At 38.1% G+C, this 72,089-nt stretch overlaps 3 protein-coding genes across 14 annotated transcripts; 2 read left to right on the top strand and 1 right to left on the bottom strand.

Moving 5' to 3' along the window:
- Window positions 1–1,710: 1,710 nt before the first annotated feature.
- On the top strand, window positions 1,711–9,623 carry LOC114274534 (NAD(P)-binding Rossmann-fold superfamily protein). 7 transcript variants are annotated; one of them, XR_014330385.1, is made up of 13 exons: window positions 1,731–1,984; window positions 2,107–2,162; window positions 2,266–2,299; window positions 4,189–4,287; window positions 4,377–4,525; window positions 4,955–4,993; window positions 5,546–5,638; window positions 6,166–6,264; window positions 6,912–7,013; window positions 7,360–7,443; window positions 7,850–7,908; window positions 8,147–8,212; window positions 9,435–9,623. XR_014330385.1 is itself a non-coding variant. In XM_082870256.1 (13 exons), exons 1-13 carry the CDS (start codon window positions 1,909–1,911, stop codon window positions 9,560–9,562), a joined length of 1,071 nt encoding a protein of 356 aa, XP_082726382.1. In that variant the 5' UTR covers window positions 1,731–1,908; the 3' UTR covers window positions 9,563–9,623. The 7 variants fall into 7 exon arrangements, 6 of the variants coding, with proteins under 6 accessions (XP_082726392.1, XP_082726382.1, XP_082726395.1 ...); XM_082870256.1 differs by having other exon boundaries at window positions 7,850–7,895; XM_082870269.1 differs by having other exon boundaries at window positions 7,837–7,895.
- A 1,055-nt stretch (window positions 9,624–10,678) lies between these two features.
- On the bottom strand, window positions 10,679–15,780 carry LOC114274533 (AP2-like ethylene-responsive transcription factor BBM2). Its single transcript, XM_082870280.1, has 8 exons — window positions 15,255–15,780; window positions 14,433–15,138; window positions 14,106–14,188; window positions 13,694–13,782; window positions 13,280–13,353; window positions 13,116–13,166; window positions 12,472–12,548; window positions 10,679–11,968 (listed from the first exon to the last, which is right to left on the bottom strand). Exons 1-8 carry the CDS (start codon window positions 15,475–15,477, stop codon window positions 11,022–11,024), a joined length of 2,250 nt encoding a protein of 749 aa, XP_082726406.1. The 5' UTR covers window positions 15,478–15,780; the 3' UTR covers window positions 10,679–11,021.
- Window positions 15,781–39,922: 24,142 nt separating this feature from the next.
- LOC114274516 (leucine-rich repeat receptor protein kinase HPCA1) lies at window positions 39,923–55,856 on the top strand. Of its 6 annotated transcripts, none has more exons than XM_082870246.1 (7): window positions 39,923–40,165; window positions 40,619–40,718; window positions 51,965–52,035; window positions 52,172–52,243; window positions 52,329–52,397; window positions 52,491–52,565; window positions 55,604–55,856. In XM_082870246.1, exons 2-7 carry the CDS (start codon window positions 40,716–40,718, stop codon window positions 55,680–55,682), a joined length of 369 nt encoding a protein of 122 aa, XP_082726372.1. In that variant the 5' UTR covers window positions 39,923–40,165; window positions 40,619–40,715; the 3' UTR covers window positions 55,683–55,856. The 6 variants fall into 6 exon arrangements, 3 of the variants coding, with proteins under 3 accessions (XP_082726372.1, XP_082726376.1, XP_082726374.1); XM_082870250.1 differs by lacking the exons at window positions 52,491–52,565; window positions 55,604–55,856 and adding exons at window positions 53,199–53,279; window positions 53,389–53,490; XM_082870248.1 differs by lacking the exon at window positions 55,604–55,856 and adding an exon at window positions 52,726–53,032.
- Window positions 55,857–72,089: the final 16,233 nt, after the last annotated feature.

Here is a 72,089-nt window from a genome sequence, read left to right as displayed (position 1 = left end):
GAGATCTTTTGCCTACATGTCCGCTTGAGTGTAGAAAGTCACGCTCGAGCGAGACCCCTGCTTTTTAAAAATTTTGAAAAATGTTTTAAAGTGCATATTTGCATCCTCATTCCATCCTAGGCATTCCTAGACCTTGTTTAAGGCATCTTAATGAGGATATTGATGTAGAACCACACCGAATCAAAATAGGGGCTAAGTCATTGTTTCCCAAGTGTGTAACTTAGTGTGTGTTCGTTCTGTAACTGTGTAGGGTTGGCATCCGATGACGCTCACTAGCCTATCTGTAGTCCAGAACTCTGTGAGTAACAATGTTGTAAAGATATATTCACTTATTGAATAATTTCTGAATGATCAACTGTACTGTTTTCTGAAATGATATTTCTTACTAAATGAATGATTGTCCTATTTGCGAATTGTATTCGTGGCATCCATAGCAATTTACTGTTACTGTGCTGTACTGCTACTGTCACAGAGATCTCTGTCGGTTTCCATGCTTGGAACCACTACTGTTTACTGATACGATGGCTATCAACTGACTGTTCGGTCTGTTAAGACCTATTGTACTGTTTGCTATTAGATGTACCACATATAACTGTTATGGTTTCTGAATGACTGATATATTGTTATAACTGACTATTTTAAATACTGAAAAGGACATTCATTCTTAACCTCTTTACGCATATGTTATTCACTGGGCTTTAGCTTACTGTTTATATATATATATATATGTAGGTGTCTAGGCACCAGATCGGAGTTAGGAGCGTTGGGTTAGACTCCATTTTTGTCAAGCCAATCAACGTGCCTCACTGCAAGGTTCCAAGTGTGTCCAAGCCATGACTGTTTTGGGGTGTTTTAGATTCCCTCTTTCTGTCTCTGTTTTTGTATAGACTGACTGTACTTGTACTGTACTGTTCTAATATGGATTAGGTCCCTGTCCTGGATGATTGTATATGCATGTATATACTGTTTTGATTATGAATGTAAATATGTATGGAAAGTCTTTTTGCATACAGACTGTCACAGCTCATTAGACATCTTTTATTACTGCTTTGGCTTCCGTCTGCCCCTGTACTCTGTATTACTGTTATTACTGTTAAGCAGGCCTTCGGTAATCACGGATTACTAGCCGATTACGGTGCTAAACCCATAGGAGCGGGTTTGGATCGTGACAATTTGATAACTTCAAAGTGTTGGCTAGTAGTCAAGACTACAGGCTTGAGATGTGTGCTCCCTTTAAAATAAAGAGAAATGGATAGAAATCCCTTCTTTGTTTGAATTACCAAATACGTGAGAAATACATTTATCTCATAACTTTTGTTTTCAATCTCTCCAAAAGTTGAGAGAAATGAAACTACTAAATATTATTTTGTTATAATATCAAAACTATCTTTTGAGATATAGAACAAATAAAAAGACTAACACTTATAAAAAGATTAATTTGGTAATATAACATTACATCATTTTGTTTATTTTATTTTATATAACTTAACCAAACAAGATAGGAGATAAATCAATATCATCTATTTTCTTTTCTCTCTTATTTATTCAAATAAAAGGGAAATAAATCACAATAATATTTCATTTTTTTTTCTAATAACTTAGATAATCATTTATTTTATTTTCTCTCATAAATTACCAAACATAAGTGTAAACAATTTAGAAGACCAAAAAAATATATATAAATAAAATTTTTAATATTTTTTAATTTTCGAATTTTAACTTAGGAATGCATAATGCAAAGTGGAAGAGGTTAAACTTGGAGTGGGCATCGAATAAGGATCAAAACATAATAAGTGGGTATAACGAAGGACCACTTGTGTAAATTGCATCCTCGTTGTGTTCGCCAGCATCTCTCAGCATCCAGCGACGGCGAAGTAGAGGAGCAACTGTAACCGAGGCTGTGGAAATATGCTGACCCTTATCTTCATTCTGGTTTCTCTCGCTTCAATTGTTGTTGTTTTCTTCAAATTCTGGACTGCCGATGGTATACAATTCCGAAACAAACCCACTTTACTTTCTCTGTGTGTGTGTGTGTGTGTGTAGCAGCTTAACAATTCTCAGCTTTCTGGGTTTTGATTTATTTCGCCATGTGATTGTTATTCTTAGGGGATTTCACGTTGATGTCCAAAAAGCACGCAAAACGCGAAGAAATTGAAGATAAGGTGTGCACAACCAATTTTCTACATTTTAACGTATAAAAAATCTGATACCTTTAATTTTTGAATTTTAAGTATTGATTTGATTATTTTGTTGTTGAATGTTTAGGTTGTTTGGATCACTGGGGCAAGCCGTGGCATCGGTATGCGATTAATTATGTTTTAGTAAACAAATTTATGTGTTTAACGTTTGATTTAGTAATGTTAAGTGTTGATTTCATGGTCTGTATGCAGATAATTAGTTGTTTGAGGTATGCCTTGGAGCTCCTTTGATGAATTCAGGAGAATACTTGTTTTGTTTGTTAGAAAAATAGCATATGCCTATGTGAAATTATAGCTTTAAATTAAATTCATTTATGTGTATGTTGTGTGTATAGATTCTTTTATATTTCACTTAGCAGTTTTCATCTTCTTGAAATGGGTTTTATGTGTATTTGTTGGCAAATTCTTATAAGGTTTTGTATTGGAAATTTGTATATTTGTTTGTTTTTACATGGATCCAGTTTCTCCACTTGACTCTATTTAAAGCCACATTTTCGGTTAATTCCAAGACATCAAATCGAACTAACAATTCACATTGCCAAGGATAACACTCATCTTGTATCATTGACCAATTTTATATAGATACTGCATAAATGACCAGGCCAAGTTCATTATACCACTACCAGAAAAAACACCAAAAGTGAATTTTTAGTCGTCAAAAGTCGGTTTTTAAGTTTCTCCGACTAAATTTTTTAGTCGCCGGTTTGGTCGCTGAAAAACTGTCGCAAAAGGTATTAGCAACTAAAAAACTTTTAGTCGCCAAAAACCAAGTCTGTAGCGACTAAAAAACCAATAATTTAGTCGTTAAAAAAAATTAATTTCCGCCTAAAAATAACCACTTTCGGCGACTAAACTTATTTTTAGTCGCCAAAACCTCCACTTTTGCCGACTAAACTGAATTTTAGTCGCCAATTGTCCACTTTTAGCTACTAAATTTTTTTTAGTAGCCAAAAACCTTTACTTTTGGCTACAAATTTTTTTGTTGTCGGTAAAACACCTATTATCGGCGACCAAACTATTTTTTAGTCGCCAAAACCTATACTTTTGGCTACTAAATTTTTTTAGTCGCCAAAAACCTTTACTTTTGGCTACTAAAATTGTTTTAGTCGCTAAAACCCATATAATCGGCGACTAAACTGATTTTTAGTCGCCAATTACTACACATTTGGCTACTAAACTGTTTTAGTCGCCAAAAGTCTTCACTTTTGGCTATTAATTTAATTTTAGTCGCTAATTGTCCTACTTTCAGTGACGAAATTTATATTTTTAGTCGCTAAAACTTCTTTTTCTTGTAGTGTACCAATATTGTTCATGTTTTAGGAAAATTGAAATTGTCAAACTGGGATGAATTTGGATGGGAGCGGGATCCTGTTCTGCACCGTGGTGTTTTTTTCCGAGGCAAACACCATAAATTTGTGGAATCTCATTGTTTTTTCTAGATGGTTGTTTCATTTGCTAGAAGGTTCTCTATTAAATATAAATATTCAAGTTTTGAGTTTATTATGAAATTTTGGAATGACCACTTTTCAATTGCAACCAACAAAAGGACTGATGACTTCTGGTGGAAAATTTTGAAATGCTTTGGGTTCTTATTGTTAACTTTGAATGCCCTGGTAACTTTTGTGCTTTACTGATTTTAAGATGATGCTTAATGTTTTGCAGGTGTGTACATTATCTCTTGATGAAAGATGGCCTTAATGTTGAACTAAGTCTTTAAACTTGTTTAAATGGGTTAGGTGTTCAAGATTTTGGCCTTTTCCATATATTTTTTTAATCATAAAGAAAATAATTTGGAAGCATGAGATTTTATTTTTAGTTCCTTTATCTTTTTTCAATAACTGCCGCTTTGAGCTCTAGTTTTGGTTCTTTCACTCTAGGCATCTTTCTTCTTATTTGCCAAAATGTTCTGTGAGTTTTTCCTACTTTGGAGCTTCATTTGTTCCATGTTTTATAGAAAGTCTTATTTTTTCTCTTTACTATTGGATGGAAGGGGAGGTTCTTGCCAAACAACTTGCAAGTTTAGGTGCTAAGCTTATCATTTCTGCTCGAAATGAAGCTGAATTAGAGAGAGTCAAGAAACAGCTTTCTGGTATGTCCTTCCACTACGAACTCTATTCCCTTTTGCTCTTATTTTTCTCTTTAACCCGTTTTCTTGATATGTGGCTGGCATCTATGCAGGTAAACATGCACCTGATGAAGTGATGATTTTACCATTGGATTTGGCATCTGGGGAAGATTCTCTAAGGGTAGCTGTACAGAGAGCTGAATCATTTTTTGCCGGTGCTGGTGTGGATTATATGATCCACAATGCAGCCTATGAACGCCCCGTAAGTGTGAAGTTTCTGCACTAGTGAGACCCAATTAGGCATGCCGCTTGAATAAATTAATTTACTGTACATGGTACTAGACGTAGACCAGGTATGCTATTTTCTTATGATTAGGTATAAAGCAGTGCAGAAAATTCAAGTGGTATAATTATATCATCACAAATTTTATATTATGATATGGCTACAATGACTCATTATAGAATACAAGGTCTGTGCATAACATGGGTTACTGCTAGTATATACATATTGATAAGTTTTAGTTTATGTTTCTAGATGATTCCTTGCATTTCCATTGTTTTTTTGCACCATATCCCTTTTGTTTTCGAAATGCTTTTAAATCGTTTCAATTTTTGAATGATGAAAGCAAAAGTCTTGCTATCTAGATAAAGATGCATTTTTTGCTGATGATTACCCTCTCTTCTTTTGTAGAAAACTACAGCTTTGGATGTAACTGAGGAAGGTCTAAAGGTATTACACCAGCGAATGTATGGTTAATACAAATTAGGCTTGTCAATGGATCAGATTGTGTTGCAAATCCAAATCCAAATATGATCTGTTCGGTAAGATGCGCCAGATGGTAGCCTGACTGATCAATCTGGTTGATCAGTTAAGTAATGGATTGACCTTGGTTTAGGTTAATCCAGTTCAATCTATGATCCAATTTGGTTGAAAGAGAGATGTTATATGAGAAAATTATGCATTCTATCTTGATGTCTGTATATTTAATGTGATTGATGATTCAATGTCATTCTTCCTTTGAATGCTACTTCATAAGAAAGTCTTAGTTCTTTTATTTTATTTTATTTGGATGATTCCTTCTCTCTTTCTCTCTAAAGTCTGACTGCTGACTTCATCATATGCCATGAGTCTATGAGCAGTGTGTTGTCTTTATATATGTACGAGTCAGGTCTCTCTGTCATATATAGATACCAAGTTTTTTTAAGCTATTTTTTTTTTTCCCCCTATTTGTTGGATATATTCTCAGAGATTAATCATATTATTACTCTGTTTTGGAACCAGGCTACATTCAATGTAAATGTTATCGGGACAATATCTCTTACTCGGCTACTAGCACTTTTCATGCTTAAGCGGGGGAGGGGTCATTTTGTTGTGGTATGTGGAAATTAATGATATCCATTTTTGTTTGATAGAGACACTTATTCCTATCTAGAAACTTTATTTATTTTTTTAATTTTTAGTTTGAGGTAAGATGAATCCATGTTATCATCTTCATGCATGCAGACAAAATACAGACCTAAATGGTGGACCTTGACATGAAATTCATTACTTGGGTGATTCATTACAATCAAGTTTTCAGCTTTTCTCAGTTTTTTTTTTTTTTTTTTTTTTTTTTTTTTTGGGGGGGGGGGGCACAAAATTATGATATTTATCCACAAGAATTGATTGGTTACATAATTTATCTTGTTGATTAGTGGCTTCATTACCTGGTAATGCATTTTTCCCCATTGTTCCTCTTTTTTTGCTGGGTGGGTATTGGTCATGCCAATTGATGAGAAAATTACCCCATTATTTTCAGACAGATGCTGCTTTTTGTTTCCTTTATGTTATTGTTATTTATTTATTTATTTTTTCCTTGTATCATCATATTTGTTTTATTTTTAACTTCATTTCATGTGCAGATGAGCAGTGCTGCAGGGAAGGCACCTGCACCAGGTCAGGCCGTATACTCTGCTTCTAAATTTGCTCTAAATGGGTACTTTCACTCTCTGCGTTCCGAGGTATGATTACAATTTCTGTCGTAATTACTGTGGTGCAAAATGCAAATTGCACATTGTACATTCTGCAAATTTTTACCGACTGCTTGCATACACTGTAATACTTGAAAAAAATTTAGAAGAAAAGGCAGCCAATGCTGTGAGTTCCCTGATGAGATCTGTTGTAGCCATGTACTTAATTTGATGCATTTCATAGTCACTAAGGTATCATTCTTGAGAGTTTTGAACTGATTTAGAATTCTATGTGGTTGGCTTATTGGCATAGTGTAAAGGTATCAGGTGGCATTTACTGATATTATTTGTCAGGAGAGCTCGAAAGCATGGACTAGAAGGTTTACTGAAAATTGTTCATTTCTGGCAGTTGGAACGTTTAAAAGTTTGATTAATGAATTGTTCTTCAGATTATTGATAGAATCTTACTTAAACAGGGCAGAAAAGATCAAATCTTTCTAGTACATTTGTTGTCTGCCCGTTTATCTGTCTTATACTTGGGGATAAAATATTAAATTGGGGAGGCTTCTCCTGCTGGATGACCAGGGAACAAAATGGACAATAATTTTCTTCCTCTTCGTCTTATTGGAAAGCATCTTCTTGTTTTTCCTCTTCTTCATATCCTTTTTATCTCGCATGCTTATCTTTTGTGATTGCAGCTCTATAGAAAAGGAATCAAGGTGACTGTTGTATGTCCTGGACCGATAAAAACGTCAAGTGTTCCTGAAGCGAGCACCTCTGGTCAAAAGGGCTTTTCTGAGGTAATTTTCTTAAAATGATTTTCTCTAATGGTGTCATGAATTATTTGTCATACTATTCTTACTTTAAGTTATTTTCTGCATTTCAGTTATATGTATTATTTATCAATCTTGTTGTCACAATTTTATTTTTTTCATGAATTAAAATATATTATGTAGTAGGGTAAACAGAAAGGCCATTACTATCATGCATCTTGGTATACCATGACTTTTTCCAAAGTTTGTGTACATCAAAAGTGACTAACTGATTGCATTGCTGGCTACTTGATCAGTGAGAAGGCATTTAGTAGTTGTGGAATGGTAATTCTATAATGCCTTTTATTCAGATGCTTTCTTTCTGTTTTCTCAGAAGCGTGTGTCATCAGAGAGATGTGCAGAGTTGACAATTATTGCTGCAACCCATGGACTAAAGGAAGTCTGGATATCATATCAGGTATTATCAATGAGATTAGAATATTATTTGCAGTAGCTAACATTCCAAATTTTTTTTGGATCTTATAAGTGAAAAAGTAATGAAAATAATATCAGCTTGCATGTTGAATGATGTTTCTGTGTTCATAAAATTAATGGGATAAAGCCTGGATGTTGACAACTAAGTTGATGGTGAAATATAGTGGACATATGGGTATATCCTCTATGCAATAGGCAGCAGCATAGCTAAAATAGAAAAATAATATGGAAGCAATTTATTGTGGTTCATTGAAAGGTTGGTGTCAGTTCTCTTCCCATCCTTGGCATTTTTTTCTTGCTTAAGAACATGACCAACATCTTAGTTTTAGTATGACCTCAAGATTGATTTTTAACATAAAATGACATGTGGAACAAGGACACCATTGCAGCGAGTTTGGGGAGTACTTTGGTCAAACGGCAAATTTGGGTTCAAAGGTGGGCATTGAGGGTAAATGAATCACTCTTCCACTTACAAAGCAATTTTTACTATTTTTCTTGAAATTCGAGTCAGTATTGCTGACGTCATTGGGCAAGGCTTCAAGAGTGGACCTCACTATTATAGCCGGTCAAATGTTTGCCTTATTCATCATTGGCATGCTCTAATATGTTTTAAGTTACTTGTTTGCTCTACTCATGTATGACATTTAAAATTTCTGATTGGTTTTTATACTTGGTTTGTCTTGTAGCCTGTACTTGCAGTTATGTACTTGGTGCAGTACATGCCAACCATTGGCTTTTGGCTTATGGACAAGGTATTATCTATGCTCCCATCATTAAAACATTTGCCTTGTTCTAGATGTGCAATCATCACACAAAAGCCTTAATAATGTATGACATATTAGGAAATTAGGGCCTAAGGTTGTATACAATGAGATTTGTGGTGGATTTATGGCTAGTAGAGCTTCTATGGTTGGGGTTTGAATTGGTAGATGAAAGGTTTGATGGTTCACAGAAGGGGAAAGGTTTAAAATGGTTCAATCTTCCGAGTTGGAAGTTGCTGGATTTTCAAATAAAGGGCTTAAACAACAGATATTTATTGTTTGTTAAATCGGAGGCCAATAGGACTGGGCAGTTGGCCTAGTAGTCCATGTAGCTGTCCCTTTGGACAGTGAGAAGGTTAGATGTTCAGGGTTTGAGTCCATGGAGCGACGGCGGCCCTTTTGTTATAATCTAACTCATTAACCCCCTAACATCCTATCATATGGCAAAAAAAAAAGAGAAATTTTGAGGCCAATAGGTAGGGGAAAAGTTTGGACTTGATTTGGGAGAGTTTTGAGCTGAAATCAAGGCTGTTTCGAGGCTGTGAATTTGTAACCCGAGAACAGTGTCTTGAATCTCTTGATTGTTGCTCAGAGAATAAAGAAAAGAAGGAAAGAAAGTGAAAAATGGTGAGGGCTTTCCCTCCCAAGGGTTAAAACAAAATCTCATATAAGAACAATACGAAAATCTCCAAAATTCAATTCTTCATTGAAAGGAAAGATCAGTTGCACATATGTATGAACTTATACTAATAGGACTAGAACTTCAAATTAGGAAACTAATAGACTTTGATTATTTAGGATATTCTAGACCTATTATAGACCTTGCAGATATATATGAGCTATACTAATAGGACTAGTTGCAAGTGTGTGCATTCAAAGCTTGTTTGGTTGAATCTTTGAAGATAGGTTCCTATCTGAATGAACCTTTTCCAGTGACTGGTTCCAACTACATAAATGAAACTCAAGGTGATTGGCTTGTTTAAACTGAAAATTTTAATATATATATATATATATGAATGAACAAAGAACAATCTGGGGGTGATCTGGTCATTTGGACATTCCATTTCATTCTATGCAGTATTATCTACTAAATATCATGTTATAGCTTCTGCTTCATTTTATTATCGCAATTCTGTGTTTTCTTGAGTGTTATGTGATTCTGTTAGTACTAATTGTGTCTTTTTTGTTTGTTGGTTTTGGTAAATGGGTCTAGATTGGAGCAAAACGGGTAGAAGCTGCTGCACAAAAGGGGAATACATACTCGTTGAATTTACTATTTGGAAAAAACAAGGCACTGTAATTTTTGTGATGCTTCAGGACACTCATTTATTAAATACATAGATAATCAATCAACTCTATAATATTTGTCTTAATAATATTGAATTTTTCTCCTCCCTTTTCATATTTCTCTGTTCAAGTTACAATTTTCTCATTTTAGCTACACTACACACTTTTCATATGATAATCTCTGTTAGCTGTTCACTGCAACCAAAAAGATGGTTGGCAATGTTCATATATATATATATATATAGATATATGTCTTGGAAGTAGTTTAGTGATCTGGGCACAAACCACTATTCTGGCGTGGTTTAATACCACATGTGTACAAATTGGGGGACATGACTCGAGTTTGTGGCTGTTCACTCTTGGGTTTTGTATGCTTGCTATGCAATTTGCTTGGCTAACATCTTTGACAATTTCTTTTTATTTTCCTGGATAATTTTTCCAATTGAAATTATACGATTTTATCATATTTATTTTTAATAAATGAACGGGAATGATCATGAAATTTGACTATCAAATTATTTTAATTTTTTGAAACAAATATGACAATACAGAAAAAAAATTATATAAAAAAGAAGGATAAAATCATTGGAATTGGACATATGGTTGTTGCACGGGCCTATGGACTCGTGTTGAAGAGCCTTACTCTAGGACATGCGGTTGTTGCATGGGCTCACAGACTTGTGTTAAAGAGCCTTACTCTATTTGTTAATAACAAATATAACTCTTACTACAAATTCAAAAAATTTAAAACATGTGAAAAAAAACTCATGTCAGGTATCTTCACTTTTAAATATTGGTTGCTTTTTTAGACAATTAGAATTATTGAATACCTTTAGGGCTTGTTTGATTGGATAGATTAGAATATGGGATTGAGATTATTAATTCATTGGTCCAATTATCGTTCGTTTGTTTTAACATTTTGATTTAAGATTATTAATCTAATGGATAATTAATCCAACAAATTTGTCCAACAAATTTGTAGGATTATTAGTAATGGGGTACGGGTGAAATTATTAATCCAATGGATAATTTATCCTATTAATCAAATTGGATAGTAAATATCACACTAATTTTGATAGGATTATTAATATTTCACTATTAAAATGAACCTGAGCATACTACTTAAAAAGAGAAAAAGAAAAGAAAAGAAAAGAAAAGAAAACTCAATCATGGTATAACCCATTCTTTGTTCATCAAAATGTTATTCAAAATTACAAAGTCTGGTGTATTATACTTTCCGAGGATCTGTAAGTGAAAAGTTCCCAAAATTAATAGCAACTGAGAGACAGAAACTAAGCGAACTCTCTCACTTGCTATTGAGATGAACTTCAGTTAGATGATCCTAACCAAACTTTTGCATCAACTGTAGAAATCAAAATCAAAAATCAACAAAATTAGGAAACAAATTATAGTTGCTGTGTACATTCTTTTCTTGCCCTAGAAAGTAGACTGAAAACCCTCTTCACATCCATCCTCCTCCATCTATTTCCTTCCAGATCAAGACTCTCTCAAATCATGTATCATTCCATACTGTGAAAGTTTGAGCTCCATGACAAACTGCCATATTGTTAGACCTAGCTGGTGCAAGTGTCGGTACTGCTGTAGGAATCCAGTTGTTACAAGATGTGCCCTGAATCTGATGATGATGATGATGATGATGATCATATTCATACACACTCGCCTTCACCGCTCCACCACCACCACTCAATGATTGTTGATGCTGCGAAAGATAATACAAGTTCCTTCCATGATAAGGATCTGGCATCACACCAAATATGTTTTCATTATCCCCAAAACCATGAGCTGTAGTGTTGTTTCCTTCTTGAGAAATCACTGTTGCAATTGGCATCACAAAACCACCACCGCCATTACTATCTCCTCCACCACTATAAACCAAGGAATTGGAGCACGCAGAGCTGTGTTCATCCAAGCTCATGAGGTTGTGCAAAGCAGAAGTAGGGTGGTGGAAGAAATTGTGAGTATTGTTTCCCAATTGTAGTTGGTTTAAATCATCTTGATGATCTTGGTCTTGTTCTTGCTCTTGCTTACACCATACTGGCATTGTTGCTCTTTGCTGCTGCTGACCAATCCCATATGGGTGGTAATGCATGGTGGAGCTATAAGGCTGAGCTTGTTGGAATGCAATGGTGGGCCATCCATCACCGTAGACTGCAGCATTGGTAATTCCATGATCGGTGAGACTGAGATGTGAATTTAGCAAGTTGTTGTCATCGACTAGGTGGGTATTGTTGTTATGCATAGACATAGTTGTCATGTTTAACTGATCTGCCTTGTCGGCGGCATCTTTCAGTCGCTTGGCAGCTCCGCCAATGGGTAAAGTGCTACTCTCAAGTATGCTTTTAACATCATACCTACTCATGTCAAAGTTTGTTACTGCATTCAGTCCTCTGAATTTTATTGCTGCTATGTCATACGCTTCTGCTGCTTCCTCCTGGGTGCCTACAATAAAATTATAATTAATTACTCAAATTAATTATACTTTTTACGGAGTTCTAAGTGAGAGTTGTGATGCATGTCTTAATTTTCTACATAAATTGCTTTTTGTTTTAGCCTTTTCTTTTAAGTCTTTTATATATATGTTTTTCTTATTTCCTTTTGAAATGAAAATCTTTCCAATGTAAGCATTTAGGTCATCCACTTAATAAGAGTTCATGTGCATATGCATCTCATCCATTAATTTATTTGTTCTTCATCAACGACTAATGTAATATGTTTCATTTTCACTGGATACAGACAAACTAGCATTTCTATAGAAGTTGAATTTTTTTTGACTTGTTTCTACTGATTTACCGCTCCCCCTTCCATATATATGTGATTTCATAGATAACAATGAAAAAAATTCATTTTAATTTTTTTAAAAATACATATGAACTATATATCTAGAAAAAAATAACTAAAAATGTATTAGAATTGAAAAAAATGTTGAGTAGAGAAATACTTACTGAAAGTTCCCAAATAAAGGTCCTTATTCCCTGCAACTCTTCCAATCCTTGCTTGCCATCTACCATGTTGATGATGTCTGTCATACAACAAAATTGATTTCAAATGATAAATACATATATTACTATCATTTGTCAATCAACAAAATTGCATTTACATCCTGATAAACCCCAGTTTTTTAAGGTCAATTTGAATGTACTTACAATAATTATCAGCTTATGATGTTGTAAAATGTACCCAATAGTGTTATATAATTTTGAGAAACCACACATCTAACGATTAAAATTATTAAATCTTCATCATATTTAGATTTTAGCACTTCATTTGTGGCCAGTAAGTAATAACCATGGCTGACTTTATAAGTTTTTCTAATTTTTTTACAATTATGCATCATCTTGAAGCCAATTAGGCTGCCAATGAACCATTGTTCTTTTGCGCAATAATTTCTTCACAACAAGGTACTAAACCAGTACATATGCAGAAGAATTCTTACTTCAAAGTGCCTTTTAAGATGACAGTGCATTGAAAAAAAGGAAAAAAAGACAGAACTAAAACTCATCAACATTGGCCTAATACAGATGAGGAAAAGCTGAATGAAAGATATGTAAGAATGCAGATATGTCACAATCAATCTGGTTAAGTTTACCTTGTAACTCCTCGATAGATTGATGCTCCACGAGAAAAACCACTGCTCTTTCTGCATTAAACATAAAGAGTATTAAATACTAATTTCATACATTAGTTATTCTTCATATATAAATCAATATCACAATGAAATCAAGAGTGCATTCCTGTACTATATATACGTACCTTCGAAGAGATGCAACATACTCCTGTCTGGTCATGTGCTTCATTTCTTCAATTTCTTTCTCGTAGTTGCTTGTCTGACATTTCAAAACAAATATAAAATAACTGCAAGAATACCAAAACAAAAATATGTGCAATACAGTATGAACACATTTAATGTTTGATGGTAAAATTAGGACATCCAACTTTTTGGATATGAATTCCCAACATTTGTAATCTTAGAAAGAAAAAAAAAAAAAGGATCGAAACCTTTTAGTGTGTGATAACTGATCACTATAAAGCCTTTCCCGTCCCATAAGAAGAATTATTTAGTCTTAAAAAAATGGGCGGGACAAAACTTCCGGGTCACAGAGTTTAAAATATGTCTAAGGTATTCATTTATTATTTTCAAAAATTGAAATGGAAACAGAAACTTACAGGGAAATTTGTAGTGGTAGTGGTGCCCCAGTACTTCAATGCCGCTAGATCATAAGCTCTGGCTGCTTTCTCTTCCTTATCATAACCTCCTATATTTCCGAAACATATTACAAACGATTAAAAAAAACAAAATCATTGGTTTGGAAAACCCTTGATCTCATGAACAAAAGTTACATTAATCAAGTGATTTAATTTTAAGGGAAATAAAAAAGGGAATATAAAAAAGGAAGAGCCACAGGGAGCACTTTTTAACTTACCCAAATAAACTGCAGAGACGTTGAAGAAGCCCCATACCAAATCATTATATAAGAAATCAGTCCCAAAAAAAAAAAAAAAAAAAAAAACACATGTTAAATACAAAATAAAATGTTTTGATTTAAATTTAGAAATAAAAAATCTAACTATCCCATACCTTGCCTGCCTTTGCGAGTCTGTCCTTCTCTTCTACAACTATTATCCCATAGATGAGCCTCATATCTACCTGTCCATCTATGTCTGCAAAATCAAAATCACCCTCAAAAAGTTTTAACATGCATCAAAAAATCAAGATTACAATAAACACAAATGTTCATATCTACATAAGTGCACAAAATAATTTGAGGAACAAACATGCAAAAGTGTAAACAAAATTATTTCAAACCGTCTATGTGTGGTCTATATAGTTTAGTTGGTATTAGACAGTATCAATTGATATATCAGTAAATATTGGCATCCGAAGTTCAAAATTTGGATATTTTACCTGGTTACACCACGGTATATGGAAGTCCTTTGACCAAATGTGTCAATAGATTTGCGAGGCACCGCCTCTATTGCACCAGTTTGCGCATCGAGAGTTGTCTCCTTGGGCTGGCTGTTATCTGATGAAGTACTCTCACCTCCTCCACCGCCACCGCCACCACTAGCACCACCACTTGCAGTCAAAAGCGGCAGAGGAGACTCGGTCCTCATCGATAGCGACAAAGTCTGTGCACTTGTTGGTCTTCCTTTAGCCACTCCTCCAATACCACCACCGCAACCACCGTCATTCTTGTTCTCTGGTTGTGTGGGTGTCGGTTGATTCCTCAACCAGTTCTTGATCATAGAAAGGCCTATAGTGGTGGTGGGGGTGGTGGTGGTGGAGTTGTTGTTAATGCTTACTCCTCCATTACTCCCTTGGCCATTATCGGCGATTGCCTCCGACGGAAGCTGCAACGAACAGTTTGGATACATGTTGTAGTCAGCAGCAGCACCGCCACCACCAGTGACGCCGCCATAAGAAGCAGAGCTAATGGTGTTGCACCGACCGGAAAAAGAGTGTCCACCGAGGAAGTTTTCAAGCTTTGGCCCACCTTGGTTTTCAAGGTTCTGACTATTGCATGAACTACCCATTAGCATAGAATAGTCTGATGATGAGTTTGTTTTGTAGTTAATGTCAGAGTTCATACTCATATCTTTCATATTCCAATCTGCAAGCAAACCAAAAGAAGAGAAAAAAAATAAATAAATAAAAAAATTCTTTATGCATGTTTCTAGATATAGTAATTGTAAATGATTTGATGGGTATGCGATGTAAAGAACAAACCTTGAGATTGATTGTTTCTGTTGAATGCTTCAAATATGCCAAAAGGGGCTGGGAGGTTTAGAGAAGGAAGAACAGATGAGTCAGAAGAGAGATCAAAGCATTCAGCGGAGACATCTGTACCGGAGATTTCATCTTGATGATGACGCTGAGGCTGCTGCTGCTGGGGTGGGAGTTCTTGTGGTGAGAGAGAAAAACCCAACCAGTTGTTCATGGAAGAAGCCATTAATTAGTATTTTCAAGGTCCTTCCTGTGGCTATGGGGTGAGACTGAACTAAGATATACTAGAGTTTTAGAGAGAAAACCATGAGTTGAACTTGAAAGGAGAAGGAAGAAGCGGAAAGGTCTAAAGAAATGAAGAGAAACTCAACTCAATTCTTCCAAGGCAGAATGAATAGTAAGTAGTACTACAAAATCTCTCTGAAGAGTTATAAGTAATAAATAAACTCTCTCTCTCTTTCTCTCTCTCTTTCTTAGGGCTACCATGATAAATGAAGTGCCCCTCTAATTCAAAGGCAGTCAAAGCTCTAATCCCAAACCCTCCTTATATGAATGAGAAGCAAATGGTAGACTCACGAGGGTAGCCTTGTATTTTTGTCTTCCTCTCTTTTGTTTTCAATTTTTTTTTTTTTTTTTTTTTTTTTTTTTTTTTTTCACTCTGTTTTTTAAAGAACTCATAATTACTGGAGTACTAAAAATTTCAAAATGTGATTGTGTCTTTGCACATGATTGAATTGTAAAGATTTTGAAACAATTGATCTTATATATGTCATTTTTATACTATCAAAGAAATGAAAGGATTATATTGAAGTGTAAATTTTATGTAAAAAATTAAATATGAATTATATATATGTATATTACTTCTTTTAATAAAAAATTAATTTTTTTTTAGTACATACAAATAGTGATAAACATGACTACTTCTTCCCATTCTTCCTCAAAACACCAAAGTTTGTTTTTTTTCTCAATTTCTCTTAAGAATTTTATTAATCAGTATTGGCTCACTGACATAAAATAAAATAAGATAAAAAATAAAAAAGGATACACAAGCCTATAAAAATTTGAATTGTGGCCTGCTTCTTGTTGTACTTTTCTACATAAATAAGTTGAAAACTCTTTCTTTCGTTTTCATCCAAAAATAGGCAATAGTAGCTGTAGCAAGTTGAGCACTGGAACTTATCTTCATGCCTTTTTTATAGTTAATTGTAAATTATTTATTATTAGGGAAACACATGAATAAAATAAAGGAACTCATACATAACCCATGAGCATGTGGTTTCGTAGCCTTAAAACAAACCTAGCAGTTTCAGGGATATACCCTTTCATTTTCATTAATATTCTTCTACTTGGTTTGGTTTGGTTTGGTTTGGTTTAGCTGTGGCTAATTGACTAAAGAGAACACCTGTGGAAGAAGATGAAATCTGACAAAGGGTGTGACAAAAAACCCACACGTAGCTCCTCTCCACACCCATTTATTCATATCATATTATTCATTCATGCCCAGTTGGACATAAGTCATTTCACTGTCAGATATCTGGTCCAGCTGCCACAGCCCTAACCAACCCTCCCTCCCCTACTTTTTCATTTCGCAGTTTTTTTAATTTGTACTCAAATGAATGACGGAATCAGATACAATTTTCTTTAACATGTAAGTGTTACAAAAATATATAATTCACTTAGCGTGATAAGATTGTGTTCGATTATAAATTTATCTCATAAAATAAAATAAAATAATATCAAATTTCGTAATCCGTTTCCATATTTCTCAACTATTTCTTTCATTTCATTTCATTCATAATTGCCATCTCTCTCCTCTGTGTGTATGGAAGAGAGAGAGACACTCAGAGAGAGCACCCCTGAGGCGGCCTTTAAGCACCCATAACTTTCTCACATTCCATCCATCCATACTGTTATTTTACTATTATCCCCAGTCCTAATCATCAAACTGCTCTGCTCCCCCGCTGCAAGCGGGGTCTCTCTCTCTCTACTGAACACATAGCAATAATTCATGCATGACTGAGACTGAGGTTGTGACTGAGACTGACATTATTTATTTTTACTATAATGTATACAAAGCTAGAGAATCCTTCACATTTGCTATAAAATAAAAAATTAAAAAAAAAGAGTGAAAAAGATTAAATTAGAAGATGGGTTTGCTTGCTGTACCCCTATACTTGAACACTAGGCCTTGTCTTCCGGGTCTTGAGGTTATTTCATTCTCAAGATTTTGGGACAGATTGGAAGAAAATCTCTCTCTCTCTCTCTCTCTCTCTCTAAATATATTCCTAAGCCTAAGGGATCCAATTAAGGAATACATAGTCCCTCTCTCCCTCATACATAAACACCCCTCCCTCAAAAGTTTTTGTCAACTGTTTCTCTCTCCACTCTTCCTTTGAGTGAATCTGATTGTTAATTTTTTTCTCTGTCAACTCTCTCTCTCTCTCTCTCCTTGTGTGTTTATATATAAAAAAGGAAAAACATGAGTTCATAACAAACAATTGCAAAAATCATGTATATTAGATACGACTAAATTCAATGCTTGTTATTCACATTGAGAATATAGTCACACACACGGACTGCTATTTTAAAATTTTCAAAAGAAGGGCATTGTTCTAAAACTTGATTTTCAGAAAGCCTTCGACTCCATTAACTGGGCTTTCCTCTTTTCTATGCTATCTAACTTTGGGTTTGGTATTAAATGGATTAGTTGGATTCAAGAATGCTTAACATCAGCAAAAATTTCTATCTTGGTAAATGGATCTCCCACATCTGAGTTTACTCCGGAGAGGGGACTGCGTCAAGGGGACCCTTTATCACCACTTCTGTTTAATATTGTGGCTGAGGTTCTGAATATTCTGTTACTGAGAGCTCTGCAGAGGGGCTTGATTAAAGGGGCAGTGGTAGGCGCAAATGACGTTAGGATCACCCATCTTCAGTTTGCAGACGATACAATCCTATTTTGCGAGGCTGATTGGGACGAGATAGTTGCAATCAAAAGGATTTTGAGGTGTTTTGAAGTACTATCCGGGTTGAAGATTAACTATCATAAGAGTGTGGTATGTGGGGTTGGGCTAGATGATGAACTTACAAAGGAGTTTGCTTCCAAATTGAATTGCCTTCAACAAAGCCTGCCTCTTAAATACTTGGGTTTGCCATTAGGAGCTAGTCCAAGAAAAAGAAGGACATGGCAACCAGTGATTGATATATGCAAGCAGAAATTGGCTACTTGGAAGAGAAGGTTCCTTTCCTTTGCCGGTAGATTGATACTTATAAAATCTGTGCTGTCTAGTTTACCAATCTTTTTCTTATCTTTGTTTAAGATGCCAGCGGGTGTTGCAAAGGAAATTGTCAAAATTCAATCCAGATTTTTATGGGGTGGTGATGAGCTTAGAAGGAAAGTTCATTTGATCAGTTGGAAGGAGATTTCTCAGAGGAAAAGCCAAGGAGGCCTTGGAATCAAGAGACTTACACTTATGAATGACTGTCTTCTTTTGAAGTGGTGGTGGAGGTTTGGTTCTGAAAATGATGCCTTATGGAAACAGGTGATCTGTAGCAAATACAGCGAGGCTGGTAGGGGCTGGTGGCCATTACCTGTGGTAAATTCCAAGTCTTCCCAGATATGGAAGGGTATTATGGGTGTTGCTTGGCATAATCCTGACCTGGTTGGCTTCTTCAAGAGCAAGTTAAGCTTAGTTATTGGGGATGGGAGAAGAGCACAATTTTGGGAGGATATCTGGATCGGCAATGTCTGCTTAAAAGAGAAATTTCCTAGATTGTACTCCTTATCAGTGGACAAAGCTGAATCTGTGCATTTGGTGCTCAGTAGGTGGGTTGGTTCGGTGGAGGATAATCTATGCTTCAGACGAGCTCTGTACCAGTGGGAGGTTGAGGACTTGAGGAGGTTATATGAGATGCTCTCCAATGCACCTGCTCTTGTAGAAGGGACTCCTGACAGCTTATCATGGGCTGCTGATTCATCAGGGCTCTTCTCTGTTGCCTCTGCATACAAGGGGTGTGAGTTGAGTCTTGCTACCAATAGTAAAATAGCAGATCTCATCTGGAAGAATGTCTCTCCACCTAGAGTTCAATTTTTTGGTTGGTTAGCTTGGAAAGGTAGGATTAAGACTTCTTACTATCTCCAAAGAATTGGAGTTCTCAGTGATGGGTTTGATCCTCGTTGTATTTTCTGTAAAGGTGAGGTGGAGAATATTAATCATGTGTTATTATTTTGTCCCTTCACTTGGAGGATTTGGTCTAGAATTTTACAATGGTGGGGTATTCAGTGGGTTTTGCCTGGGTCTATCAGTTGTCTGTTTAACTGGTGCATCGGTATTAAGCTTCAAAAGCAGGAGCAGATGATATGGAGAGCAATCCCCCTAGCAGTGCTATGGTCAGTTTGGAATCGTAGAAATGAGTGTATCTTCGGTAATGCTCAGGTGGATATTGATGATCTATGTGAATCCATTAAGGTTAGGATTGCTTTGTGGGTTAAATCTTCTTGCCCTTCCATAAATTACTCTGTTTTTGACTTAGTACATCACCTTCAGCAAGTTAGAATCTGCATTAGGAGAGGGTTTTGAGTTGGTTTCTGCAGCTGCTGGTATGGCAATTGGAGTTCTGCTTCTGGTTTGGCTTCTGCAGCTGCTGGGACAGTTTTGCTTGCAGCTGGTCGTATAGTTCTGCTGATTCGGCTTCTAGCATGATTCTGCTTCAGATGGATGTTGTTGTATCCTCAGAAACATATGGTATCCTCTGCTGCTGGTTTTCTGCTTCTGTTTCAGCTGGTATTCTGCTTCTGATGCTTCTACCATGACTCTGCAGCTGTTGGATGTTGTTGGTGTATCAACTCTTGGCTGGGTGCTTTGGGTGTTTTTTCTCTTTTTTCCTGTTGGTTTCTCACCAACTTTCGGTGGTGCTAGCAAATGATTGGGTATCCCCCTTGGTGCCAACCTAGTTGGGATTGGGGGGTGTACTTTGATGCTTTTTGCACCTCCTCTCTTTATTGATGTTTTCCCATATGTAATGTATGCTTTCTCATCAATAAAGTTCTTTTTTGCTCATCAAAAAAAAAAAATTTTCAACATGTACAAATTTTTCTTATAAATTATTGTGTCATTTATTAATAAAAGAAAAATAATATACATGTTTGCTTTTTATATTCACTTTATAAATTTAGTGATGTGTCAAGATAATCGCTTGATAATTAGAAAATATTTAATTATTAACCAATTATTTTCTTGATACATTACTGAATCTAACTTTTGAGTTTGAATAGTAATGCTCTCAATAAAATTTGAAAAATTAAAAAGCCACATCAATTGATAAAAAAAGGGCAATTTACTCAAATATCTTTTTTGAAAAGTGTGTAGTTTATTTAATCTCAAAACCTTTTATATAGATCCAAAAATTCTATGCTCATTTATCTTCTCATCTTTTTCTACGCTTTATTTCTTCTCTTTATATCTTTTTCTCTGATATCGACGACGACCATGACCACGCTTTCCTTATTTTCTTTCTCTTTCCAATCTTTAGTCACCGACAACTGACGACCACCATTGATTGAGATTCATTGGAAACCACTGAACACCAACTCCTTACTTCCCACTCACTGACAGTGAAAAAGATGAGTTTCCGACGAAGAATATGAGTAGATCTACTCAAATCTACACATTAGATCCGGCTATATCTACTTTAGATCCTAAACCAAAAAATAATTGTCGGAGTACAAACATCTCTCTATATCTGTTTCTTTCATTTGATCTCTCAATTTTTTTTACTTTTTCTATATTACACACTTTTATTTTCTTGTTATAATGGAGAAAATTTTTAAGTTCTAAACAAGTTGTTTTCAAGTTTTAGTTACATGTGGTAAAAACTGTAAAATTTTCTACTTTCATTTTTTTTTTGTGCTGAAATGAATCATTATTTAGAACTGTAAAATTTTACGGTTTCAAAACTTTATTTAAAACTGTAAAATTTTACAGTTTTATAACATGTTTTTCAGATTGATTAATAAGGATAAATACTTAATAGAATCATACTTTAAAACTGTATCATTTTATAGTTTCAAAACTTGTTTTTCAGTTTGATCAATATTAGAGATTATTTACTTAAACCCTACAAATTGAAAATAATATATATATTTTTTCCATTGTTATTGTTTGCTATTCTTAGGTTTTTTTTCTTCTTTTAGTTTAACAATATTTTGCACACTATGCTATATTTTTTCGCTTTAATTTTTCAAAATTTTTTTTGACAATATTCTGGACATTCCAATAAGTCTCCGATAATATTCTTGACGTCTAGCGAGCATTCTAGCCATTCTGGCGACTTCCGGTGACGTTCAAAACATTCCGGCAAATTTCGATGATGTTGAACATTTCAGCGAATCTTTGATGACCGTCTGACAGAAGTCTGCCAGTGATGGGTGTAGGTCTTTAAATTGTTTTTTTTTCAAAAAAAAATCAATTTTTTTATAACAATTAAAAATATATAAGACTAATTGGTACAAGTATTTTATTTTGGACTACATGAGTTTTCAACTTTATATATGGGACTTATCATTGAGTTCCATAAAAAAAAAAATATAGTATTTGGGCCAATAGCCAATCCATATGGTTAATTTTGTAGGGTACAAATAAATCTCTTACAGTTTGCTTAAAATAGGAAGGGCAAACTTTATTCTTGTAATTTGAACCATGTGTAGTTTATCTTTTAATATTTAAAAATGATCACATAATTCTGTTGTGATTTGTGCACTGAAGTGCATCATTAGGACCATTAATGATTTAATGAAAAAGATTAAAATAACCTTATGTTTTTGTTATTTGTTTCAAAAGTAAAGTGCGCTTTAATCTCATTTGGGATTTCTCTCTTAAAATTTGCAAATGAACTTATAACCCCTTATGTTTGTCATGTATTTTACATTTGTTATTAAATTGGACAGAATGTTTAACAGTGTTTAACAGTGTACTTTAGTCTACAAATCATGTGAGAGTTGTGTAATTGTCTCCAAACATTAGGGGGATTTACTCGTATACGGTCCAAATCACAGGAGTAGTAAAGTGAAGTTTGTCCGAATAAGAATTGCTCTTATAGTTTTGAAAATTACATCACGCCTTTTGAAATTTTTAATTTCATAATACATAATCCCTTTTATTAATAAATATCATTAAGTTAATTAACAGTTTTTAATGATATTAGATATTTATTTTAATTAATAATTCAGATAATTTTATTATTAAATATAATAGCAGTCAAGAATTTTATTTTTTTAATTAATTTTGCTAAATAAAAAAATTGGACAAGATGATATTTATAATTTTTTAACTTATAAAAAATAATCCATATTTTAAACAAAACTGAGTATATTTGCAATTTTTTATCCTAATTTTTATTATTGCGTGTAAAAATCAATCAAAACAAACCACATTAGTCGATTTCAACGAAACTGTCGGCATCAATATCATTTATCTCTAAAGTTTATTTAAAATATAGATTGTGTTTTGTAATTTAAAAAATTACAAATATCATTTTATTAGTATTTTTTATTTAACAGAATTAATTAAAAAAACAAAATTCATAATTGTTCTCTTATATAATAATAAAATTATCTAAATTATTAATTAAAACATATTTTTAACATCATTAAAAACTGTTAATTGACTTGATGATTTATTAATAAAATGAACGATTTATTATAAAATTAGAAATTTCATGCGATGCAATGTAATTTTTAAAACCATAAAAGGACGATTAATATTTTAATCAAATCTCAATGGGTGTATTTATAATTTATTTTTAAATTATATATATAAGTAGAGTGAATAAAAATTATTATTCAAAACAAAATTAAGTACTTTGAATGCAAAGTAAATAGTAATACGTTCAAAATATGTATGTATATACATGTAGTACAAATGGTGATAAACTATAGTGGGGGTGAGAAATGAGAATAGTTTAAGAAGAAGTGGGTGGCAGAAAGAAGGAGAGAGAGGATCTCGAAGGGTGCAAAAACTCTCTCTATCTCTGTCTCTATCTCTATCTCTATCTCTCTGTGAGAGAGTTAAGTTTGACCGTCAAGAAAGGAATCAAAAGACGGTAAAACACATGCATGCCCCAATCTAAGTTATTTTTGGTATTATATTATTGAAAAGCCTGACTCCATCCCCCACCCCCACTGTAAATATTAATGCCCTTGGTAATCTCATCATATCATCATGCTCCCCAACCTTATCTCCCTCTCCTCTCCTCTCCTCTCCCTCTTATGAGTTATGACACACTTTTGACCCTATGTCATTACCTTCTTTTTCTAGGGTTAACCGCAATGACTTAACCCTATTAGTTGTGTATCCTTTTTCAACTTTTTACTGCTTGACCTAATTTTAATAAGCGCTGTGCATCATGCACATTGAAGTAGAATTATTAATAATATTAAAATAAATAATTTATATAATAAAGATAGACGATTATTTTAATATCATTTAATTATTAATAATTTTTATATATAATACTTTTATAAATTTATACGGATTTATTTGTCCAAGCCTAATTCAATTTAATCAAATGAACCTAATACTTGTTGGAATATGTTTTTTAGAATACTTTCGAAAATATTTGGGTGGGCGAATATTTTTATACAACATTGGATGGTTCCTTTACATATATATATATACCAACTTCGCAATGACACTAATCAAATTGCAGTTGAATAATTTCGTAAAGGGAAATATTAAATCTGGTATTTCACTCACTCACTCACTCACTCACTCACTGCCAACTGTGTCCAGAACCAGGCTGATGATGCCATGTGTTCATATGTCGGTAACTTTGCACCGAACCGATGTACAAAAATAAATAATAGAATTCGGCTTAAACAGTGTTGTCCAGTTGAGGCAGGCGCATGGATCACATTACATATTCCACTTCCACGTTCATCTTAAGGCTCAGTTTAATTAGATAAAGAAAAAAAAAAAAAATTTTAGAAAGTAATAGAGTATAACTCAAATTAGTTTGTTAGTTAAGTTAATAATTTCTTGCAAAATAAATAAGAAAATTTATTTTTTCATACAAAATTTTCCTTTGTCCCTATGTTTCTCTCCACATCTCCCTATTATTGAAATGATTATATTTTTTTTCCCATCATTTTCTTACAAGAATTTTCATCTATTCAAATGCATACAGGAAAAAATAAATTTGTATTTCTTTCACTTCACTTTTTGACATTTTTTGTTTTCTATCATAGGTTTGTTTCTAAACAAACAGAACCTAAAGGTCTTCGTACAGAAACCACTTATGAAAATCTCTTATATTGATTCAATTACTCTAATCATATGTAATATTTATTTTATAAATAAATAAATATGATTTTCAATTTTTTTTTAAAGATAAATATGATGAACTCATATTATTGAGATTATTAGACAAATCCTTTTTTTTTCATGAATAATTTACATGCAAGATGAATAATCCAAATTATTAGAGACAACTAGACAGAATTCCTTCGCTCCCCAACTAGACAAAAGTGGGATCCTGAGAATAATAATTTGAAATGCCATGCTTGTTTTGCACATTAGCTTAATGATTTTTTTTTTTTTTTTTTTAAAGAATATGAACATTATATATATATATATTTATCCATTATCGGACGTGCTAGAAATTTGAATACAAGTGTTCTAGGACCACAAAAAGATCTCATCTGTCCCGCTTTGTCTATCACACTTGTTCCCTTCTATAAATTTTTTTTTTAATTTAAACTTGAGAGAGAGAAAGAGAGAGTTAATGGGGATTGGTGGGTGGTGGTGGTGTTAGGGTTTGTATATATTGTGACATAACAGTCGACAGGACACCCGTGTAACAAGCATGAGCAAATGGTGGGGAGAGGCTTATACTAGTTACTAATACTAATGCTCTTATTACTACTACTCCTGCTATCACTGATACTGCTACTGCTACTCTACTACTACTGATACTATTACTATTACTGCTACTCAGTTCATGTTCATGCTCATGCATGCATATGTAAATGGTGCTCTCCACCAGCAGCCAAGAAACCACCCCCAACAACCAGCTAGTTCGATTGGTGCCGAGAGAGACATATTTCATCAAATTGTATTGTTTTCGTAAATAAAATTATGCTATACAATCTATTCAATCAATTACATTTTTTACCTTTACACTTTCATTTTAATTTTATTTTAATCACTCAATTTATAATTACAATAATTAAAGTTTTAAACTTCGACTCATCATGTTTTAATTTGGCTTTCGCATCACTTGTTAAAAAATTGGATGGCAAGTGTTGCGGTGAGAACATTTTAAGTGTATTATACACAAAAAAGTTGCATAAAAATTTAGCTTTCTCACCATATAGTTTTTACTCAAATATCACTTCGATCTTTTAAATTTTAACTTTTACTCAAATTACAAATGATGAGATAACAAGAAGACTGAAATAAAGCACAAGAACTGAATTATTACAAAACAAAGACAAGAAGATACCAAAATAAAATTTGTATGCAAATTTAAGGGTGAACGTATAATTCATCCTATACCAAATTTTATATATATAAAAAAATTAGTAATAACATGAATTTTTGATTACGTAGATTCTTGTTCATTTCAAATTTTAAATTTTATCCAGATCATTTTATAGGAGGTTTGTTTTACTTTTACATCCATTTTTGCCACACTTTCACCATATTTTGAACAGTATACAATACAAAATATTAAGATTTTAGAGACTAAAATTTAGGGATAAAATTATTTTTTAAGGACCAAATATTTTTGTTACGAAAAGTGCCGTCATTTTATTTTTAGCAACAAAAATTAGATATTAGTGATGAATTATTATTCTTTTGGGACCAACTTTTTTGTCTCAAATAATAAACCATTTTGAAACCAAATTATTTTGTTCCTAAAAGTCTATTTATTAGTGACATTTCAAAATTTTGTCACTAAAAGCCTTATTTTAGACTTTTCGGGACAATCTTTTAGCGAATATTCTCATGACAATAAAAATTCGTTCCTAAATGTCTTTTGTAACAAAAATTTTACTTTAGAAACCAAAACATTTGACTTATAAAATTCTTATTTGTTGTAGTAATAGGATCACAAAGCCTCCGTTTGGGAAGTGGGTTGGCTTTTTGGCTTTTTTGGCTATTTTAGCCTGGGCTAAAAAGCTTGGTTTGGGAAGGGTTTTTTGGCTTTTTGGCTTTTTTGACTTTTTTTGTGAGAGAAGAGTATAATGATTATGGGTTAGATGTGATGTTTTATTTTTTGTGGCTAAAATAACCTATTTTGTCTTTTGTGACTAAAATAGCCAAAAAAGTCCGGAAAAGCCCTTCCCAAACAGACTCAAATATACATACGATAAGAGTAAAAAGAATAATAATGTGGGACGAAATTAGAGCCACCAAAAAGGACAACACAACCAACGTATCATAAATTTTTTATATTTGGATCAGGAATATGGTTGTATCGCCTGTCAAAAAAATATAGCCTGTCACGCACAAAAAAAAAAAAAAAATATAATGTTCTCCATTTTCCTTAGGACACGTTTGATATAATTTTATAAGATGGGATTTAATAATGCTATATGATATGAGATAATCCCACTATTTTGTGGATTATAAGCAAACTATTGGCCTATCAATTTTAATCTCATAACCGAAACAAATGATGAATGTATTAAAAGTGACCAAAATAAATAAATTAAATTCCACAATATAGGTAATTCCCCATCTCTCTAATTCCTCTCTAATCTCCTCAATCCATCAATACATTGTGGGAAAAAAAACTATTATGTGTTTGTGAAACAATACTCTATATCATTTATCAATTGACACTTATTGTATTATTTTTTATGACATTAACACAAAATAATTAACGGTGTTGTATCTACACAAAATCCTTCCCCCACAAACCCCATCGAATGATGTGGTAAGATAGCCGAAAGGTTTTGAGAGAAGAGATAAGACTACAACATACAAGAATTTTAAAGATCAAATTTGTTGGTTTCTAAAAGTAAAAATTTTGTTGCAAATGACATTTAAAGACCAATTTCTATCATCGTGAGAATAGTCGCTAAACTTTTATTTTGAAAAGTAAAAAACAAGGCTTTTAAAAATAAAATTTTGAAAATATCACTAATAAATAGACTTTTAAGAACAAAATAATTTGGTCTCCAAATGATTTATTTTTAAGACAAAAAATTTGATCCAAAAGGATAATAATTCATCAATAATGTCTAACATTCGATGCTAAAAATATAATAATGACACTTTTTATATTAAAAATATTTGATGCTTAAAAGATAATTTTGTCCCTAAATTTTAAATTTTTTGTAGTGTGAGTCATTAATTTATTTTTTTTCTTTTTTTGCTTTATTTTTTTGCCATATCATTCAAGAGATTTGTATGAAAAAAAATTAAGTGAATAAAATATTTTAACAAAACAATATACCATATATCTAACATCACGTTGGATTACAGCATAATTTCACCCATTATAGACAGAAAAATTAAAAGCTAAAGTTTAGTGATGTGCAAGAAACGAGGTAGGGTAGATTATTATTAATACTAACATATTAGAGAGGGAGAGATAGGTGGAAGTGGTGGTGGTGGGAAGTGGGATTGCGTTGGAGAAATCGGCGGGGCACCCGTGCCTCCTCGGAAAGAAATACTAGTACGTGAATGAATATTGCCAAAATCCAACCTCTCTCCACTGCTACTGCTGCACAGTCTTACATGCACACTCCATGTATTATATATACATATTTTTTATGAATTTTTTTAGAAAATGTTCTAAAAGTACCTCTTCTTGTCTCTTATATTATATGCTTCTCTATTGTGAGATGCAAAACAATAATAAAATTAAAATAACAAATGTGATCAACACCTACTGTGAATAAAAGTTATAAGACCTCACTCTATATTATTGAACTATTAACTTTTTTTATTGTTTTATTTTATGTCACTTTAGATAACATGTTTGGGTCCTAGTATTTTTAAATATGATGAATTATATGTAAATACATGTTGGAATCGAAATCAAATGATAAATTACAACTAACAACAAATGTCAATTTCTAGTTTATAATACTCCAAACTTGTAATATGTCAACTATGTTTGTTTTTAATGTGACTCATGTCATGTTGAATTTCAATCTACACATATACTTTATTTTCAAAATATTCAAGAATTTTCAATTTAATTTATCAAAGAGCCAAAATATATATATATATTTTTCCATATATATATGGCAAGGTTTCTCTCTAGTCCACTGGATGGTATTGTTGGGTCTGTGAGACCCATCACGGATCCCATTTTGATGACCCGAACTATCAATGTGTAGAGCTCGTTGAATACTTTATCCTTGCAAAAAAAATTACGTTGATTGGATACCGATAGACACTTGATCAGAGCACATTTTTACTAACAATTTATTTTTAAAATTGTATTTACCATTGACAAAAATATAATCTGATTGAGGGGCTATCGATATCCGATCAATGTAATTTTTTGTAAGGATGAAAGACTCGACGAGTTCTACAAATTGAATGGTTCGAATTATCGAAATAGAATCTACGATGAGCCTCACGGGCCCAACAGCACTGTCCAATCCACAAATGCTGTCATATATCACTACAACAAAAGTAACTTATGGTGATGAAAACTAGTGAAGAAAATAAAATTCGTCACTAAATGAAAATAATTCGTGAGGAATTTTTAAATTTTGTCACATATGATAAAAAAATAAAAATGATAGGTGACAAAATATATTTTCGTCAATAAATACTTCATTTTAAGTGAGGAAAACTTAAGTTTCGTCACCAAAAATTTTCCCGTTATTTTTTTTCGGTGGCGCCAAAATTTTGGGACTTTTGGTGACAAAAAAATTTGTCACTAATTGTAAAATTATTTGTGATGAATATATTTTCGTCACCAAAACGTTTTAATATTTCTGATATCTTTTGGTGAGGAAATAATATTGTCACCAATTTTGGTGGAAAATTTTTGATATATTGAGCGACAATAAAAAAAAAAAAGGTATTAATTTTTTTTATCATTTTTTTCTGTTTATCATCTCTCTCTCTCAAAATAGGGTATTAATTTGTCTTACCTCTTGCTCCTCTACCACGCCGATCGCCCATCGTCGCCTCTATAAGTCTTGTCGATCGTCACCGCCAGTAGCAGCCTTGCCGGTAACCGCCACATCTTCTTCGCTTGATGATTTGGTACATGATTTCTCTTTGCTCTTTTTTTGGTGTCTCTTTATCTTATTCTCTGTTTTGGTATGGTGACAAAAATTAGTGAAGAAAACAAATTTCGTCACTAAATAAAAATAATCCATGAGCAATTATAAATTTTGTCACGTATAATAAAAAAAATAAAATAATAGGTGGCGAAATTTATTTCTGTCAATAAATATTTACTTTTAGGTGAGAAAAAAAATAAGTTTCGTCAACTAAATTTTTCCCACTAACTTTTTTTTATGATGTCAAAATTGTCAAAATTTTGAAAGTTTTGGTGAAAATTTTGTATAAGTTTATTATGCCTGATTAGTTATAAACTCAAATTTTGTATAAGTTTATTATGCCTGATTAGTTATAAACTCAAATTTTGTATAAACTCAAATTTTGGGGCTTTTCACCAATAATTTCCAACTCCTTGGGTATCGAGAACTCCAAACACCAGATCGACGACGGTCTCCCTGCCCTTTACTCCTCTTCCATGGCCGCCACCGTCTTCACCCTCACATCCACCGCACACCACCACCACCACCGTCTTCACCATCTTCGTGCCATTCTCGGACGACGACGATATGAGATATGAAGGCTTCAAATCTGTTGGATTTATGGTAGATCTGAGATGTGAGGGCTCTTCCTCCGCTGCTACAACCACCGAGATGAACGATGGGGGCCAAATCTGTGTTCGATTTTTGTTGGTTCATAATCTATGTTCAAAGTTATATATATATATATATAAAGCTTCAGTGATTTCTATATGTGTGTGTGTGTGTGTGTGTGTGTGTGTAATTAGGTATCTGATTGTTCGATTTCCAAACCCTAATGGCGGAAATTGAAATTCGAAGTCTGTATATGTGTGTAATTGTGTAACGCCCTCAAAATAATAACAATAAACCCATCAGATAAGACATGCATTTACATTTAGACTAACCGCATTCCTTTCATTCATTAGAATTCCAAGACATAAGTATTACATGTTAACCTCATAACAAAATGCCCTACGGGCTTACAGCTTTCCAAGTTAACACTTGGTTACAACAAAGAGTTCTAACTCGTTTACACATTAAGCCCTTGGCTTGAAATTACATGTAATACATCAAAAGTAAAACGAAAAAACTATGCCCGCCACAAGCCTCCCAGCTATGTCCTTGGAGGTGGCATGCTTCCTGTACCTGAAAATGATATTCCCATATAGGGTGAGCCACAGCCCAGTAGAAATACACTAAACCAACCATGGACAATGACTAAAACATTAGCAATTGATAGTTGGTCAACACTGATACAATCACATAAATTACATATTTATGTCAACGACTTACAAGTCCCAATTACTTTTCATTTTCCCCTTTTCAACAGATAAGCATGCTAGCTCTATCATCATTTCCACAGATATGTATAAAAACTATATCTTACATTCAGATAAGCGTAAAAGCTATATCCACATTCTCAACAGATATGTATATCAACAATATCCACAGATAAGCATACAAGCTGTATCCACACTTCACAACTGATATGTATATCAACAATATCCACAGATAAGCATACAAGCTGTATCCACACTTCACAAGATAAGCGTATGAGCTCTATCTTCACTTCTCTAGACAAGCATATGAGCTCTGTCTACGGAGTTCATCCCCTATCTCCTCCCAATACCTATCCGGTTTAGAGGTACATCCCCTATCTTCCCCTAAACCGCGGAGTACATCCCCTATCTCCTCCTCTACACATAACGTATATAAACACATTGGTTCTATATACAATCACACAATACACACAATTAATGTATTCTATCAACCGTCAAGTTCCATGACACATTCCATTGATTAGTTTTCGTTTACCTAATCATCATGCATTGTCTACAACAATCTCGACTATCCTCCACCGATAGCCCAAAGCAGTTATTTCTAAAACAGAAAATAAATGCACAAATGGATATTCAATCAACATTCATTTCCTCATTTCTCACCAATTAATTATCCCAATTAATTAAACAATGTAATTAGGCCATTTTCCATAATTACTATTTCAACCCTTAGGTCCCATTTTCATCAATGATTCAACAATCATTCTATTTTTCTATGCCAAACATGCATCTAGGTTTATTATGAATAAAACCCCAACTTTTGTAAAAATACACAAAAGCCCCAAACTTTCACAAATTTACCAAACCAAGCCCAACATCTCAAAATACCAAAATTTAAAGACAAAACCCATAGAGAGGAGTAGGTTATCCCTACCTCAAATTCGGAGCTCCAAGGGAGAAGACTACAAAACCCAACGTGCTCCAAAACCCGTGATTTTCAGATTAAAATGTAGCCCTCGACGATCAACAACCTTTTTGTAAAGGCCAAAGGTGAGTAAATCACTCCTACTAGATCAAAACCTAGAGAGAAGGTAGAGTCTAGAGTGAGAGACTCAACAATGGTGTTTTTGGAAAAGTAAGAGAGAGAAGAGAAAGTGAAAAAGTGATTTGGAAAGTCACAAATTCGGGACTTTAACCCAGGTCTCCGCTCGAGCGTAAAACACCCCGCTCGAGCGGCCACTCACAGACTTCCGCTCGAGCGGCCAACCTCCCGCTCGAGCGCAAAATGCACTCGCCCAGCACTTTTGCAGAACCAAGCCTACGCTCGAGCTCCCAACCCTACGCTCGAGCTCACAACACTGCACAACAAGATACTGGATGGATGTATTCCCCGCTCGAGCGCCAACACCTCCGCTCGAGCGGACAGGCCAAAAATCTGGGCAACTAGTTTTGGTTTCTAACTCAACCAACCTGTAACCAACCCGCCCAACATATCCTATAACTCAAATACAAAGTAAGAAAGGATGTAAACAAGATAATAAACAACTACCAACATCCACGGACACATGTCCGGATCACGGTATAACAAGGGTAAACCCGGGATCGCTATAACCTCCCCCCCTTAAAGAATTTCGCCCCCGAAATTAAGCACAAGTTGCAAAACAAGCTTTCCTCCATTTTAAACAGTGTTACACTTGAACAGTCAACAATTCGACCCATTACCGGTCATCCCATCCCTTAAACAAGAGACAAATCACAATATGTAAACAACATATGTACTTTCAACATGCATCAACATTATGCACTATCCTTCCAATTTCAACAATATATTCAACAGATATAATGTTACATTCAACTTCCATATGAGGCAAGTTCCAAAACATACTTTCAATAAACCAAACATTTTCAATGTTTCACAACTTAAGACATATATAAAAGCTCTTAAGTTCAACAAAACGGAAAATTTAAATACAAGATCACACATCAACAAACAAGTCCGGATATTTCTCACGGACTTCCAACTCACGTTCCCAAGTGGCTTCCTCCACTCCGTGATGTTTCCACAAGACTTTCACCAAAGGAATGGTCTTGCCACGCAGGACCTGATCCCGCCTATCCAAGACCCGAACCGGTCTCTCCTCATACGAGGCATCCTCATCTACCTCTAAATCAGTCCAATCCAACACATGTGATGGATCTGGCTCATACTTCCGAAGCATACTCACATGAAACACGTCATGCACTCCGGACAACTGCGGCGGTAAGGCTAACCGATAAGCAACCTCACCAATCCTCTCAAGGATCTCAAAAGGACCAATAAACCGAGGGGATAACTTCCCACTCTTCCCAAACCTCATCAGACCTCGCCTAGGTGATATCTTCAGAAAGATATGATCACCTACCTCAAACGCCAAAGGCCTCCTCCTACGGTCGGCATAACTCTTTTGTCGACTCTGGGCTGTAACAAGCCTCCTACGGATAAGCTCAACTTTCTCCGTCGTCTCCCTAACCAACTCCGGACCCAACAAAGGTGCATCACCCACCTCGGCCCAACAAACTGGAGACCTACACGGTCGGCCATACAAGGCCTCAAACGGTGCCATACCGATGCTAGACTGAAAACTGTTGTTGTAGGCAAACTCTACCAATGGCAAGTGCCTCTCCCACGTCCCACTGAAGTCCAGGACACAACCCCGAAGCATATCCTCGAGGATCTGAATAGTACGCTCGGACTGCCCGTCAGTCTGAGGATGATAAGCCGTACTAAAGGTCAACTTAGTGCCCAAGGCACTCTGCAAACTCTGCCACAACCTAGCAGTAAAACGAGGATCTCTATCTGAGACGATCGTCACTGGGACCCCGTGCAATCTCACTACGTCCCGAATATACAAGTCGACAAGATGATCTACCGAATCTCTCACGCGCATAGGAATAAAGTGCGCCGACTTAGTCAACCGGTCTACAACCACCCAAATAGCATCACTACCCCGCTGAGTCCTCGGAAGACCTACAACGAAGTCCATAGTGACATGCTCCCACTTCCACTCGGCAATAGGCAAGGGTTGCAACAAACCCGCTGGCCTCTGATGCTCGGCCTTCACTTGCTGGCAAGTAAGGCACTTCGATACGAAAACAGCCACATCTCTTTTCATACCCCGCCACCAAAACTGGCGACCCAAATCCTGATACATCTTAGTACCTCCAGGATGCACCGCAAGGCGCGAATGGTGAAATTCTCGGAGTACTTCCTCTCGGCAAGACTCCGGTACAAACAAACGGTCTCGGTATCTCACACTCAGGTCGGGATACACCGTCAAACCCTTCTCAACTTTCCCACTGGAGATCTTTTCTCGGAGGGATTCTACCTCAAGGTCACCTCTCTGTGCCTCTAACACTCTATTCACAAGTGTAGGCTGCACCACAACAGAAAACAAGGCCGCAGCCTCAACAGATTCGCCCAGTAGCAAATCAAACTCGCCAAGTGCTCCCAACATCACCCATTCCCGGATGGCTATACAAGCTACATCACTAATGGTTTTCCTACTAAGGGCATCGGCCACAACATTGGCCTTTCCCGGATGATAATGCAACTCAAAATCATAATCCTCGATGAACTCCATCCATCTCCTCTGCCTCAGATTCAAGTCTCTCTGTGTAAACAGATACTTCAAACTCTTGTGATCCGAGAATACCTCGAACCTCTCACCATAAAGGTAGTGCCTCCAGATTTTCAAGGCAAAAATCACAGCTGCTAACTCTAGGTCGTGTGTGGGGTAATTCTTCTCGTGTATTTTCAACTGACGTGAGCCCTAAGCTACCACTTTTCCCTCTTGCATCAACACACAACCCAAACCCTCTCGTGAGGCATCACAATAAACCGCATAACCCAACCCTCTCTCCGGAATAATCAACACCGGAGCGGTGGTCAATCTAACTTTCAACTCTTGGAACGACTTTTCACAAGTCTCACTCCACACAAACTTGACTCCCTTTCGAGTCAGTCTAGTCAACGGTGACGCTAACCTGGAGAAATCTTTCACAAACCGACGGTAATACCCAGCTAATCCCAGAAAACTGCGGATCTCAAACACACTCTTAGGCTGTGCCCAATCTTGCACTGCCTCAACCTTGGATGTATCAACAGACACCCCTTCCCTGGATACCAAGTGGCCTAAGAATTTGACTTCCCTCAGCCAGAACTCACACTTCCCAAACTTGGCATACAGCCTATGGGCTCTAAGTAACTCAAGCACCACTCTCAAGTGTGCCTCGTGCTCCTCCTCAGAAGACGAATAGATAAGGATATCGTCCACGAAAACAACCACAAATCGGTCTAAGAACTCCCGGAAAAATCCGGTTCATCAAGTCCATAAAGACTGCCGGTGCATTGGTAAGTCCGAATGGCATCACCAAAAACTCATAATGGCCATACCGCGTACGGAATGCCGTCTTAGGAATATCTTCCTCCCTGACCCTCAACTGATGGTAACCCGATCTCAAGTCTATCTTAGAGAAACAACGGGAACCCTTCAACTGGTCAAAAAATCATCTATACGGGGCATAGGGTACTTATTTTTAACCGTAGCCCGATTCAACTTCCGGTAGTCTATACACAATCTCAAGGCACCATCTTTCTTTTTAACAAAGAGGGCCGGTGCTCCCCACGGTGAAACACTAGGGCGAACAAAGCCCTTATCGAGCAATTCCTGGAGCTGAACTTTCAACTCAACCAACTCTGCTGGAGCAAAACGGTAAGGTGCCATAGAAATCGGCGCCGTACCAGGCACTAAATCAATAGAGAACTCTATCTCTCGGTGAGGTGGCAAACTAACAAGATCTTCGGGAAAGACATCCGAATACTCACAAACCACCCTCGGTAATACAACCTGGGTCTCACCACTCTCACCACTCTCAAAGCTGGCAAGTAGACTACTAAGCTCACTTCGCCCTCGCGAATCATACCCCGGTGGCAAAACACTACCAACCCGGTCTCCCAAGAAATGGAACCACTCCCCGCTCAAGCTACATAATGTAACCCTCTGGCGGTAGCAATCAATAACAGCCCGGTATGACGATAACCAGTCCATACCCAAAATAACATCAAAACCCTTCATGGGCATGACAACAAACGGAAAAGGAAGCCTATAATCGGCGACCTCTATATCACATCCTCTAACACCCTGTTTCAGGATCAACTCACCACCCAAAGGCGATACCACACAAATAGGAGATGCTAACTGTGCTAACTCCAATTCCAAAACAGATGCAAATGCAGCAGATACAAAAGAATGAGATGCACCCGTGTCTATCAACACATTAGCAACTGAGTTGCAAAACAGAAAAATACCTCTCACTACTGATGGAGCCGGTACTAAGTCCTGCGCGGTAACAGCATACACGCGCCCCGTAGGCCCCTGGTCTACCTGCTCACCTCTCGGAGCAAAAGACTGCTGCACAGACTGGGATGACGAAGCTCCCGGATTGGCCCTCGAGGCCTGCACAGACTGAGCTGGCTGAAAACCCTGCGTCTGCCTAGAACCAGACGCTCCCGAAGTGGCACTCAACTGTGGGCAAAACCTCTTCATGTGCCCAGGTTGTCCACACTGATAACAAGTCAAGAGCTGTCCCCTGCCCAAACTCTGACTCTGCGGTCTAGCTGAAGAAGAAGCAGCTTTCTGACCCCCACCCTTCTGCGGGCAAACAGAAACCTTGTGACCCAGCTGGCCACACTTGTAACAAGTGAATTCCCCCTGACTGCCTCTCCCCGAGCCTACACTCGGCACTGGAAAGGTCGATCTAGAGACTGCACCCTGAGACTGCTGAGGGTTAGAACCCCTCTGCCTCCTGCCATCACTCTGACTATCCTGGCTCCTCTTGGAGCCTCTCTGACCCTCATCCTCCTCCTGCATCATAAGCTCCATATGAGCTGCAGCATCCACTAGGTGTCTATACTCTCGAATATAAGACCCACCAATTCTCAACTTGAGGCCCCGCCTCAACTTCCGCTCAAACTCATAACAACGGCGTTCCTCAGACGCCACCAGTTCAGGTGAAAACCTGGACAGACTGGTAAAAGTAGCCTCAAACTCGGCCACTGACAAGCCCTGCTGATTAAGCCGGCTAAACTGATCCCTCAGCTTCTCCCTAGCTGCTGCTGATAAAAACCTCTCCTGAAAAGCATTCACAAACGCCTCCCAAGTACCACCAACACGAGCTTTCTCGTACTTCCACCATTGACCCGCATCTCCCTTCAGTTGGAAGGATGCCAAGGTCACTTTCAGTGCTCCGTCCTCGATGCCAAGCATCTCAAACGTCTTCGTTGTCTGTTCGAGCCATTCATCTGCCTTAAGCGGCTCTTTAGGATCCCCGATAAATTCGTCTGGATTACACCGGAAGAACTCCCTCTTCAAGAAGGAAGGCCCTGTCTCAGCTGCCTGATTCCCAGCTCTAAGAATACCCAAAGCTCCTGCTATCTCTCTGGCCAAGGCACCCATAGCCTGCTGACCTACTGGCTCAGCCACATTGGCCTGCCCAACTCCCTCCTGCACTGCCGGAATCTCACCCTGTAACGGTACTTCCTGCCTCGCAGGTCTACCACGCCTAGCACCTCTTCCTCGTCCTGACATCCTAATAAAGGCAACACAGAACGTTAGCACATTCATAAATGTGCCGAAACTAAACACTCACGTCCTAATGCCTGGACAACTGTAATTCACTCCACATAAGCACATAAACACATAAGCACTTACGAACTTCATTTCTGGATAATGATAGTCCCGAGACGTTACTAGAGTTCCGGTTAGAAACAGCGTTGATCAAGTGCTTTTCCAACAAGACTCCCAGAAACTCAAGGATCCAATCAATATCCCAGAAATTAAATCCCATACCCACATAGTCACATAAGCATGTTAGCATTTAAGCACATAGCATATGATATTACATCTAAGTCTCTACCAAGCGAGACAAACCCATTGTGATACTAATCACTTCCCACGTACCCAAAGTATTCGAACCCGGTACGCTCTGATACCAAGTTGTAACGCCCTCAAAATAATAACAATAAACCCATCAGATAAGACATGCATTTACATTTAGACTAACCGCATTCCTTTCATTCATTAGAATTCCAAGACATAAGTATTACATGTTAACCTCATAACAAAATGCCCTACGGGCTTACAGCTTTCCAAGTTAACACTTGGTTACAACAAAGAGTTCTAACTCGTTTACACATTAAGCCCTTGGCTTGAAATTACATGTAATACATCAAAAGTAAAACGACAAAACTATGCCCGCCACAAGCCTCCCAGCTATGTCCTTGGAGGTGGCATGCTTCCTGTACCTGAAAATGATATTCCCATATAGGGTGAGCCACAGCCCAGTAGAAATACACTAAACCAACCATGGACAATGACTAAAACATTAGCAATTGATAGTTGGTCAACACTGATACAATCACATAAATTACATATTTATGTCAACGACTTACAAGTCCCAATTACTTTTCATTTTCCCCTTTTCAACAGATAAGCATGCTAGCTCTATCATCATTTCCACAGATATGTATAAAAACTATATCTTACATTCAGATAAGCGTAAAAGCTATATCCACATTCTCAACAGATATGTATATCAACAATATCCACAGATAAGCATACAAGCTGTATCCACACTTCACAACTGATATGTATATCAACAATATCCACAGATAAGCATACAAGCTGTATCCACACTTCACAAGATAAGCGTATGAGCTCTATCTTCACTTCTCTAGACAAGCATATGAGCTCTGTCTACGGAGTTCATCCCCTATCTCCTCCCAATACCTATCCGGTTTAGAGGTACATCCCCTATCTTCCCCTAAACCGCGGAGTACATCCCCTATCTCCTCCTCTACACATAACGTATATAAACACATTGGTTCTATATACAATCACACAATACACACAATTAATGTATTCTATCAACCGTCAAGTTCCATGACACATTCCATTGATTAGTTTTCGTTTACCTAATCATCATGCATTGTCTACAACAATCTCGACTATCCTCCACCGATAGCCCAAAGCAGTTATTTCTAAAACAGAAAATAAATGCACAAATGGATATTCAATCAACATTCATTTCCTCATTTCTCACCAATTAATTATCCCAATTAATTAAACAATGTAATTAGGCCATTTTCCATAATTACTATTTCAACCCTTAGGTCCCATTTTCATCAATGATTCAACAATCATTCTATTTTTCTATGCCAAACATGCATCTAGGTTTATTATGAATAAAACCCCAACTTTTGTAAAAATACACAAAAGCCCCAAACTTTCACAAATTTACCAAACCAAGCCCAACATCTCAAAATACCAAAATTTAAAGACAAAACCCATAGAGAGGAGTAGGTTATCCCTACCTCAAATTCGGAGCTCCAAGGGAGAAGACTACAAAACCCAACGTGCTCCAAAACCCGTGATTTTCAGATTAAAATGTAGCCCTCGACGATCAACAACCTTTTTGTAAAGGCCAAAGGTGAGTAAATCACTCCTACTAGATCAAAACCTAGAGAGAAGGTAGAGTCTAGAGTGAGAGACTCAACAATGGTGTTTTTGGAAAAGTAAGAGAGAGAAGAGAAAGTGAAAAAGTGATTTGGAAAGTCACAAATTCGGGACTTTAACCCAGGTCTCCGCTCGAGCGTAAAACACCCCGCTCGAGCGGCCACTCACAGACTTCCGCTCGAGCGGCCAACCTCCCGCTCGAGCGCAAAATGCACTCGCCCAGCACTTTTGCAGAACCAAGCCTACGCTCGAGCTCCCAACCCTACGCTCGAGCTCACAACACTGCACAACAAGATACTGGATGGATGTATTCCCCGCTCGAGCGCCAACACCTCCGCTCGAGCGGACAGGCCAAAAATCTGGGCAACTAGTTTTGGTTTCTAACTCAACCAACCTGTAACCAACCCGCCCAACATATCCTATAACTCAAATACAAAGTAAGAAAGGATGTAAACAAGATAATAAACAACTACCAACATCCACGGACACATGTCCGGATCACGGTATAACAAGGGTAAACCCGGGATCGCTATAAATTGGGTATCTGATTGTTAATTGATTTGGTTGTATCAGCCACATTGTGCACCAAACCTGTTCGACGAAAGTCCTCTCTGAAAATTCTTTACTATCTATCTAGTTTGGGAGCTTTTTAAAGATGTATGTTGTGAAAGGAGCTGGGTGTCAAGAGACTCTACATTTCGACAAGATCATTGCTCGTTTCAAGAAGCTCAAGGGCGTCACCACCAGTTGCTGCATTCTCTGCATGTGATGCATTTGATCTAGTAGTCGTCTAAATGATAGTAGGAAGTAAGTTATTTCAGATATTCCTTCTACCCATACAAAATTTGAGTTTATTATGCCTGATTAGTTATTTCCTTTTACAGTGTTAGTTTTAGATTATTTTGTATAAGTTTGACTTGTTAAAATACATATTGTTTGTATTACATGCTTTTGTAATTTTAATGGCCTCCTTGGTTGCTATATTTGTTATGTGGTAGTCCACTGACTGTATACATGTCGTTATTGGTCCCCCTGTGTTCTAAAATTTTGATTTGACATTTGAGATATTTGAACCATATGTGCTTGGCTTTGAACAGTTATGGATTTACTTATAAAAATTGACACTTTTTGGGTTCAAATGGTAGATAGTTACTGTGTTCTTGTTCTCTTCTATAACATTTCAGTATGCATCTTCTTTTTGTTCTTTATTGATTTTTTCTTGTGGTTTATGAGTATTGTTTAACAGCATTACTACTTCAGGAGCTTGCAGGGATTATTAAATTGTCGGCATATTCTAACTTCAGTCTGTTTGAGTGTCGGAAGGTTGTTACTGGTTCTAAATCACCTGAAATTGGAAATGGTATTTGTTTTACCTGAGTTCCTAAAATATATATATATATATATATATATATATATATATATATATATATATTTGCTTTTGTTTTCATAATAATATGCATTTTGATGTCATATAGAGGAGTATATTGGGTTGGATGATAACAAATACATTGGGGATCTGCTAGCTGAATTTAAGGCAGCAAAGGACCGAAGTAAAGGAGAAATCTTGCACTGCAAATTGACATTTAAAAAAAAGTTATTTCGGGAGTCGGATGAAGCTATAGGAGAACCAATGTTTTTAGGTGGGAAGGTGTTGGTGAAGATGGTTTGATGGTTTCACTGGAAATTATTTCAACATAAAAAACATCCATATTCACTAATTTTGGTGACAGAGCTATCAAATTTTCTTTTTATAAATAATTTTTCTAGGCGGAAACAAACTTGCTCCAAAAAAAACCCAACCCTTCAAAACCTTTGCATGAAATGCTAATCTTTATTTGTTTTTAAAGATGAAATGCTCATCAATAAAGATTTTTAAAGATAAAATGTCATCTATAAGCAAGTTTTTATCTTAGGCATTAATTAGTTTTTACTTTTAATTAGTACATGGGCGAAATTATAATTCTATTAGATGGAGTAAACAACACTAGTCATTATCGTTTATTTATTTATTCATTTTCAACAGCAAAGAGTAAACACAAGTATTGTAGATGGCTGTGATACTCTGTTTCTGGGTGTGGCTGCTGATAGCCGTTGGTTGTTTTTATTTGTGGTGTTTGGCTTGGGTTTGATCTTGTTGTAATATGCACCTCTATATTTTATTTCTTAATCTATTTGATCTTTTGATTCTTGAATGGTGCAGATTTCTATTATACTTTTTATGTCATAAATTCCTCAAAACTCTAGTCAAAATACACCCTTGACATAACTAGAGTATCTTGTGAAATTCATATTTTATTTGTTCCTCAATATTTACTCCATAGACACATCCCATTTTATTGGTACTTCACTTCAGCACTTTCCCGCTCGTTGCTTGCTTCATATCCTCTCTTTTTGGTGAGTCTAGAAATTGATTTAAAAAGCTGTTTCTTGCCTTGCTAGGCATCTCATTCTTGTGTATGTGCTAGTTGTTCAGTCACAATGTGATGAGATATGCTTGCTTCTTAGATTGGATGTCTACATTTTTCAGATTCTTCTCTATTGTCATGGTTAACAACTCTGGAGTGCAGTGTAGTGGGTATTATATCTTACTAGAAAAGTGGCCCCGAGAAATGTTTTTTCTTTCGAGCTCAGTAAAGTATTGATGGTCATTTCGCCTGCTAATCATATTACATATTTTATAAGCATAAGAACTTATTTAAAAATCTTTAATGTTAAATGCTTCTCTGAGTTGGTTTTTGTTTTCATAAATAGCTAGCGAGGCTTTTCTTTTTCTTAAACTATTCATGTTTTAGTGTAATAATAATTTGCAGATCTTTTGATGTGGTGACATCTGGTTAAAACTCTATACAGCATACATGTTGCTTAGAATTTGGATCTCTTTGAAATTGTCCAACTTGAGTTAAAGTACATTTCCTCCTTTCTAACTTGATGTAACATATTTGTTGCAGATTGGGATTTTTCTTGATAGGAGGGTTTTTTTCTACATTCTTCCAATTTTCTCATTTGTTTTACTTTACTCCAATCTTCCACATAAGGTACTGCTTATGAAACTTGAAATTCAATTTACTTAAGGTCAACTTTTTGCACAAATTCTACCATAGTTGTCAGTGCTGCAGGAGCTCCGCTTTGTTATTAGTTTTGTTCCAATGTTTATCAGCGACAATCGCAGCTAGCAGAATGTACATCTCTTTTCTTTTATTTAATTAATACCTCAATTAATTTATACGAATACAGAGTTATTTTTATCTTCTTGTAGTTGTTTTAAATGATATACTGAAGAGTAGTTTTATATTTGACCAACAGAGGACGATTGAAAGAACAACTGCAAAATGTGCCAGATTCCTCTCTGCTTTCTAAAAGCATGTTAGACTTTCAATTTATTATTTGGGAGCATAGCACAAAGTGTTGCTTTCTTAAAACTAGGCTCTTAAAACTATTTTCTGTGGTTATAATTACTTATTTTTTATACTTAGATATGATAATGGGCTTTTAATGAAGCAAAGAGACATATTTCACTGGTAACTATGTTACCTTCCTAGGTGGTGTTGTATGATGCTCTTAATTATGCAATGTGTGAGGCTTATCAGTTGGATGCTACAATAATATGGTAACCCAGGTTAATAAATTTTTCAAGCTAAAGATACTACTATTGCCCCAACAAAGTTGCAAGCTTACTAGTCATCCTCTTCTTAAGCTATGTAGTTAGTGTCTTCAACCCTAAGCAACTGTTTCGGGTCAGTGTTCTCCTGGATCAATAGACATTATGTTTTATGTAGAACATTCATTTACCATGAATGATGGAAGTATAATTGCTGCAAATTTCACTTTTGAAAATAAATAAAGGACAAGATATGAGAGTGTGCGGCCAATTTCCCTTGTTGGTTTAACACATTTTCTTGGTCTGTGGTCTTGTTGTTGCCTTACAGTTTGAACTATATTATGTTGCTGTCATCTCATATCATTTCTGTTACATAAATTTGACCTTATGATTTCCAGGTATAGTTGTAGAATTTAAGAACTTGTGTTCTTTCGTTTCAGGTGGTTAGCTGCATGGAACAACATCTTTGACATATGGTGTTGACATTGAAGGAATACGTTGGATGGGCATTTTGCAGGTCTTTTTCATGCTTTCAGCTTTTTCTTTTTATTGTTTGTCTTGAAAATTCTTTTTACACATGCACTTTTTTTTTTTAGTGCCAAGGATAACTCTTGTCAAAAAAGTAAAATCCCTAACTCCACCTCTATTTTTTTAATGTGCATTCGAAAAATGACTACCCAGTTGTATAATAGATCAGCATTAGCATTCGACAAATGACTACCCAGTTGTATAATAGATCAGCATTAGCATTGCTTGCTTTGGAAATAATAGATATCTAACACTAGATTGAGTTGCAACAGAGTATTAGCTTGTGCTAGTAATTGTAGACGTCCCCGAACGCCCCGGGAGGAACGAGCTCCCGTTCTGTTCATTTTGGGGTCACTACAGCTCAGGGCTCTCAAATTTGTCACGGTTCTAAGTCTGAACCAAAGAGTCCAAATCCGGCAAATCGTTTTGAGAAACAGATTTTTGAAAAGAAGTGCCAAACATGGACTGCTTTGCCAGATACAGAGTCGCCACCTAAATGTTTTTTTTAATGGGAAATTTAGGAAACCCTGACTCGGTGCCAAAGGCCACGTGTCCGTCATCACCAAAGTTGCCTCGGCTCGGGAACTTGGGTACGATTGGGGAAGGTCACTTCGTGAGCACCCCCGCTCGCCCGATCAAAGATCGGCCTCTACTAACCATGATATCAATTTTTGAAAACCTTGTGTGTCCTTATTCCGGTTATTAGCCTAGGTTACTATGTGATGCACACAACATATAAGTATAGACTGAGTTGCCTGAATTGGAACAAAACATTTCATGTTTGTTTATTTGAAAGTGGTTTGATGGTGCTACCCGCAAGTAGGCTAAGACGTGGATTTGCTACCCTCGGATGGGCTTAGAAAACATGATTTTGCCACTATCTAGTGGGCTTAAAACACACATTTGATGAATTATTCCAATTCAAATAACCCAACCTTCACCCACAGGCATTCAGGCAGTTATATCACATTAGCAATTAGCCTCATGGTAAGCATGCTATTCATGGCAGTCACTCACACGCATGCAAGGATGCTAAAGCATAAAACTCACCGAGTACTCGAAGCCAAAACAAAAGCTCATTAGAAATCATGCATGATCCTAAATACACAAAAATGCCTAATGCAACACATGCAAAATGCAACTATAGCAGGCTCGGCTATTCTAAACATGGCATATGGAATGCTACAGCTAACATGTATTCAATCTTGGAATTGAAAATACAATGCAGTTAGTATGATGCGCCGAGCCCGGTGCATGCAAAACAGATGAATGATGCAAACATGCTGTCATACTATGTGCTAATTGAAATATGTCCTAATCTAACCATCGTAAGCGGATAAATAAAAGGGAGAAAGACATGGGGTTGGAAGACATACAACACACACACACACACTTATTATAATTATGCCCTCGCACAGAGGGTCCGAATAAATATACAGTCCCGAATAAAAGAATATTACAGTCCAAATATTACAGTCCGAATAATGTACAAATTCCTAATTAATTAACAAATTAACTAAGAAAATAAATAAAACTGGCATGCAAGCCAGGGACTGCCTTGCTCCTGATGCATGTCTGGGCTACCTTGCGCGGAAATCCACTGGGATGCCCCAATTAGCCTCTGTTTTGTGATTTTTCTTGGAAAGCGCGCCAAACTCTGGAAGTTTGCTGATTCTTCATTCGTTGTGACAGAGAGCAGGAAAAGGGGCATAGCAATGTATTTTCACATATGTATGCATGCCTCGATCCTCGTACCACCAATCACGCATATCGATGCATGATGGCAGAGGAGTCGAAATGTGCAACTCAATATAGAATGAATGCACGTATAAACACAATAAGAACCTAACTCCATCATGGGTAATTCGGAGTGTCGGTGACTGGGAATTGAGACACGTTCCGTCACTCGGAGTACGAAACGCACCTCGTTTCCCGTGCCCGGGCTAACTCCTATTTCGAACACGATGCAATATGCATGACATGCATGAAATGCAACTAAGATACAATCCTAACATACACAATGCTATGGAATGACATGCCTCGAAATGCGTGCACACGGGCACGCAAACTGAGAAAATGCATGAATGCGATCTAAGATACAACCTAGTATGCACTATGCTGTGAAAATGAGATGCCTCGAAATGCGTGCACACGGGCACGCAAACCGAGAAAATGACATACACAATGCAATAGCATGGAAATGGCATATAGAATGCAACATGGACTTATACTAACATGAGAGATCCTCAGCCACACTCACATAAGAGGCCGGTGGATGAAAATGAAGTGCCTCGAAATGCGTGCACACGGGCACGTAAACCGAGGCGATGACAGAATGCGATGCAATGACATAGAAAACATGATATGGGCTTATACCAACATGAGTGAGCCTCAGCCACACTCACATAAGAGGCCGGTGGATGAAAATGAAGTGCCTCGAAATGCGTGACACGGGCACGCAAACCGAGGCGATGATAGAATGCGATGCAATGACATAGAAAACATGATATGGGCTTATACCAACATGAGTGAGCCTCAGCCACACTCACATAAGAGGCCGGTGGATGAAAATGAAGTGCCTCGAAATGCGTGCACACGGGCACGCAAACCGAGACGATGATAGAATGCGATGCAATGACATAGAAAACATGATATGGGCTTATACCAACATGAGTGAGCCTCAGCCACACTCACATAGGATGCCGATGGATGAGAATGAAGTGCCTCGAAATGCGTGCACACGGGCACGCAAACCGAGGCGATGACAGAATGCGATGCAATGACATAGAAATGGAAAGCAATCATTCTAATGGAATTTCAGCACTAAAATATGGGGGAAAACAGTCCCGAAATGAGGCGAAATGACACCAAATGCATGGAATAGTCCCGAAATGCGGATTTAGGCACCCGAAATGGCCTATAGCTATGCCAAACATGCACGATATGGACATGTAATGCAAATACAGAAGCTAGGCAGTCCCAAAAAAGGCACTTTCACAGTTATAAACATGGCCAAACAGCAAGCATAGGTAGGGCAAAAATGGCATGCAAGAATAGGTGCCAAGAGAGGGGTAATGAAGCAAGTGATATAAGAAAAATCCAAACTGAAAAATTTCCTTCTACAACATTGAAGAGGGACCAAAAATATGAATGTTTACAGTTTATGGAAGCCTCAAAATCAGTATACAAACATGCTAGAAATGCAATGCAAAATGAGGCTCAAAAGTGGCTATAACATGAGGTATACAAAGAATTCATCAAACAGAAAAATATTTTTAATGAAACATGACAAGGGGGTCAAAATATGGCCACTTTCAGTTCTGATCATGGTCGGAAAGTGAAAACTCAATAGGCTAAAAAAACATGCAAAAATGAGGGGGAAAGAGGGCTATAATGGTAGGTGGCATATAGAAACATCAAATGGTGATGAGCCCTTCAACAATGTTGAAGAAGGGCCCAAAATAAGCACATTTACAGTTTATAGAATGCTCAAAAACAGATCACACATGGGCTAGAAATATTATGCAAAAAGGATGGCATACAAGAGGGTTGTGAAGCAAGTGCCAAAAATAAAACTCAAACAGAGAAATATCCTTAATGAAAGATGAAAATGAGCTCAAAATAACACTAATTTCAGTTATGGCCGGAACTCAAATGTACAAGAAAGAGAGGCTAAGAAATGTTGCAAGAAATGAGCTAAAAAGAGAGAAATGGCAACTCACCCTTGTAGACCAAACTCTAGCAACTTCTTGGACCAAATTTGTTGCCTCTAAGCTGCTGGAATTCCTCTCCTTGCTGCTGAGATGGAGTGGTGGTGGTAGAGCTTGGTGGTGATGAAGAAAACAAGGTGTAGGACTTGGAGTTTTCAAGCAAAATGAGAGGGATGGAGGGAGCTTTGTGTCTTGAGGCTTGAAGAACAAATTTTCTAACCCCTAAATGTGATGCCCCCAGCTGGTTATATGGACAAGAAGAGGGTGTAAAGGTGGGGGAAAAAGGAGGCAAGCTTTCCCCCACAAAATATCCCCCGGATTGGGATATTTTCTGAGGGAAACAGCTGCACAGCTGTAAAGTGCCAAGCATGAGGAACATGGCCGGCCCCTTACTTTTGCTGCAGGTGGCCGGCCGGCCACCCCCCCTAGCCAGCCAGCTAGGGGTCAAAAGGGTCAACTTGAAATAGTGGCCGGCCACCACATATTGGTGGCCTCCCAGGTCTCCTCTTCACAACCCTGTGGTTCGAATTTGGAAACTCTAAAACAGGAGAGAGAACAAGCCATTTTGAGGAGGGGTTCAAAAGGTTCAAATGGAATTAATGGCCGGCCATATGATATTAGGATCCTCCCATGTGTGTACAACACAAATATGTGATTCAAAATTCAAGAAAAAGGGCCCAGGTTGTTCAACATTGGCTCGGAAGGAGGGGTTCAAAAGGGTCAAGCAACATTAGTGGCCGGCCATGGACTTTTAGGGTCCTCCCATGTGTGTACATCACAAATATGTGGTTTGGGTTTGAAGAAAATGGCTCCAAGGTGTTCAACATTGGCCCGGAAGTGCGAAAAATGGGTGTCGGAGGGCGAAAATGGATGGTTGCCAAGATAATTGCTTGCCTCCCACCCTTCTACGGCCTTCCTAGTGATGAAACAGAGGTACCTGCCAAAAACGAATGAAAACCGATGCAAAACGAATGTTCGGGGGCCAAAACACGCAGTTCGGGGCCTCGGAAACTGCTCGTTAAACACCGAAAGTGGCGTTCGGCCACGAAGTGGGTCTCTCAGGCCCTAGTGTCCCTTAAAAGGGAGAAAATAAGATGTATGCCAAAAACCGGAGCAATAGGAGATGGTTAAGCGGTCCCGAACCGAGGCACACGGCCTGACGGCTCCGAAAACCGGGAACCGGACTCCGAAATGGGCAAAATGGCCTACAGCCACCAAATGTAGCCCACGGCCACTGAGAGATGGTCTACGGGACCTCTCCCTCCCCTCGGGGAAAGAAACGGAGAAAATCGAGTCTGGTTCGCGAACCGAGACAAGGCACAGGAGAGGGTTCGGAAATCCGGAGGCAGGGCTTACGGCCGCGACTCTGAGACTTCTGAACGAGCACGATATGCAACGTCACCGAGCGCTCAATCGGTGATGTCTGAGTCTTAAGGTCGGTCAAAAATGGGGTGTCTACAGTAATAAGAAAGATTGTTCTATGATTTTGAAATGTGCTTGTGGATGGTTTAACACTTAAACACGTTCATATTTCTGTTCATCCCCATTTTGGAGTTGCTTGCATAATCAGTTGTGGAACTTCTGGGAGGTTAGTAGCTTAAAACTGGAATTAATTACTGACAATTCTTGCTATCATCCTACCAGTTCATGTTTAAAATAATTTTATTTTGTTTTGAAAATCTATACATATCTGTGCCAATTGCATGTCTTATTGACATTTATTGTAGTGCTGATAAGACATCCTATCATTATCTAAATTGCAATATCTGTAGGTTTTCTAATTTTTCTTTTGCTTTTAATCCATTTAGATGTAATATAAATGGCATATTCACTTTTCGTTACCATCATCTTTGTAGACTATAGTGCTTGGAATTGGATATCCTTGGCATTTTCAATAGCTTGATTCATCATAGACATAATTGTTGAATTATTATTTTGGATATCTTAAATAACATTACTTCCATAAGACTATTTTTAGTTCCTTGCTTAATTAGCTGCATTATTTTTTTATATTCTTCATTCTTGATAGAAAAAAGAGAGATAATTTCTCATTATTAACTTTTGCATACAGGGATCTATCTAACAACAAGGGTCTGACTGGAACTCTTCCATCATTGATCGGGAATTTGAATCAGCTTACAACCTTGTAAGAAAATTCTATCTATTTCTTAGTATCAGCAACTCGTGCAATTTCACTCCTTACATTGAATCATTTGCTCTTTGTTACATACAGAATCCTCATTGGTTGCAATTTCTTTGGTCCAATTCCGGACTCAATAGGATCTCTGCAGCAACTGGTCTTCTTGTAAGAATTTCAAGTCCAGTGTATATGTCTAGTCTCATGGCTTTGGTCTTTTTAATTATGGGTAAGTATTCCAGGAATGTTACTCATTGACCAATGATATTTAAGAGTGATGCTTTGGCTTTACCTTAAATTTCATTATGTTAACTGTAAAAGTTACATTAATTTTTTAGGCATACTATAGCACTTTTAGGTCAGTGGGATGTATCCATTTTATTCCTGGCTTGGATTTTTGAACTATGAACTTGGTGCTCTGATACTTTACCCGACTGTCAGAACTGCGGCTTTTTCCTTCCCCCCTTTCAACTTGTAAAAAGGGTTTATATTCACTACCAAAAAGAATTAGATGGATAATTTTTGCTTTGTAACGTTTTCTTTTCTTCTCCATAACTGTTCTTGGGTCGTTGACTGGAAAGGGTAGTTCACTTGAGTTGTTGCTTGCTGTGATTTTGCAAGTATCAATTCATATGTGTTACTTCTTGATAATGATTTGTATCCCAGTAATTGCTACTGTTGATTGTAAATGTCAATTAAGTTGACAGTCGCACATATATCTTCATTTGTGTTTTAATTGATCTAATGGACTCTATTTAATGTTTATGCTTAATTGATCCTGCAATTTTGATGTTAGGGGGGTAGCACAATGCTATTCTTTGCAGGAAGCAATTGTTGCTGATCAACTATTTCAAAGTTCTGAACATTCTTCAGATGATCTTCTTTGGCTTGCTCAATCAATTTTTTCATCTTTGAAGGTACTGGGAACATTTTTACCATGTCATCTTCTATACATTTACGTCTCTTCACTTTACATGATACTTCTTTCTACAATGTTTTAGCTAGTCCTCTTAATAACTTGGGAAATTGAACATTTTCTTCACCTAGTAGCCTGTTGGTGTCGGTGTCTGATCTTTAATCTACTCTTCTTTTTGAGCTTTTTGTCATGATTTTCTTATCTTAATTTAATAAGAAACGAAATATTATGCAAAATGCTCACTTCACTATGTTCTAGAATGCGAGGAATGATATAAATGTATCTAGAACCTGTTCCTTAAAATTTATAAGGAGTGGTGTAAGAGAGTTGAGTATCTGATTGCGCAGAACTGAACTGTAATTGTGTATAATTACTATGGAACTAAACAGAATTCTCGCTTTGAGTTTGGAGGGATTCAGTGGTAAATCCAGACTAAAGTGTAGACTTTCTCTGGGGACGTCATTGTTAGTTCAGAGAATTAGCCAGAAATTTCTGCTGAGAGGATTAGACTGCAATATAATGCCCATAATTTAGAGGGTTGTCATCCTTCTTGTGTATCATTTTTCATTTATATGATTTTGTGCTTCCTTATAATGAAGGAGGTTAAAAAGAGATTACCATCTTATATATTTGCATCAATATACTGAAACCGAAAGATGTCTATTTGATTTTACACTGTTCTCTCTCTCTGTGTTTTTTAACTATTGGTGGAAAGAATGTCACTTCAGGATTGCAGTGATGGATGTCAACGCAATGGTTTTTAAGTTATATTGTTCATTTTACGTCATGACATCCTTCTTAGAATGTGCTCATTTGACTTGGCACTGCTTACCATCGTACTATTAAAAATCAACTGTGACTGTAACCTATTGTCGTTAATATGTAATTGGATATACATGGCCATGACATGTTACTTTCTTAGAAGTGCCATGCTTCTTAGCTTATAGATAAATTTCACTTAATATTTTTGTTAACAACTCCGCCGGTCCCAAGCCCGGGTTAAGGAGGAGGGTTGTGTGTTAGGTAGCCGACAACCAACACGTAAAAAAGCCGCTCGGATCTCTTATGAAAATGAATGTAGCCGACTCCATTTGATGGGACTTAAGGCTTGGTTTGGTTGGTTGGTAAATATATTAAAATTTTATTAGCATTGTCTGCAGAGCTCTGAATGCGAACAGCTTCAGTGGACCAATCCCGCCTTCCATTGGTAATTTGTCTAATCTTTCATGGCTAGATTTAACTGAGAACCAGCTTAATAGAACAATTCCAGTCTCTAGTGGGAGCACAACTGGTCTGGATATGCTAGTTAAAGCAAGGCACTTGTATGTCTCACCTCTTTGAAATATCAAACTTAAATTTTATTTTATTTTTTTCAAATTCTTTTGAAGATAACATGTTTTAGTATTATTGTTATTTAAATTTAAGCAAATTTCTGCCCATTATTCACAGTCATCTAGGAATGAATCAGCTATTCGGCAGCATTCCATCTAAACTTTTCCACTTAAACATGAATCTGATACATGCATAAGTTTCCAAATTGTAATCTTTGATGTTATGAACGACAAAACTTAGTCATTAATTAGCATATTTTGACTTCATGTGGAGCATTTGATTCAGTTGTTGTGACACTAGGCGATCCTATGTTCCAACTAATGCCAATTTGGACATTATCTTGTTATAGTCTCTAATAAATAATTATACTTTTATATTGAGCAAGATTTTTTATATCAACAAACTCACTGGAAGCATCCCTGACACACTAGGATATGTGCAGACTTTGGAGGCCATGTGAGTATCTATGTCATGTACTCTAGAAACTTCTTACTAAGCTTCTTACAGAAACCATTCTGTGATTGGCTTTCATGTTCCTATAGTAACAAATTTAGTTTCTTGTTTTGGATTGAAACTTTTGCCTTGCAAACAGATGCTTCAATTGGAATTCATTAAATGGGCCTGTTCCTTCAAACCTCAACAACCTTACAAGTGTCAGGGAGCTGTAAGTACACACACAGAAAATTTTCCAACTTCATGTAGAATTCAAGTTGTGTCATTAAGAAAGTGTTTTGGTTATGCCTTTTCAGGTACTTGTCGAACAATAATTTGAATGGACCTTCGCCCAATCTCACAGGGATGAACTTTCTCAACTCTCTGTAAGTTGTTGCAATTTCCTTCGATATTCAATTTTGTTAGCAATGCATGTGAAATCTATTTGCATTTTCTGACCATAAAATGATGGTATGCAGGGACATGAGCAACAATAGTTTCAATTCATCAGCTGTTCCTCTATGGCATACAAGCCTAGAGGCTTTGACGACATTGTACCATCTTAATCCTCATCATCTGTTGATCTAGTTCTCACTAATAGTTTAGGGGATCTTAGAATAATTAAACATAAAAAATACTGCACCAAACAGGCTCATTACGCAATTTGAGAACTAGATCAACAGCTGATGAATTGTGTGTGTCAATTTCATGTAGGATATTAATCCACAATTTGCCACCATAGACATCTACATAAGGATGTTTTCCAATGTAAACCTGCATTTCCATTCCACTGAATGATTCCATGTTGATCACGACTCCTCTATGAGCTTGTGCCTGGCCTTGCATTTCCATTCCATTGTGAGTTTTCTTAATTTGTTTAATTATTTTCCCATAACTCATTGAATTCAACCAAAATTCCCCACCTTCTTTGTGGTGTATTTTGATTTCTTTTTCCTGATCATATTTTGTGGTTTTTGAATCGAAGAGGAAAGAGAGAGAGGTGGGGAATTCCTACTAAGTTTTTCACCTTTTTCTACTCGAAATCTACTGAAATTGTTTGATGTAGTTATTAAAATTTTTGTAAGCAAGATGCTTGTTTAGTGGTTGAGTTCTTATTTATTCTTTTACCTAGTTTAAAATGTTAAATAAAATATTTTTCATATTAACTATTTGCTTATGAGTTTCAGGTTGAACAATTGGAGCGAGAGGTTGCTGAGCTTCGACATGCCCTTGTTGATAAGCAAGAACAAAAAAATGTCATGCTTCAGGTTTTGCATTGCTTTATGTTTGACAATTAAATATGTAAAAAATTGGTTCTTGTTTTCTCTTATGTGATAAAGATTTCTAACAATATATTGATTATGACTTATCTGATAGGTTTTGATGAGGGTAGAGCAAGAACAAAGGGTAACAGAAGATGCTCACAAATTTGCTGAGCAAGATGCAGCAGCTCAGAGATATGCTGCTCAAGTGCTTCAGGCTTTACTTTTTGATTTAAACTTATTTTTTTAGTACTGCTTTACTATAATGTTGGGTGGTTATTAGACTTTATACAACCCATGCAAATTAGAGATATCATGCAAATCACAAGGTAAACAAAGCAAGTAAGCAAGCACAAGAATCTAGTTAGTCTTTTTCTTTTAAAAAAATAAAAAACCAAAATTATAGGATGCAAAATACAAGAAACTAGATTGTCATGGATCTTATCTTCCCATTGGCATCTGAGCAGTGAACATTGTTTTTTTGTGTATGTGGAAGATAGATCATATTAATAGAAATCACTTACTATACCTACTATGGTCTAGTCCTATTTCATATTAATAGAAATCACTTAGCATATACTTATTGCACCTTGGTCTGTTGATGTCCTTCTGGACATTGTAGTTATTTAAGTTGATGTCAATTGGGTCCTTCTGGACATTTTGGTTATTTAAGTTGATGTCAATACCTCCAAATGGACAATAGTGTTGGATTATTAAATGCATGTACTTATTGCACATTGTTTTGTTGTCATGGGGAGCATTAGATCACAACATATGTTAAATGTTAACTATTGACTTGTAGACTCTGACTGAAGAAAACCTAACTTGATTTTTGTTTAATTCTTCAGAAAACATAGTTCAAGGTCAACAATAAAGTGTTAGATGGGGCTCTTTTCTTTTGTTTTTCTTCCCATTATTCCCTTTCTTGTCCCATGGTCTGTCTCATATCATTCCTCTCCCTCCTCTCATATGACACCTACACAACTCCTCTTGCCGTGAGGGATTAATTTATTTACAGCGATTTTTTTTCTCAGTACTAATTTAAGTAGTCTATTGTTAATTGTTAGTAATTGCTTTTGTTCCTAACATAAAGTTTGGCTATAGTGATTGATCAATACACATCATTGGTTTAATGATTTCATTAATAACATCTTAATAGTTCTCAGCTTAGCTGCCTTAAAAAATGACAATGTCTCTCCTCAGTCTCGTACTCAACTATATAGCATTTTCCCCTAAAATTTCTACCCCATTTTCATTTTCATTGTTTTTCTTTTCTTGGAGTTTTCACAATTCAGAACTTAAAAGGTGATTCGTTGCCTTTAGAACTTGTGTTTAGAACTTTCTGTTTTTAGGTTGTTAGAGGGAGATGAGTTTCAAATTTTACTTCCCTACGAGGGAGAGAAAGATGAGAGGGATGAAATGTGCTTGTCCACTAGGTGTTAGGGTTGGGTTTGGCCATGCATGGTGGTGTCCTGGTGGACTGTGTCTTGCAAAGTCACCCAACCTAGGTGTTTGGGGAAGTGGATACTGGGTTTTGTTTTAGAGGTGGTTGATAGCCATGGTGGTCCATGAGGCTATTGGTTGGTGGTGGTATGTGAAATATAGGAGGAAATGAGAAGGGGAATGACGAGTGGGTCTGCTGCTGTAGAAAGGAGGAGGAGGGAGAGGGAATGAAGAAGAAAATAATAGAAAAAGGCAAATTGAAAAAGGGGCAAAAGTATCATTATATATATTTCTTAACACACGCTCAATTTAGTGTGTTAACGCATGGTTAACTTAACCAGAATTTGCAACGTTTGCACTTTACTCCAAATTTCAAGAGGGTTATGTGTATATTTTTAAACATGAAGAAGGTAAAGTGTTTTTGGACAAAACCATATAAAATATAATTAACCCAAAACGTTTGGAGATCTAATTGTGTTTTTATTTCAATATCTATTCGTGTGTATTTGTTTTTGTTTTTATGTTTGCTTGCATGTGTGTTTTGACCTTTTACCTCGTTGAAGTTCAAAATAAAATAGGAACATATTTAGATTTAAATGAAAATGATAACTCCTATAAAAACTATGGATTGATTAGGTTGTGAACACGTCATGTGATTCTCTTTGGTTCTTGTTGGCATTAGTGCTAGTGATACATGGTATTCTTGCAATCTTTTGTCATTTTCTGTTATCTGTGTTGCTTATCATTAAGGATTACTTCAACTCTTTGAAGTTTTGGATTGTTATATGCATTTCTATTAAATTGGTTTATAAAATAAAATTATTTAAATATGATTTTAGATGTAATTAATAATATATTAATGTCTTCCTTATTTATTTTCTTTGCAGATTGGTTTTTGATGACGTTTGGAAACATATTTGCAAATCAAGATCAAGTGTTGAATTATTTATTTATTTCCTGAACTGATACTTAGTTGTAGTTACAAATCAAGATTGAGTGTTGATTTTTTTTGTGGACTCTACATTAGTTCATTTTGGGATTTGCTTTGATGATTTTTTTGTTATACATAATGGATTATTATTAAAGTTGTTTGATGGATACATTTTGATTTATAATATAATGGTTTAGTGAATTTTTGTGTGGAGTGGTGTATAATAGCTAGTGGATTTCTTAGTACAATTAAAAGGTTACTGGGATCTGAGCAGGGATATTTGTGAAATAATAACTTAAATTGAATATAAAATATGGAACAACTTTAGTGACGAATTTTTTCGTCATTTGTACTTCTTATTATGACAAAGTGATTATTCGTCACTAATAAAAAAAATTTGTGACAAAATTTATTGTAGTTTATATATGAAAGTTTTTATTTATTTTGTTGTTTGGTGACTAAAAATTTTGTCACGTGTATATATATTTATGACGAAATATATTTCGTCACCCATGTATGACTTTTGAAGACAAAAAATTTCGTCACCTTTACATCTTATTGTGACAATTATTTCCTCATCAATGATCAACATGCGTGACAAATTTATTCGTCAACTAAAGTTATAAATATGGTACTGAACAATTATTTGGTGACGAAAATAAGAATTTTTTGCAACAAAATTTTGTTTTATTGGTGACAAAAAATTATGACTTTTGAAGACGAAAAATTTCGTCATCTTTACATCTTATTGTGACGAAATTATTTCCTCATCAATGATCAACATGCGTGACAAATTTATTCGTTAACTAAAGTCATAAATATGGTACTGAATAACTATTTGGTGACGAAAATGAGAATTTTTGGTGACAAAATGTTGTTTTATTGGTGACAAAAAATTTCGTCACTGAAGTAATTTCATTGGTGACGAAATTATTTTTCGTCACGTTGGTTTTTAGTGACAAACATTCAATGACGAAACCGGTGACGAAAATATTTCCTCACAAATATCTATAGTGACGAAATTAGCTCTTTAGAGACAAAAAAATTTCGTCATTCAAGACCTAACTTGTTGTAGTGTATATATATATATATATATATATATATATTATCTGCCATGCATGTTTAAAAGTATCTCTAATATGTATCTGAGTTGTCTTAATTGGCACAAGCTAACAAGGCCTAGGATTGCTCATTCAATTCGTCTCTTTTTTGGGTTTTGTTGATGATCAAAAACAATGTTTGGGATTCAAACTTTTTTTTTTTTAGTTTTTAGTTTATTGACTTGGACCCTCCAAATCTTGCAATCCCATTCATTTGCGTCGAAGAAGGGAAAAGAAACGAAGAAAAATGTTAAATTGCCAATTAAAGTAAAGAAAAAGAAATCAATTTCTTGAACTTGTAAGTCATATCTTTTGTGTATCTGGATAGAGTAATATTTATATGGGTGCATGTGTTTTTGCAAGTGTTATAATTGGAAGTTTGAAACCCCATGCCCCCAAATTGATCTCATTTCGCATGTGCATTTTGTGTGCGCCCCCTTCCCGTATGCTCGCATGCATGTACTAAATATAATTATTGTATTAATTTTGTTAATATGTGTCTTTCTGATAAATGTTAAGAAGTTTAGAAATATTATATATTCAGTGCAATAAAAAATATATAATATAAGCTCTATTCTAATGATAGTTAACAAGACCTTTATGATATATAAATTCTTGAGCTTAAGTATGATACATTTATAATCTTACATTTAAATGTTTGGACGATTTGATGAATGATGCAGATAAGTTTAATTTAAAAATCATCTAGCTTTTATTTACTGGACGTGGGGGTTTTAAATTAATTGGATTGTAATTTTGAAAAAATTAGTGTGAGCAACGACCAATTTTATGACCAATTTTTTATGGAAAAAAAAATTGTAACAAAGTTTGAAAAGATGTTATGAGTCATGTGCGCTTTATATAAGTGAGAAAATATATATTTATAGAATGATCATATTTAGATACTAGAGCATATGACATTATACTGTGGGCACTCGTCACATTGTCAATCAGGTAAAATAAATATAAGAAGAATATTTTATAGGAAAAATTATTTATAAGCCCTATTAAAGAGACTTATGTTACATATGGTCTTACAAAAAAATTTATGTTCTCATAGGTCCTGTGAGAAGTTTGTTGACACATTTACTCTCAATATTAATTGTTAATATCATAAATAATAGTAAAACCATATATAATAAATTGAATGTTACCATAGATCATATCTATATAAACGTAACGTAACGTGACACCTATACGTAACGTGACACCTATATAGGAAATTGAATGTTGCCATAGATCATATCTATATAAACGTAATGTAACGTGACACCTACATAAACGTAACGTGACACCTATGAGGAAATTGAATGTTACTATAGATCATATTTATATGAAACGTAACGTAACACCAACATAAGCAATATTTTCACATTCAATTTTAAAAAATAAAAACTAATTAAGTTTGCGAAACGTAATGTGACACGTTACGTTACGTTTATGTACGTGTCACGTTACGTATAGGTGTCACGTTACGTTACGTTTATGTAGGATTTTGTGGAATACATTCCTATCTAAATAGGACTTGAGACTCTATAAAAAATTATACAGGACTTAGCCTAACACAAGTGTCTAAAAAAGGACTTATAAATAAGTTTCCATATTTTATATCCACATTATTTTATCAAAACTCTTTATTTTTTTATATGATTTTTTATGTGATATTATTAGTTTTACGATTCTTTAAAGGAATGTGGCAAGCTCTATACATACATATCCATATATATAGCTTTTATTGTATAAATAGGTAAAATAAAAGGGATTTTTATTGATAAGTCCAATTTAGAAGTGCTTTAACCCAAGAAGTCCATGAAGGAATTTTTTAACTCATTTAGTCCCATGTATGTATGGTTTTATTCCATAAAGTCCATTTTCTTGATTTACACTATTTTCTTAGACACTTATGCCCTTATATTTAATTTTGATACATTTATAAATATTTTTTCAACGATTAACAATTTAATGATGTGAACATTCATATTTTAAAATTCACATTTGTAGGAATGTAAATTGGCCCGTGGGCGGCCCGAAACCCGCCCGCGAGCCAGGGCGGGCCCGGCCCGTTGACAATGTGAATATTCACATTGACATGTTAAAATTCACATTAATAAGAGTGTAAAATTGGCTCCCGTCCCGTGGCGGCGCGAAACCCGCCCGCGGCCCATGGGCGGGCCTGGTCCGGCCCGTGGCGGGCCCGGTCCGGCTCGTTGATAATGTGAATATTCACATTGACATGTTAACATTTACATTGATAAGAGTATAAAATTGGGCCGCGGCCCATGGGCGGCCAAAAGCCCGCCCGCAGCCCGGGGCGGGCTCGGCCCGGCCCGTTGACAATGTGAATATTCACATTGACATGTTAACATTCACATTGATAGAAGTGTAAAATTAGCCCGCGCCTCGTAGCTGCTCAAAACCCGCCCACGGCCCGTAGGCGGGCCCGGCCCGGCCTGTTGACAATGTGAATGTTCACATTGACATGTTACCATTCACATTGATAAGAGTATAAAACTAGACAACAGCCCAGGGCGGGCCCGACTCGGCCCGGCCCGGCCCGTTGACAATGTGAATATTCACATTGACATGTTAACATTCACATTAATAGAAGTGTAAAATTGGCCCCCGTCCCGTGGCGGCGCGAAACCCGCCCGCGGCCCATGGGCGGCCCGGGGCGGGCCCAGTCCGGCCCGTTGACAATGTGAATATTTACATTGACATGTTAACATTCACATTGATAAGAGTATAAAATTGGCCCGCGGCCCATGGACGGCCAAAAGCCCGCCCGCGGCCCAGGGCGGGCTCGGCCCGTTGACAATGTGAATATTCACATTGACATGTTAACATTCACATTGATAAGAGTGTAAAATTGGCTTGCAGCCCATGGGCGGCCCGAAGCCCAACCGCAGCCCGAGGCGGGTTTAGCCCGACCCGTGACAATGTGAATATTCATATTGACATGTTAACATGCACATTGATAGGAGTGTAAAATTAGCCCGCGCCCTGTGGCTTCCCGAAACCCGTCCACGGCCCGTGGGCGGCCCGGGGCGGGCCTGGCCCGGCCTATTGACAATGTGAATATTCACATTGACATGTTAACATTCACATTGATAAGAGTGTACAATTGGCCCGTGACCCGTGGGGAGCCCGAAGCCCGACCTCGGGCCAGGGCGTGCCCGGCCCGTTGGCAATGTGAATATTCACATTAACATGTTAACATTCACATTGATAGGAGTGTAAAATTGGCCCGCAGCCCGTGGGCGGCCCGAAGCCCCATCGCAGCCCGAGGCGAGCTTGGTCCGACTCGTGACAATGTGAATATTCACATTGACATGTTAACATTAACATTGATAGGAGTGTAAAAATTGTCCGCTGCCCGAAGCTCGCCCGCGGCCTGGGGTAGGCTCGAACCCAAACCCGGGCCACCCCGGGCTGCCCATGGGACGCGAGTCAATTTTACACTCTTATCAATGTGAATGTTAACATGTCAATGTGAATATTCACATTGTCAACAGGTCGGGTCGGGCCCGCCTCGGGCCGCCCACGGGTCGTGGGCGTGTTTCGGGCAACCACAGGGCACGGGCTAATGTTACACTCTTATCAATGTGAATGTTAACATGTCAATGTGAATATTCACGTTGTCAACGGGCCGGGCTCGCGTCAGCCCGGGGCCGGGCTTCGGGCTGCCCACGGGTCACGGGCTAATTTTACACTCTTATCAATGTTAATGTTAATATGTCAATGTGAATATTCATATTGTCAACGAGCGGGGCCGGGCCCGCCTTGGGCAGCGGGCGGGCTTCGGACCGCCCACGGGCTACGGGCCAATTTTACACTCCTATCAAGGTGAATGTTAATATGTCAATGTGAATATTCACACTGTCAACGGGCCGGACCGGGCTCGCCCCGGGCCGCCCATGGGACGCGAGTCAATTTTACACTCTTATCAATGTGAATGTTAATATGTCAATGTAAATATTCACATTGTCAACAGGCCGGGTCGGGCCCGCCCCAGGCCGCCCACGGGCCGTGGGCTAGTTTCTGGCAGCCACGGGGCGCAGGCTAATTTTATACTCTTATCAATGTGAATGTTAACATGTCAATGTGAATATTTGCATTATCAACGGGTCGGGTCGGGCCCGCCCAGGGCAGCCCACGAGCCGCAGGCGGGTTTCGGGCCGACCACAGGCCGCGGGCTAATTTTACACTCCTATCAATGTGAATGTTAACATGTCAATGTGAATATTCACATTGTCAACGGGCCGGGCCCGCCCCGACCCGGGCCCGGGCTTCGGGTTGCCCACAGGTTATGGGCCAATTTTACACTCTTGTCAATGTTAATGTTAATATGTCAATGTGAATATTCATATTGTGAACGGGCCGGCCCGGGCCTACCCTGGGCGACGGGCTGGTTTCGGGTCGCCCACGGGCCGTAGGCCAATTTTACACTCCTATCAATGTGAATGTTAACTTGTTAATGTGAATATTCATATTATCAACGGGCCGGGTCGGGCCTATTTTTTTGGCTTGTGGGCCGACCCGGCCTGACTCGAATTTTTCCGGGCACCCACGAGGATCGACATGAGCCGGGCCCCTACACATTGACGATATAAACATTTATATTGACGGTGCGAATATTCACATTAAGGGTATTTTGGTAATTATGTCACCCATAGGACTTATTGAAACATAAGAAAATAATGTGAACTAAATGGAACATAAGTAGATGAAAAGGGTATTTTGGTCTTCTTATCTCAAATTGGACTTAATGGAATAGTCAAAAAGAATATGGGTTGGATAGAATAAAGTTCTTAGAAAATAGATTTATCAAAAAAGCTCCCAAAATAAAATAATAAAATAAATATGATATTGATAAACTTAATTTTTTTCTTTTAGATCAAAATAAAATTCGTCAAATAATATTGTTAATGTCAAATAAAAACGAGATTGAACTAGTTCATTACTACTTTGAGTGATGGCTATTTGCTATTCATTCCCTAAACAACTAGCAGTAATTGTTGCATGAATTGAGACCCATATAAAAACATTTACTATCACATAATATAAATCCTAGCATTATTACTCATGTTTTTAGTAATAAACACGTACCGTACGAGTCACCTAAAGTTTTCTTATGTTCCCACACGTGTATTCTCTTCCTTTAATTTTTGCAATATTTTTTGGTCATGTTTGATTCACAAGACTCATAATGAAGTATTAATAATTCTATTAAATTAGTGTGGTATTCACTATCCAATTAGATTAATATCCGTTGGATTAATAACCCTACCCCTACCCTATTACTAATAATCCTACAAATTTGTTGGATTAATTATCCATTGGATTAATAATCCTAAATCAAAATGTTAAAACAAATATAGGATAATTAGACCCACGGATTAATAATCCCAATCCCATACTCTAATCCTCCCAATCAAACATGTCCATACGGTAAATTATGACTCTCTAAATTGATAATTATTTGTGATATAAATATTTTAAAATAATAATAACAATATGGAAAGTGTTAATTAATAATTACAGTGAAACATTGCTCCCACTGGACATACTAATTTTTGTCAAACATCTTTTTTTTTTTTTTAATTTATGTGGAACTCCAAAGATTATAAGCTATTTTTTTCAATTGATAAAATGTTAGTGATTTAATAACTTAGATTTTGATGATGTTGTTGATCCAAGGGAGGGCGAGTCGGGCTGACCCGTGCTTCCAACACTTTTTACTGGTCTCGGAGCTCATTGGTGGTGCTTGCAAAAAGGTCCAACGAGAAATGGGAGTCCCTTAACGGACCCTTCGACGATCAAGTCAAAACGAAAGAGATTGACTATGTAGAGAAAGAAAGAGAAAGAAGAAGAAGGATGAACTTAACATTTGATGTGTCTTGGAAACTTCCTTATATCCTTTGTCCATCATTTCCTTGTTTACTCCGACCTGTCGTGTTAGCCGAAAGTCTATACCATAGCTTGCATTGTTCACAGTAAGACTGCCTATTCCGATGTGAAAGGGTTGTCGCATTTAATGATGTAGGAAACTCATTAATGGCTGATGTATGGTGCAATGACTCTGAAGGATCTTTATCTGCTTACGTGGCTGGCTCCCTGCTTGACAAGTGTTTAGATGCCATTGGTTCCTAGTTCGATATTAGGTTTTCAAGGGTGCTGGGCTTCAGTACTTGAACTGTGAATTGGGCTCTAAGTCGTGGGCCAAAACCTTTGTGGGGCCATCGATGTCAGTAGTCCTCCATTTCCAAGTGCAGCTTTAGTCCAACGAAGGAAATAAGAAGGAAAATGGGAAGTGTCCTCCCAAGACAAAGGGGGATGATCGACCGTGGGGGTGGCCGAGCGAGAGGGTCAGAGGTTCGACCATAAAGAGGGCTGATCATGAATGGGGCCGAGCGAGAAGGTCGGATGTCCGATCGTAAAGAAGACCGACCATGGAGAGGGCCGACCGCAAAGAGGGGCCGAGTGAGAAGACCGATCGTAAGGAGGGCCGACCGCGAAGGGGGCCAAACAAGAGGGTCAAAGGTCCGACCGTAAAGAGAACCAACCATGGAGAGGGCCGACTACAAAGGGGGGCCGAGGGAGAGGGTCGGAGGTCTGACCGTAAAGATGACCGATCATGTAGAGGGTCGATCACGAGGAGGAGCCAAGTGAGAAGATCGAAGGTCTAACCATAAAGAGGACCGACCATGGAGAGGGCCGACCGCGAGGAGGGGCCAAGCGAGAGGACCAATCGTAAGGAAGGTCGACCCCAAAGAGGGCTGAGCGAGAGGGTTGGAGGTCTGACCGTGAAGATGACCAACCAGGGAGAGGGCCGACCGCAAAGAGGGCTGAGCGAGAGGATCGGAGGTCCGACCGTGAAGAGGACCGGCCATAGAGAGGGTCAACCACGAAGGGGGCCGAGCGAAAGGTGGTGGCGGCGCGCGGGGCTCGAGGAGCGATGAGACACGTGATGATGTGAAGTAGAATAGACCGGGAAGGGGAAAAGGGTGATGAATCATGGCTGTACATGTGGGATGATCTAAACCAGTGGTAAGGGAGGTGATGCGTTAGTAGGAAGTGAAAGGTTAGGTTTAAGATAGGATATGGAAAAGGTAGGGGTTGTAACTTTTGAATTTTCAAACTGGCAAAATTTAACCTCGATCCTTGGGAAAAAGGCAAACCGTGGGCATTTGGAGTTATTCGTTTTACATATTTCATTGCGAGAAACTATCACATCCCAGACCTGACCTTATTCATTTCGTGTGACACTACCCTCCAACAGTTTGCGAACTTCCTTGCGCCTGCGTCCAAAGCAATATACAGGAACGTAAAAGAGATGGCTCGAGATGAAACACTGGCCATGAGGTTAGAGGCGCTAGGTGAGAATGATGCGGTGGAGTTGGCGGTGTAATATAGGATGGAGAGGCGGGAGGAAAGAGGGGCGGAGCAAGCGACGCGACCTTGTCCGTTTACAATGATCGTGGCGGCGAGGCCGATTAGCCAAGTGGGACCTGACCACTGGCACACTAAGGCTGACAAATCGATGTTTACAACAGATGAGCTGGATGAGGTGCGTAAGAAATACCAAATTCCAGCGGAGATAGAGTTGAAGATGCCGACGTTGAAGGAGAGGGCGTTGGATGCACGTCCGATGGAGTTTACACTGTATGAGGAGGCGTTGCGAAGGGGTCTGAGGCTGACACTCCCATAAATAGTGGTAGACATGCGGAACTGGCTGGAGGTGGCGCCAAGTCAACTTATGCCTAATGCATGGAAAATATTACTGGCCTGTGCGATCGACGATGACAGTGGATGAATTCTTTTCTTGTTATAAGGCCTCCGGTCAACAAAAAACATGGGTGACCTTGTAGGCGGTGGTGGTTAGAGGATTAGTGGTGGGTTTACCGTCGCCGGTGAAGAGGTGGAGACCGAGGTGGTTTTATATATCAGTGAATGGCGGTAAGGGGGTGCGTACAATGTGAAAAGTTTTCATCAAGTCGGTGGAGCCGAGGCTAGAGGCAAAGACAGAGCATAGGGTTAAAAGAGTGAAGAAGTGGAAGAAGAAGGAGGGCGTGAAGTGGGATGACCTTATCCAGCTTTCAACCCTGCTTGCTTTAAGTCTAGAGCCACAACCGATCGAGGAGGACCCTGCACCAAAAGAGTTGGAGGCAAGGAGGAAGATACGAGAGGTAATGGACGAAAGGACATTCGCCAAGGTAGATAAGTACAAAGAATCACAGTTAGGCCGTGCGCCAAAGCTGGTCATGAAAGAGTGAGTTCGACCACGCCCCAAGTCTCTAGGAGACAAGGATCTGACCGATTTTGCGCCGCTGCCACCGCTAGTGAATCCGCTGAAGGAGAGGAACAAATAAGATGTGGAGGTGGAGGTGGTGTTGAATATAAAGAAGAAAACGAGGGTGGCGGCGGAGGAGAGTAATGGAGGGCCACTGTTAAAGAAGGCGAAGGAGGGGATGACGGAGGTATCCCTAGAAGTAAAGGTGGTGGAGACCAGAATGGGGGTGGGAGAGGCCAAGTGCCCAAATGATGAGTGAAGCAGCTGGGAAAAAGCAGTTGGAAGGAGGCGAGCGGTTGAAAGACCAATAGTCGAAGACTGTGTTTGTACAAGAAGTGTCCCCAAGTCCTGGGGAAGGGAGGGGGCGAGCGAGCAAATCGGAGACGAGCGCCGCGTTGAAGACTGCTACGTATCATGTTCGTGCGGTGGTCGGTCATTCGACGAGGAAAGGAGAAGAAGCTAGGGTCACCGCAGATCGTCTCTTGGGAGTAGTAGAGAATGCGGTCGTGCAGTCGATGGCATAATTTATAGAGGCCGACCTCCTGAGAGGGTTCTACTCAGCGCAGATGGAAGCGACGACCTTGGTGGCGGCCCTGCTGAACAAGGCGGTGCGGGCGAAGGTGGATGCAGAGCCGCTGAAGGCCCAGTTAAAAGGAGTGAAGGCACAATTGCAAAGCTTAAGGGTGAAGATGGCGGGCTAGAGAAAAGCAGAGCGGAGTGCCTGTGCAAAGGGCCTGGACTACGCACAAAGGGTGAAAAAGATAGAAGTATTGGCGGTGGTGCAGAGCTACTTGGAAAAACGCTCTGCTTCCGATCTTGCCGTTGCCAAATCAGAACTGGAAGTGGTGCGCCACAAGGCAGTATCGTTGGTGTTTGAGTTGGTGGGCGAGCGGAAGAAGGTAGGCGAAGTCCAAGAAGCCTGTAACATTGCCAAGGAGAGGTTGGAAGAGGCCCTTTCCAACAATGAAGATTTGCGCGACCAGGCCTTGAAAGACAAAGAAGAAGCGGATGGGCGCATCGCGGAGTTGGAGAGGACGCTAGGAGAGGAGAGTGCCAAAATGGCCTCTGAGAGGGCGGCGTACCCAGACTTGTGCGTAGTGGCGATGGAGTAGTTTAAGGGGTCTACTAAATTCTAGATGGCCATCGATGCAGCGATCGCAAGGAGTTTGGCTAAGGAGGGTGAAGGGGGTAAGGGTAGGAGCGGCCGCTGAGGGTAGGAGCGAAGAAGAAGTAATCCAAAACTTTCAGCGGTTAGACTTTTATAAACACGAAATGCCACAGTACTAGGACAGCGGTTGGATGAACTACAAGTATAAGGCTCAGGAGCTGTTCCCAGATGTGGACATCAGTCTGGTGAAAGGAGGAGAGGACCATGTCGTCCAGACTCCCCTAGATGAGGGGATGGAAGAGGAAGATTTGGTGTCTAGTGAAGGGGAGTGAGGGCTAGGTGCTTTTTCTTTGTTTTCGTTGTTGTTGTTGTTGTTATTGTTTTTTTTTTTTGTTTTTTTTTTAATGAAGTGAATGCAATGAAATGAATGTGATTTCTGTAATAAAGTGTATGATGGTGAAAGTTGTTAATAAATAAAGGTGTTAGTTCTGTAATGGTTTGTTATTGTTGTTGCTTTTTTTTTTTTTTTTGAATGGTAAAATTGTTAATAAAGTGTATGAATAGTAAAATCGGATAAGTAATCTAACTTGTATGAATGGTAAACAGGACCTGGGATAAGAATGACCTTAGATTTAACTAAGTAGTGGCACTATGTACAACTCAATCTGGCTGGGTTTTTCATGTTCAGTTTGGGTGAGACTTGGAGGGCTTAGTCTGGCTGAGACTAGGTTTAACTTAGTCTGGCTGAGCTCTTCATGCTCAGTCTGGCTGAGGTTTGGAGGGCTCAGTCGGGCTAAGGCTTGGCTTAATTTAGTTTGGCTTAGCTCTTCATGCTCAGTCCGGCTGAGGGTTGGAGGGCTTAGTCTGGTTGAGACTTGGCTTTACTCAGTCGGGCTGAGGCTTGGTTTAACTCAGTCTGGCTGAGCTCTTCATGCTCAGTCTGGCTGAAGCTTGGCTTAACTCAATCTGGTTGAACTTTTCATGCTCAGTCTGGCTGAGAGTTGAAAGGCTCAGTCTGGTTGAGACTTAGAAGGCTTAGTCTGGCTGAGGCTTGGGTTAACTCAGTCTAGCTGAGCTCCTCATGCTTAGTCTGGCTGAGACTTAGAGGGCTCAGTCTGGCTGAGACTAGGCCTAAAACTTGTCATTGAAGCATAACACAGATAATGGAGATGTGAAATTGTTGTCATTAAGGCACAGTCTGTCAATCACAAATTTACACCGTGTATGGAAAGGGAAAAAATGAACAAGTGTGCAGATCAGCAAAATAGAATATACAACAATTGAATGATACAAAAACAGGAGACGTCATTTTACTGGAAGTAACGTTTCAAGTGTTCAACATTCCATCGGTGGGGGAGGTCTCTGCCTTCCATATCTTGGAGACGGTAAGTACCCGGGCGGGGTCTGGCCTTGATAACGTAAGGTCCTTTCCATTTGGCTGCTGGCTTGCCCTCGGTCGGATTTTTAGTGGCAAAGGTTGCTTCACGCAAGACGAGGTCTCCCACTGTGAACTCTCGAGGCCGGACTTTGCAGTTATAATGTGTTCTCATTCTCTGTTTGTATGATGCCCGTCTGATAGCAGTTGCCTCTTGGAGCTTTTCAACTAGGTCCAAATCAGCCTGACGCAACTCTTCGTTTAGTTCTGGATTCGAATATAGAACTCGAGGGGTCGGTAGGCTGATTTCCACTGGGATGACCGTCTCGACACCAAATGTTAGGCGAAAAGAGGTCTCTCCAGTGGGGGTTCGAACTATCGTCTGATAAACCCAGAGCACGTTTGGTAATTCCTTAGCCTAGAGTCCTTTGGCGGCTTCTAACTTAGTCTTGATGATCTTCAGAATGGAGCGATTGGTGACTTCAACTTGCCCATTGGCTTGGGGATGGCCTGCGGAAGAAAAACATGGTCTAATGTTGATATGGGGGCCGAATATTGGGAGTTGTAAAGAGGCCGAATAGTTGAACTTGGAGAGTCGAAATATGTATAGCACTCGGCCCCGTCTCGCATGTTCAAATTCTACCCTATTCGGCCAAATAGCCGGTTAAGCAAGGGGCTGAGAGAAAAGCGGTTTGCTACAAAAGAAGCCGAATAGCAAATTGAAAGTGGGCCCAATCCCGAGACCCAAGAAAGAAAAGATATAAATAGAAGAACATCATCCAGAAAAAGGTATGTGAGAATCAATATACTTAACTTAAAATACAAGTAATCCAAAGAGAGTAGAGACTAACTTGTCCGTCGGAGTCCTAATTTCGGCACCCACAACCAGAGTGTTCATTTCTTTTTAGGTGACAATCTGAGGATCGCGAGCGCCTCCCAAGATCTGAAAAGTATTTCCAAACCACTTCCCTACAATTGGTGCTGTCTGTGGGAATACTCAAATACATCCATGGCGGGCGTAACGGAAGACCCTCCGATAGTCACTGATGAAACCACACACAGAGACAACCTCACTCCAACAAACATGCTTGGACCAGAGCCTATCACCGCAAGACGCGCCTTGAACTTCGCCTCACCCTCGAATTCAGCGCATGAGACAATGTAAGTGATCATGGAACAAGCAAAGCAAAACGAATAGAGGTTGGAGAACATGATCGCTAAGAACGAACGTCTCCGTCAGGATTTGGCCTTGGAAGTGGCGAAGTCCAAACAAGCTGTACGCCAAGATCCAGAACGACCTCTGAGGACAGGTGGTCGATGACCTTGAGCCCGACAACAAGACACTGATAGCGACTCCGACTCGTTATCCCCGGAGCCCAAGAAGAAGGGGCGACCCGAAATTACCAGTTCCTCTGAAGAAAGTTCACGTATAAAGCATAAGCGAAGAAGAAACAGTTCAGACGAAGAAGACCAGCACGATCCCTTTGTACGACGGATTACAAGGGCAGTGTTACCTAAGAAATTCAAGGCACCGTCATTCACCTTGTACGACGGCAAATCAGACTCCACCGATCACATCCACCATTACAAGCAAGCCATGACGCTACATGCAGACGACGAGGCTCTCATGTACAGAATATTTCCAAGCAATCTGGGACCACTGGCTGTCAGGTTGTATTATAAACTGGAGCCGGCTTCGATCAAGAGCTTCCACCAACTTCAAAAATCCTTCAGGGCAGGGTTTATCACTAATGTGGTCCAGCCAAAGCAAGTCGATGCCCTCTGGGCAATGCAGATTCAACTGGGGGAAACCCTTCGTACGTATTTGGCGTGGTATTGGGAGTGCTTTAATCTGGTAGATGGTGCTTGCAATGACCTCATGGCCATTACCGCCTTCAACATGGGGCTGCATCACGACAGTGCCCTCCGCAGATCTTTGACCAGACGACCCCCCAAATCAGTCTGGTTGTTGATGAAGAAAGTTAAGGAATACTGTAAAGTGGAAGATGACGCCTTGCGAGTTAAAGCCAAAAATGTGACCAACAAGATTGCTCCTTCTGAAATTACTCAGCCATTAAATTCTGTACCACCTCAGAGCCCTGAACCACGGCATCGGGCTAAACGAGATAAGAGATGGGATTCTCGCCGATCAAGCGACCAATGCTCCCACCGGGCAAATGAACAATTGCAAGTCGATAGCAGGCGCACAAGGTACGCCGACAAAAAATATACGGAGTTGTTAGAGCCAATCAGCGCAGTCATGTCCAAAATCCAACATCTTCTGTTCTTCAAATGACCGTCGAAAATGGTGGGATCTCCTGACACGCGAAGACGGGATCGGCGGTGTGAGTATTACAAGGATCATGGCCATGATACTGAGAGTTGTTATGCATTGAAAGATCACCTGGAGGAATTGGTACAAGATGGTTGGCTACAACAGTACATCCGAAAAGACAACTCAACCAAAGTAATAACTTTAAGACAGCATTCACCTCCACTTGGCGTGATCCACATGATATACTGCCTGCCAATGTCATCCGCGGTGCATACGATTCAGTTGAATCCCGACCCTCAAAATCAACTCACTCCGTCAAAACGGCCCCATGAAGCTGCGAGCATTGCTTTTGATGATTCAGATTTGGCCGGAGTGACACTTCCCCACATTGATCCCTTGGTAATCGAGTTATGCGTAAACCGATTTACCATTAAGCGTGTACTCATTGACCCAGGAAGCACATCGGAAGTTATGTATTACAAGATATTCACCAAACTTGGTTTCTCCGAATTGGATCTCTCTCCGGCTCTTTACCCACTTTTCGGCTTCAACGTCAATCCAGAATACCCGTTGGGAAAAATCACACTACCCGTTCGAGCGGGCTCCCAAACAGTGGATGTGGAGTTCTTAGTCGTCAAACTGCCATCGCCGTATAATCTCATCATGGGGCGAACTTGGCTGCATACTATGCAGGCCGAGCCAAGCACCTATCATCAGCTGCTACGCTTCCCGGCAGAACGCGGTATTGAGCAAATCCGTGGCTCCCATAAATCGACACAAGCATGCTATCTCCTTGCCGGAAAGACGCCAAAGGAGTTGCAAGTGAATTTTATCGAGGTGCCAGATCGGGAGAGCCTCGACGATATTGGGCAGCTCCCAAGTGAAAAGGCCACGGAAGCCCTAGATCGAGTTGAAATCAACGGAACCCAGACAGGTTCTTCATGGTCGGCGCCTCCCTGAATCAAGCTGACAGACAGCAGCTAATTTCCTTCATGCTCAGAAACCTTGATGTCTTTACGTGGACTCCATACGAGATGTCGGGTATAGATCCGTCTATTTCACAGCACTATTTGAATGTTGACCATAAATGCAAGCCGATCATTTAGAAAAGCCGGTGGTCAGTCGCAGAGCATACAACCGCCGTTGTTGAAGAGATCGACAGGTTACTTGACGCCGGGGCAATCAGGGAAATGACCTACCCTACATGGCTCTCTAATACTGTGGTTGTGAAGAAGAAAAATGGGACTTGACGAGTGTGTGTTCATTTCACGGACCTAAACAAAGCTTGCCCCAAGGATTGTTTTCCCCTACCCAGAATTGACCAGCTCGTACATACGACGGCACGCCATCAGCGTATGAGCTTCCTCGATGCCTACAGAGGCTACCATCAAATCTCCATGCATCTGGAGGACCAAGACAAAACTGCATTCCTCACCCCAAGAGGAACCTACTTCTATAAGGCTATGCCTTTTGGGCTGAAGAATGCGGGGGCAACTTACCAAAGACTGGTCACTGCCATGTTCAAGGAGCAACTCGGTCACACTATGGAAGTGTACATTGATGACATGGTGGTCAAGTCCAAAGAAGAGCAAACTCATCTAGCCGATTTGAAAGAGACATTCGGCATTCTACGCAAATACAAAATGAAGCTGAACGCTTCCAAATGTGCGTTTGGGATCGGCTTTGGCAAATTCTTGGGTTACATTGTCAACCACCGTGGAATCGAAGCCAACCCGAGGAAAATCACAACAATCTTGGAGCTCGGCTCCCCTCGTTCAGTAAAAGAGGTTCAAAAGTTGATGGGGATGGCTGTCGTACTCAACGGGTTCATCAGTCGATCTACAAATCCCTGCCGACAATTCTTCCATACACTACGGCAGGGCAAGGCTTTTGAATGGTCCGTCGAGTGCGAAGCCGTTTTCAACAGCCTCAAAACCTACTCCGATCAGTTCCACTCTTGACAACACCATCGGCTGGCAACCCGTTCATTTTGTATCTGGCAGTTTTCGATCGGGCCATCAGCGCCGTACTGATAAAGGAGGAGTTGGGGAAGCAACGGCCAGTGTATTATGTGAGCAAGGCAATGGTTGACGCCGAAACACGCTACCTTCCATTGGAAAAACTCATCCTATCCCTAGTCATGGCGGCAAGAAAACTGATGCATTACTTCCAGGGGCATAGCATCGGGGTGCTAATAGATTATCCCCTCCGATCAGTACTACGGAGTGCAGAAGCATCAGGACGTGTTTCAAAGTGAGTTCTTGATCTCGGCCAGTACGATATTCAGTTTCTAC

Source organism: Camellia sinensis, chromosome 1 (genome assembly GCF_055761805.1).
Source record: "Camellia sinensis isolate YWXY chromosome 1, ASM5576180v1, whole genome shotgun sequence".
In the NCBI taxonomy this organism is placed as follows: Eukaryota; Viridiplantae; Streptophyta; class Magnoliopsida; order Ericales; family Theaceae; genus Camellia; species Camellia sinensis.
The sequence above is the reverse complement of the archived record's forward strand: the minus strand, read 5'-3'. Positions and strand labels throughout refer to the sequence as shown.

What these genes read in the sequence shown, in the direction of transcription:
- LOC114274516 (XM_082870246.1), top strand. An exon ending in CTTACAAGTGTCAGGGAGCT is followed by an intron (nt 52,244 to 52,328) that starts GTAAGTACACAC and finishes ATGCCTTTTCAG; the next exon opens with GTACTTGTCGAACAATAATT. An exon ending in CTAGAGGCTTTGACGACATT is followed by an intron (nt 52,566 to 55,603) that starts GTACCATCTTAA and finishes TTTTCTTTGCAG; the next exon opens with ATTGGTTTTTGATGACGTTT.
- LOC114274533 (XM_082870280.1), bottom strand. Translation starts at nt 15,477, where the DNA reads ATGGCTTCTTCCATGAACAACTGGTTGGGTTTTTCTCTCTCACCACAA. An exon ending in CAGAAACAATCAATCTCAAG is followed by an intron (nt 15,139 to 15,254) that starts GTTTGTTCTTTA and finishes GTTTGCTTGCAG; the next exon opens with ATTGGAATATGAAAGATATG. An exon ending in CTACCACTACAAATTTCCCT is followed by an intron (nt 13,354 to 13,693) that starts GTAAGTTTCTGT and finishes TTGAAATGTCAG; the next exon opens with ACAAGCAACTACGAGAAAGA.
- LOC114274534 (XM_082870256.1), top strand. Translation starts at nt 1,909, where the DNA reads ATGCTGACCCTTATCTTCATTCTGGTTTCTCTCGCTTCAATTGTTGTT. An exon ending in GCGAAGAAATTGAAGATAAG is followed by an intron (nt 2,163 to 2,265) that starts GTGTGCACAACC and finishes TTGAATGTTTAG; the next exon opens with GTTGTTTGGATCACTGGGGC. An exon ending in CGGCAAATTTGGGTTCAAAG is followed by an intron (nt 7,896 to 8,146) that starts GTGGGCATTGAG and finishes TTTGTCTTGTAG; the next exon opens with CCTGTACTTGCAGTTATGTA.